This window comes from Amblyomma americanum, chromosome 7 (assembly GCF_052857255.1).
Source record: "Amblyomma americanum isolate KBUSLIRL-KWMA chromosome 7, ASM5285725v1, whole genome shotgun sequence".
Taxonomy (NCBI): Eukaryota; Metazoa; Arthropoda; class Arachnida; order Ixodida; family Ixodidae; genus Amblyomma; species Amblyomma americanum.
Genome location: NC_135503.1, coordinates 61,549,743 through 61,621,670, shown reverse-complemented (window position 1 = coordinate 61,621,670; position 71,928 = coordinate 61,549,743). Strand labels below are relative to the sequence as shown.

At 45.4% G+C, this 71,928-nt stretch overlaps 2 protein-coding genes and 1 pseudogene across 2 annotated transcripts; 1 reads left to right on the top strand and 2 right to left on the bottom strand.

Moving 5' to 3' along the window:
* Window positions 1–19,401: 19,401 nt before the first annotated feature.
* On the bottom strand, window positions 19,402–27,436 carry LOC144099215 (uncharacterized). Its single transcript, XM_077632360.1, has 3 exons — window positions 26,746–27,436; window positions 24,431–24,596; window positions 19,402–20,223 (listed from the first exon to the last, which is right to left on the bottom strand). The coding sequence occupies exons 1-3, from the start codon at window positions 27,319–27,321 to the stop codon at window positions 20,018–20,020; spliced, it is 948 nt and encodes a 315-aa protein (XP_077488486.1). The 5' UTR covers window positions 27,322–27,436; the 3' UTR covers window positions 19,402–20,017.
* Window positions 27,437–36,566: 9,130 nt separating this feature from the next.
* LOC144099640 (U1 spliceosomal RNA) lies at window positions 36,567–36,803 on the bottom strand (annotated as a pseudogene).
* Window positions 36,771–70,428, top strand: LOC144097729 (uncharacterized). Its single transcript, XM_077630368.1, has 8 exons — window positions 36,771–36,795; window positions 60,814–60,972; window positions 61,539–61,862; window positions 63,244–63,449; window positions 65,001–65,207; window positions 65,713–65,856; window positions 69,212–69,412; window positions 70,321–70,428. The coding sequence occupies exons 1-8, from the start codon at window positions 36,771–36,773 to the stop codon at window positions 70,426–70,428; spliced, it is 1,374 nt and encodes a 457-aa protein (XP_077486494.1).
* The last annotated feature ends 1,500 nt before the right edge of the window (window positions 70,429–71,928 follow it).

The window sequence follows — 71,928 nt, the reverse complement described above, 5'->3', positions numbered from 1 at the left end:
CGGCGGCTGCCCCTCAAGCCTCGAAAGCAGCGAAGGGAGACCAGACACGCTGGAGAGCTCAAAGAATGGAAACAAAAAAAAAAGCGTTGGCTCATGCATTAGCTGAGTTCGGCTACCAACGCCTCTGATGTGTCCTGAAATGTGCCACGCCTTTTCTGAAATGTGTTTCACGTTTACGTCTGCTCTAGACAATGGGATAGGCTGCAATTTTTGTTTAACGCTAAGGCCGTTTTGCGAATGTGGTTTTCTGGCCCTACATGTTTAGGTATGCTTTTTCACGCTAGGCGAAAATAGAAAGAACTACTTCAAACGTGCTGTGGAGTATTTGTCATGCGAATCAACCGGACATTCACCCCCAGCGTGACGTGTTTTCCAAGTCGGCACTGATGGCACTGCGATACTGGAGTGGGGCCTTGCTTCATACTCCGCGTTTTGTCTCAAGTTTTGCTCACAGGAAGGACATCGCGAACGCCCGCATACGAATATGGAAGTGCAAACATTTACATGCGCAGTCCATTGAATGTCCACTGCCCAAAAAGCAAGGCCCGTCTTTGGCGTGGTAAGTAAATCAAGAGACGACGGCAGCAGACATATGGCGTTGCGAAGTTCTCCAAGGTAACAGAACGAGACCTTTATACGCTTCTGAGGCGTGCAGCTTGCGGAAGTGCGCTTTGTGCCTGTGTCCTGTCTCGCCCAGTCTCTTCAGTGGAGGCAGTGCGACTCACCGGCCGCAAAATTGGTTGTGGTGGCTTTCGGAAACACATGACATACTATCGAATTTCCCGCAAGAAAATAAGCCTCGCGAGGCGAAAAGGCCTAAAAAAATGAAGAAATCCTCGCAGCTTGTCGGCGGCCGAATCGCCATTTTCCAATACCAATACACACAACGCCTAACGACAACACTGTCTTTTTGCATTTTATTTTTTGCTTGGCCTTCTTGGTCATTTTTTTTGTTTCTTTGCAGCTTACAGCATCGTTTCGAGGAAGCAAATTTTCGCGTTTTGACAAGTCAGAACCAGGAGATCAAAAGTGTCTGTCTCTATGGAAGATTCTAAAGCGCCCACTTATTCCTGAGCATGAATAATCACTCACAGAGCTCCATCCATATGAGCAAGTTAAATAACTGTGCTTAAGCAAATTTGTAACGACTTTAGTTAGCTTTTGACCCACATAAAAGAAAAAAATTCTTTCAGCTTATGAATGAGTACCATGAGCAATGTACGACAAAAATTCGTATAATCAATAAAACATAGCAAACCCTCTTCCTTGCATCAAATCGGCAACTTTTAGCGCCATGTACAAGAACGAGGCTTTTCGAAAAAAAAAAGAAGGTCCTACTGTCAATATGCTCGTCAAAACTATTTCTGAAAAGCAATTTTAGAGGAAACAAAACAGCTTTCAATACATCAAATTCCTTCCATACAAAAAGCCCCCTGTCAAACTTCAAGACCGCTTCAATTTTTTGCGTGTGATCCCTCAGGTTTGTTTGTACTTGTCCAGACTTCTCTCCCTTCTCTTCCAACGAGCTTTCTGCTCCAACGGGCTTTCCGCAACGATGAGGAGTACATCTTTTGTCGTTGTTGTTGTTGTTGTTGTTGTTGTTGTTGTTGTTGTTGTTGTTGTTGTTGTTGTTGTTGTTGTTGTTGTTGTTGTTGTTGTTGTTGTTGTTGTTGTTGTTGTTGTTGTTGTTGTTGTTGTTGTTGTTGTTGTTGTTGTTGTTGTTGTTGTTGTTGTTGTTGTTGTTGTTGTTGTTGTTGTTGTTGTTGTTGTTGTTGTTAGCCTATCAAAAGATGGCACAACGTCTTTTGTCTCTACACAGACAGGGGCATCGCTACCTCTTCCTTCTCTTTCCCTACCTCTTCATGCGTGCAAACAGTCGTTCCTCGAAAAACTTTTAGACCGGCTAAAGCAATGACGACTGTGCAGCGCATTCATGTGAAGAAGGTTTTCGGGGTGTGGAAGCCGATGAACCAGAGTATTTGACATCAGCATGAAGTCCCACTTGAGGGGGCCTAAGAATTTTACTAAGCACTTAGCTCCCTAGCCCTCTTCCAGTGCAGCTTGCGCAGACTCTAAACTGATGTTCACCGAAGTGGACGCCTCAAGTGCCAAACTCTTGGCGACAACCACCAGCGATCTAGTTTCTTGGTGCTACACATGGCATCTTGAACTCCCTGATAGAAGTGGAGATAGGTTGCTATAGCCCGAGGTGAGAAAATGAAAAAAATCATCCAGTCCGAACTATCCTCCCAACATAGACGCTAGGCGCGCGCAGGGGGGTCCCGATAATTGCGCGGAGCTAATGGTGCCGCAAAACCGCAGTGGCAGCCGAAATTGCTACCTGACACAAGCGAACGCTCCAGAGTTTCTAGCTTTTTGTATTCATTTTGTGGCTCCCCCCCGTGTCCCGCAAACCGTGACTGATGCAATAAATTGTCTCATGAATATTTCACCGGTCACCCGATTCGACACCGACCGCGTAGCCGCAGTGCTAAAATGGCTGCCGACGATTCCTTCTCCATGGCGGCTAAGAAGTGCCAGCGGTAATGAATAAGCCCAGGGGAGGGCGCAGGTGCCAGCAGAGCAGGGCAGGGCAGAGGGCTCCTTTGCAGCGCGTGTTGTCGTCCGCACCAGTACCACGCGACCGCTCATCCGAGACAAACAATTTTGTGGGCAATAATTAGGTATAATTGGCATAATTATATTGGAAATGAGGCGTTTATCGTTGCCACCCGGAGTTTCCTTGAGATACTGACTACGTGCAGGAATAACCTGACGCTTGTGTCTATGAAAGGGGGCGCTTTTCTATATATTGAGGCATGTCTTCACGCGTGTATTTCCTTTTGCGTGTGTTGTTTATGACGATGATGAGCTTCCATGACCAAAGATAGCATGGCAAATGATCACCATAGCGCAATGTATTTTGTCCGATAATGTAGGATCAAATATCCATTCTTCACGCATTCCACACCTCACACCTCTCAAATGCGAGGCGGATGCTCGAATCACTAAGCCACCGCTGTGTGCGTGCGTGCGTGCGTGCGTGTGTGTGTGTATGTGTGTGTGTGCATTCGTACCGGCATAAATCCAAGAATTTGCGCGCGGTGAAATTTCACCGCATACGAGAGCTTAAATTCAATCGGAAACTTGTTGAGTTATACCAACCTTTTATCAGTGCCCACTCATTTTCAAAAGTACGATTGAACGCTTTCTGACCTTTTCAGCTTAAACCTGTTCCAACATATAGCGTAAAAATCTGCCCGTGCTGTGCGAAGCAGGTTCAAGCAAGCGTACACGCATACTTTTTTCTGTCCGCGTGATCAAAACATCGCCAGCCACAGCCACTGATATGGCTTCAGTACTCGCATTAGTTGAGTAAGCTTCTCGAGAACTAAAAACCAAGTTACATGCACATTTTCTTGTATGAAATAGGTGCTTGTCCTAAAGCTATACTAATATGTGTCCTAATATGTAACGGGACGAAAGCTGTAAAGGTTCGGGACAACCTGACTTCGACAATGTCAATAGAAATGCAAAATAGGAAATGAGGCAAAAGGTCCATAAGGGGAAGATACCTCAGGCGCTGGTAAGGCCTTCATCAACATCATCATCATCCGCCTGGCTACGCCCACTTCAGGGCATTGCCTCTCCCATGTCTCTCCAATATACCCTGTTCTTTGCCAGGTGCAGCTAAACTAACCCCGGATACTTTTTACTCTCATCCGCCCACCTAACCTTTGCCATCCCCTGCTATGCTTCCCTTCTCTTGGAATCCACTCCGTTACCCTTAAGGACCAGAGGTTATCTTGCCTTCGCACTGCATGCACTACCCACGCCCATTTCTTCGTCTTGATTTCTACTAAAGAAGTTAAATATTTGATTCGGGAGACGAAAATCAGCCTTTGGCAGCTCGCACACCCATCTTTTTCCCCTTGCTCGCTGAGGCAAGTTTTGCGCACATCAAACTCGAAGATCGCTTGCTGATTACGAGACCCGAAAAGGGTTTTTTGAAGCGCCTCATAAAAAATTTAATGCTCCCTCGCGCACTCCTGCAACGCCGCATTAGGCCGTCCTCGCTTCCTCGTGTTATTTTATGACCTGAAAAAAAAACATTAATACTCTTAGTGCTCGAGCGCACTCACCGTAAGGCACAGTCATAAACACCGAAACTTCCTACTGGACCTGCACCGTCTTCGTGAGGGCCCTCTAAGAGGATTAAAAAAAATTATGAGCATCACAGGAGAGTAAAACAATATATACATTTCTCAAGAACCTTCCACGTGCGTGATAATAGGATCACCGATACCAAACAAGCATTTCTTTAAGAAGGAGGAAGAAAGGCGGCTCCTATGAGACATGGCTCGCTACTTTTGCTGCTGCAGTTCTTGCTGCAACGGCGCTAACATTTTCTCAAATTTTTATTATTTTAACAGTACTAATTCCTTCGTCGCTGAAACTAATGCACAGAAAGTACAACATCTCATGAAAACTACCGTATTTTGTCAAATCCGAGTTTTTAGTTGTTGTTTTTTTTTTTCAGATGAGTAATAGTACATTGTGGCAATAAAAAAACTGTGAGGGAACAGGCCCACTCCTCACCCTCGTGTAAAGAATACATCGCCTTATTTGTTTTATTTGCGTTACATTTAAAATACACTTAGGGGCACAAACGGCAGGAAGGCCAGACAACACCACTGCGCACTGCTGTACCTGTATACAACACATGTAGCAAAGCAGTATACTTTTACTGAACTCGGTGACGAAATTGCATAGCTCCATAAGGAAGAAAGACCAAGCTCTGGCTACAATTTCTGCCGAAGCGAAGCCTTAATCGACAGCATCTCAAGGCCTTCTGGTTAACTTTCTTGAAATATGAATATACGAAGGTTCTGGCAGGCAGCGTTCACAATAGACTGAGGAGAAATAGAGCAAATCCGAGACAAGGTGCTTAATGAACCAAAGAGGTAGACGAAAAGAACATGACGAGAAAAATAAAAACTACAGCAACTGCCCCAAATAATTGGGATTGCCGGATATGCCGTATAAGCAGAGGTTTATATGTTTACGGTTAGAAGGCAGCTCGATCTAGACACTAGGGTTAACCGCAACCCTCAAAGCGGTTCGTAGGGCCATCTGTACAGTGTATAAGTTGTCGCTAGCCTATGTACCACAGTCAAACACAAATAAAAACGGCTCGGGCAGTACTTTCAGAGCACCTGTCGTCCAAAGGATTCGATTCCCGTAAAAAAGTGGTCCAGACGTGGGGCCTTCCGAAACAGCTGTCGTTCAAATTGTTCGCGTCCCGTTTCGAGCCGAGTTGTTCTACCGCCATCAGGCGTAAAACGGCAGCCCCCGTCTCCTGCAGCAGTCAGCGGAGCGCGGCCAACGAGCGCTGACAGCTCACGGCAGGGACGCGAGAAAAAAAAAGAAAGCCTACATTCCGTGCCTGCCTTATTGTGTTTCTTCTGATGCCTGAGGTCCCTGCCGGAAACAATCATTTCAGTACCTGTTTTGGCTTTGTTAGTTTCATTTTGGCAAGGCGTATCGAGACGCTGCTGTAGTCATTTGGGGCACCATGCACTCGTAGTCCGACGGCTATTTCCACCGCTATCTGTTATAATGGCCAGAAGACAGGCTAAGGTGGATAAGGTGACATCGGAAAATAATACCTCGTACGTAGTAATGTTGTGGGGTCGCATTTCGTCAAGATCAGTTTCTCAATTCATTGAGATCCGCCACGGTGGCTCAGTGATTATGGCGCTCGGCTGCTGCCCCGAAAGACGCGGGTTCGATCCCGGCCGCGGCGGTCGTATTTCGATGGAGGCGAATTCTAGAGTCCCGTGTACTGTGCGATGTCGGTGCGCGTAAAGGAACACCAGGCGGTCTAAATTTCGGGAGCCCTTGACTACGGCGTCCCTCAAAGCAGCTGAGTTGCTTTGGGACGTTAAAGACTCATAAACCGTAAACCATCAATTCATTCAATCGCCCATTAACTGCTGGTAGCAACCACAGCAGTGTCATCGGGGTTAAGTTATCAGGGGCAGGACAGACCATTGGCAAAAGCGCTAATAAATGAAGCAGATAAGGAATCATTGCAATTATATGCGCCGCTATATGGCTCCAAAGCAAATTACCACTTCAAGAAAGTAGAGATATCAGCTCTATTCTCTAAACATCGTTCATTATCAGTCATATATCGCTTTTTTGTGACCCATTGCGTTGCGACGCTTTTAAACGTCGTAGAATGTTCTTCATCCGCGGCATATTTCTTGAACAATGTAGCCCTCGCATTGTGCCGCGCTCAGCTCCCCGCACAAAACTAATTGGACAAAAATGCAGCAAGAGAGAGCGCATTCACTGGTTTTGCAGCAAATCTTCATTTTTTTAAAGTACAAGTCCTAAAGGAAGAAAAAATTGCATTTTCTTACCGTAGATGTCACCGGTGATTGTAATCGGCCTTCTATTAACTTTACAGTCAAGGAGAAATGCATTTGACTTTGGTTCCTGCGCTCTAATCTCAGATACGCCTATATAGGAGTAAAAGTAGAGTAAGCGCTTTTATAAAAGGGAGTGCGCCAGAAGACAGCTTACCCCCTTTGTACTCCTTTCTGTTGAGAGTGTGGTAGTACTTATGTCTGGCGCCACATCCGCTGAGCGAACTCTTGTTATGCGCCATTTATTATTAATTGCTGCAATCCCCGCCTAAATTTCTTAACGGTAAATATATCACGCTCACTTCGCCTGTCAAACTGGCGCACAGATCATGCGGACGCTGCAAATAAAATAGTTATGCTTCCTTGGGTTAGCCTCCAGGGTTCAGTGAATTGTCTCCGCCGTGCTTGAAGCATCCCCGTATCTGAACCCTTTCACGAAGCCGGAGCAAAGCAGGGACGGAAATAGCGCTCATAACTTATTAAGCTCATTCGTTGACCAATAGACGGCTCGCATGCGTTAGATTGTTTGGCGCCTTATAGGCGCCAATAAACTGCGAGGTCGATGTCCGAGTCGAGTGTCTAGATCGTAAAACACGAAAACTTCGGGCTGAGGAGACTATCGAAATTCTCCAGAGGTCCACAATCTATTCGATTTTCAGTGGCATTCTGTTTGCGCGAGGCCGCTAATGGTCAATGTCTAGTCGACCTGTCATGGAGCTTTGTTCGCTTTGTGACGAGCGAAAGTCAGTGGCTGTCGCCGCCGCTTTGTGCTCGAGCATGGGTTTGCAAGCCGTTCGCTTCGAAGTCGCTGTCCTTAAGTGGATTCAAGACGCATCTTTGGCTCCTTCCCTTTCTTGCATATGTATTGTACTGCTTGGCTACCGTCCAAATTGCCTGCTACGCATACCGTCCATACATCTTTCAAATTATGCTCTCTCAACGAGTGAGAAAGAGCAAGAAAATAAATCTTTATATCTTTGAGTCTGTATGCCCCACTGGTAGGGAAATTAGGCTTATAAATGACAGGAAAAGTTCATCTTAGCATAATTATGGACTGAAAATTTGTTGAAGCACAACAAAGGGCTGAATGAATGTGCCATAATCAGTTTTGTTTATATAAATAGCAATAAACAATATACACCGCTATCTACAATTTTCCATCTCATAATGCCTGCTCAGAAAAATATTCATCGCCATCTACAAATATTCCCGCTTGCTCAATTCGTAAATTCTTCTGTGTAGTGCGCAGAAAACACCACTGATGCCGACTTATGCGAAGCTTCACTGTTTTGAATGCATACTGTTTAAACCCATTAAACAAGAAAGTAGCAGACTGAAGTGCTGCTCGTTTTCATTTGTGCACCCGAAGATAAAGAGGAGAAGAAAATAAAAACATCAGGGCCACATGCCACTGTCGTGCGTCCATCCAGTGATAAGTGACAGCAGCTGCGCAAAACACACGGTCGCATTCTTCCTTACGTCTAATATTTCGTCAAAATTTCGCACTAAATAGAATTAGAAGTCTTCGAAAAAAAAGAAGTCTCAGCAGGACATCACAAGCCAATGCAATCCTGGCAGCAAGGAGAGAATTTTAAATAGTACACAATGGTGGGGTAAGATGGCCAAGGAATATCTGCCACAACGCTGTAAATAAGCGAGAATAATGTATTTACGCCGCGCCTGTCTTTCGCAGCTCTGCACAGCAGATGTGCATTGTTGGAAATCTAAATTATTTTCACAGCCCTTAAAGAGTGTTTAGTTCAATTAATGGGCTAAAGGAGCTATTGACATTCGCTGACAGAAGAAATATCACAGCAGCAACGCAGCAGGAAGCAAATCCAAAAATATTGATTTTGTAAATATTACAGGCGTTGTTTCGATAAGCTTCGCATTTAGGTGCTGAAAAATATTAACAAAAATTTGCAAGAAGCGGACCACGGACGTGCACCTGTACGTGCAACACGTGAGTCAACCTTGGGTCTCAAAATCGAACCAATTTCAGGCGGAGCTTTATTCTGAAAGTTTCATCTCGGGTTCCAACCGGGCGTTTACATAACCAGCAACCGCCTTCGCTCTTTCCACTGCACAACATGGTAATGGAACGAAATCGATTGCAAGTTTTGCGGAGCTGCGCCCAATTCAATCTCAGTGTTTCGTAGACTGGACGTTACACACATCGCAGAAAAGCAAGAAGTTACAAGCAGGACATTGTCGACAACATCTTACGCAAGGATCGTGTTTCCATACGAACGCGGTTCCCGAAAGGCTGCTAGAGACAATTTCTATCAGTGGAAGGCAGTTTCTGGATTCAATTTGCTAACCAAAAGACATTTGTTCCTTTCTCGTTATCTCGGTCTGAACAGTGTGCGGCGCAGAGAACATGGGTTTTGCTATCTTCGGCAGCACCAGATATGAATGCGCTCACTTCAATTATGGAAGAAAGCAGCGACAAACATACATATCAAAAAGCGTACTTTTGACATGTCAGTGGATACGTAGCAGGCTGACTTTGTGGTGACTGTTTTATTTTTCACCTAATATCTCTATATTTTTATGGAAAAAGTCTATAGTATACGCTTGTTTTTGAGCTAAATCGAGCCCTGATTGTGTACTAAAACGTAAGATGCCAGGGAAAACTGGAAAATATTTGTTACTCATCAAGTATGGCATACCGCCGGATGCATTCCCTCTGATCTAACTGTCAACGTGTTATAGCGAATACTGGTCAAAACTACGCGAGAAGAGGCGGTATAATCCAGTCACCTTTTTTTCGTTTTAAGTTAATGTTTGTTCATCAGTGGGATCGGGTATAGGCTTTATTCTCAGAGTACTAAAAGTATGCAGGTCGGTTATTAGGTTGATTAATCTCGGCGCTACAAGCTGGAAGTGTGCATCTGACGAAAAAAATGATGCTTGAACTTCGATGTTTCAACTTCGATGCTTGAGCAAAATGAAACATGATGCTTCAAATTCACTTCAAACACGTTGTTTAGTATGGTACACTAAGTCGCAGACCCATTGCGACTTCTACTTTACTGCTTGCGTGATGCCCATATTAGAGGGCAGCGCTGGTGCAGTGACAGGTTTGTTTCCTATGAGCATTTATTGGGCTATGTAAATTAGAAGTGCGAAAGGGAATCACACCGCAATTTTCACCAAAAAACGCTGCACAGTGTAGGCTTCATAAGTGACTAAGATCATAAATGAAGTGAGGAGCTTAAGTTTCTCAAGCATTTGACAGTCGAGTTCCATATTGAGAAAATCAATGACGAGCAACGTCGTCGGTTTAAAGCCACGTAAAAAGCGGGCTCGAGCGACCACCGAATGCCAGGTTGGTTTTAGCCTACTCGTTATTAACTGCTGATCAAATGTAACGGCTATTTCTGATCAGTCGTGTTTAGAATAAATTAAAGATGGAACTTCGACGCTTATTGTTTGTCAACTTGGCTGCATCTCTCGTTTTTCGGTAATACTATAGACGCATTGATCACGACAAGAGACCCTGTGAAACCGACTGTCTCAGCACAATCAAACTGCACTGAGCACTGTACACAAAAATCCTTGCCTAGTCATTCTGCTACCGCTGGCGCAAAGCTTGAAGGGGATTTGCACTATAATACAGATTGATGTGACCGTAATTTCCACCGCACGCAGCCAGGCATTCAGCGGTCTGGGTTCTTAGCCTTCGAATCCGGTCTCAATTTTCTCGGCCCAACCGTATCGAAGGAAACAAATTGCTCCACAATTCTCCCGTAATTCAGCCACCTTAAACGACAAGAAAAGAGAACGCAATCAAGTACAGAGGGGCTGGTGAACCTTCCTTTATTTATCACTTTTCGCGGATGCTGGGTACGGAGTTGGAGAGAGAGAAAGACAGGAAAAAGGCGGAGGGGCGACGAGCTAAAGCTGCGATGTAATCGATATACGCAGTCTAATAGGTTCCCACAACTGCGGAAGGACGTAAGACAAGGCATAACACAGTTAGGAGGAGGTCTGTCGTTGGCATCAATTACACGCTCCCGTTGGCCCGCCCTCCGGGAACTTCATGGGAACTAATTAAAAATGATTGGGGCTTAATTGCATTAATTAATGAGCTATTCATTTCCAACACGCTCGTCCCTCTCGCGTGACTACTTCTGCGTGATCCGCAGTTCGCCCAAAGCTGTTCGATGAAATTTTCTTCTCTTGTTTACTTTTCTCCATTCCTGTTATAGTACCTGACGAGATTTCTGTTTGTATTTCTTTGATTCTGTTGGCGTGGTCGCTCTAGCGCCAAAAGAGAATAGCCTGATGGTTTATAAATCGGTCCTGCTATTAACAGATGCACAGAGGAAAACAGAAACAACGAGAGGCTAATATTTGCTCTTAGGCATTAGACATTGTGCAGAAAATATGGTAAAGCCTCCGCTTCGGGTCCCCTGCCTAAAGTGAGATGATTTGCTTGCTTCAAGACCGTTTTGATCGATGGCATCTACAATCTATGCTGGCAGGGAGAAAAAAACAACTTATAGCCTTGAAGGGCGCTTCGAATAACGCCTTCAAAGGAACACTAGGCCACGACAAAAATAAAAAAAGTAGAATATAACAAGCCGTCACACTTTCCTCAGTGAGCTGCGCCTATATACATTGCACAAGGAAGCGGATGGTGTTGTGTCAAGAGCACAATAAAAAATACAAAGATCTAAAATCAAAGCTGCCTGTTTCCTTATCCTGGCCTCCGAAGGGCAGTTAGAGCAGTGAAAAGATAAACGAGCACTTATTTTGATTAGAAAATCGGTAAGTTATTTTAACGCCATAGTGAGAGCCGGCTGCTCTTTTCGCCTGAACTTGACTCAAATATGTTAAAGGCAAGAAAGAAGCAACGTAACAGGCTTCTAAATGTACTTTAATCAACGCAACCTAGATGAAAATATAAATCTGTCCCCACTTAATAATGAGAGAAATAATGGAACGAAAGTTTCGAGTGCTTAGCGGCCAGGAAGGAAATGGATTGCGATTAAGCGCACCTGATTTTGCGAGCAGCGATAAAGGTTCAAGGAAAGGCAGAATTTACGTGAAATTAAATAAGTGAAACCGAACAGGACTGGCTGTGGCCAAGGTGAATAAGTGCACGGCATCACGGGTATTGATATAAAACAAAAAAAACGCAAATATTTACTTGCCACCACTGCGAATATCTTGAAAGGTATCAGTGCCAGTGGGATCTTTTGTAAGAACTTTTATGAACTATTGTTTGCAACTAATACGCCGCTGTGCTGAACAAAATGCGGTTTTGCATTCCAGGGCATGTAAAAAAAATCTGAGTTAAGTTGCAGTTCTGTAGGATGGTGTATGCTTTCCAAACGAGAACGGCAAAGAACAAATTCGAATTTACATTTCTCTAGAGCTCTTTAAATATGATAATTTCGTAAGGAAAGCTCAATACCGATAGCAGTATTCATAGCTCTTACCGATGCACTAAGAAATGGCAACGACCATGTAAAACGTAAAGAAACTATTTTGGTAGAGGAAAGCCCCCTTCTTCATCCTAAACTTGGCAAAGGAATGATTTGTTTTGTCCCGTTTTTCCTTACAGTGAGGTTTCTATTTGCCAACTTTATGTATTCCGAGGTCACGCAGAATGAAACTTGCATTTTACATGCTCTAATTTTCTTTGCGAGATATCACCTATTCAAATCGTAACATTACGATTGCACTGCAAGCTAATCTCATGGTTCTAAGCTAGCGAGCGTATATACCAATGTCGATGACGTTTGCGCCGAGTTCTGTTCGACTGCGGAACCACAACCGCTAAGAATACACTAAATTTTCTGACTTAGAATTAGTATCCGGCTTATAATCAATCTTCTGATCAGTTCTGTCTCATTTATTTTTTTCATTGCTTGGGGTGTTTGACGTGAAGAGTGCGTACATGCTCTTCCTCAATTAATTATCGATCCTTATCGGCCACCCGCCGAGTCTCAGCAGTCTCGTTTTACGAGAACCTCCTTCTGCTGTCCAAGCACACAGAAAAATAACATTCGTGAGAAACCAAAACAACAAACAAACGTCTCACTCCGTCAGCAAACAAGTCACAAAGCAAGTGGCGGCTTTTTATTACGCGAGAGTATCTTGACATGGGTGAATTTGAGCACAAGTAACTTTTCGGCTACATCCCTTCTTGTTTATTTCGTACTGGAACAACGATTTGTTCATACTATCAAAAGGCTGCAGAGAAACCCGTGATCATTATTTCTAAGGGCTCACAAGCTCTTTGCACGCACACTAATTCCCCAAAATAATTAAGGATGCCATGCCTCCACATTCCTTATTGTACGCTTTGTCGGTAACGTATTGCTTCGCTTCCACTAAAGGAACAATCATAGCTTTCGTTCGCACACAAAAAGAAGAAATATTCATTTAGCCCTCTATTAGATCGTCTGTGTAGAAAACGTACAACGTTCGCGCGTGCTCCTTTTAAGGGCGCACAAGTTTAGGCCACTTTCTTGCTCTATCTCTTCAGGTACGCTGTTGTCGTCGGGCGCGATTAGGTATCATTAGGAAACATGTTGAAGAATACGTCCAAACAATGTGCCTTTGTGACGAGAATAAAATGTTCCGGATATTGCAGACTACCTCCTTTTCAAAGCCCAAATATGCCATGTATCTTTCTGACATCCTCGCAGACTCCCGGTGCTTAATTCTGGAGCTCATTTCTCCTACTTGCGCTATTCGCTTAAGCCCCTGCCTTTAACTACACTACTTCCTATTAAGTCGTAACTCGAAGCCCCGTCGGTGCCGCTTTCGTGCGGCCGATAGTTCGGATAATTTTGTCCCTTATAAGAAAGGCAAGCAGCAACCTCTCTCATCCCCCCTCCCCCGTTCCCACACGCCAATAAAGTAAAAGTGAAAGGCTTCTTTTTCATGCCACATTCCTCTTAGTTAGGCAATACTGAACCCTATACAAAGCAAGGCATCTTTGACGATAACAAGCGGAATGAGAAATACCGCATAACGCAGCCATTTTGACTGCAAGGTCTCTAGATATCAAGGCATACAAAACAGATCACGGCAATCAATTGATAAGAAAGTGTCGCCCGACCGCGGCGGTTGTCTTTCAATGGAGGCAAAATGCTAAAGGCCCGTCTAGACTGTGCGCTGTCAGTGCATGTTATAAAATACAAGTGGTCGAAATTTCCGGGGTCCTCTACTACGGCATCTCTCATAGCCTGAGGCGCTTGGGGACGTTAAACCTCATAAACCTAAAACAATAGCTTCTCAGACAGACCGTTTATAAATTAGTCTCACTTCCATGGATAATTTAGAGCATAGTATCATGGTGCTGAACGAAACCACAGAAAATTCTCGCAAAACTGGACGCTTAGTATAACGCTGCTTCATTCTGACGGGAAAATTAACAATATGATAGAATAACAGAAGCGCCTACCGGTCTTGCTGTGATTGCGACTACCTCTTCACAATCATGTGGGCCTGGTAAGCTTATAGATAATACTTAAAATAGATGACAGAATCTGGTGCCAAAGCAGCACCGCTTTAAAGCAGGGAAATGCATTAATGTCTCCTTTTGCAAATAGCTATGCGCAGTGATGCTTTCGTTGTTTCTTTACTCAAAAAGGAAAATACAATTCTTCCTCTGATTGCCCGCACATGATTGCCTGGAACCTGCTGGCAATCATGGGTGGACAATCCCACAATACATAGCAGCGTTTCCTGAAACTGCATAAACGGGGCCCATATTTTATTTTATATGCACTTGGATTGAGAGGAAACATTGAAGCGTCTGTTAACACTTAAATTGAATAGTTTGATAATATAAGCAATATGCTTGTATAAGGTGCTCGGCTTATAACCCAACTTGAAAAGGTGCCGCCGGGTACCCACTGGTGATGCAACGGGTACAAGCTTTTCCCTGGTCTGGTGCTCGACTTTTTCAGGGTGAAATGCTTGGAAAATGGGTCTTTGACTGCTTCCCCCCCCCCCCCCCTTGTGAAGTCGAAAATACCTAGTGCCATGGCGCTCTTTGGCCATAGATGCCCTTGCGCAATAAAAATCCATAATTATCCATAATAATTATCAACTTGAAAAGGGCTTTACTGTACCTGATAAAGCTCTTTTTACACAACAAAATAAGCATTGAGCAAATTGATGCGCCCTGTTTGCACACTCCCGACACTCTTAGCTCGGCAGAATGCGACCCATGTTCGCTCGCTCGTTGCTCCACAAGCAAAGCTGCGCCCACGCAGGTTCCGCACAATTAAGTCTTAGTGATTACAGCTATATGGCATCAAAGTAGTTATGTTCCTGCCACCGCGCAATCACGAAGCAACGTGGGCTGCATCCCCTTTGCGCTGAGCAACCAGCAGAATTGATAACGAACTGCGTGGGCTGGTATGCTCTTAACTCAATAACTGTAACGCGCTCAGTGTATCGGCTACTTCAGAAGCTTTTTGCCGAACACCAACGTTTTCAGGCTTTTGTCACAAATACAGTTCCTTCTTTAATGCGAGGCACAGGAACTAGAAAAAGTCTCGACCGGTCAGGTTGTTCATCCGTCTGCCCGCTATCTTTCTTTTTCTCTCACGGTCACATCGCCGCGTTTGTAAGTAATAAGCAGGACTCAGGTGATACGCGCTAATATGTTTCGCGCGCCCATGCAGCTTTTAGCACCCTATTTTGATTAGATTGTCGGTGCCCTCCGTGCTTGCTGTGAGAGCCGACCGTATATTATGTGCCTCGCGGAGGCAGCAAAGTCTTCCTTAAATGTCCTTTCGACGCCTACACTTCTAACGTGGGTGCGTCCATCGCCGCTTTCTTGAAACACACTGTCCCATCGTAAAAAGTCCGCTCCTTCGCTTTCTCAGTAATTCATGCTTCTTTCTACTTTTACGCGACAGTATTTTTTCAAGAGTGCCTCGGTCATTCCTCCCGAAACAATTTCCTAAAAGTGATCGTCTTTTGTTTTGGCCGTCGAGTATTGGCAAAACTATGTATGCAGTGTACTCCATTATGGGAGTTCGACAGAGGCAAGCTTCTCAGAGTATAAAGATAACGAACTTTGACAGATTTATTTAGTATTGCATTTGTTATGGTATATAGATAGACTACTTCTTAATGAAGCGGGTAACACCAATAAATGAACTCCTAAATACCTACTAATTATTGAAGATGTCGAACTATGAGCCCCCCGGCCATTCTTCTTTGATTTGCCGCATCAGTGCAAACGAATGCTAAAGACTGCGCTAGACAGTCTCATTTTTCTTGCCAAAGGAAAGTTTTCAGTCCTCTAAACTCATGCGGAGAGTGAAAATATTGCTAATGACACTAAGATTCAGAGTTCGTTATTCAGGATCAGAAGTCGAAATTTATGATTGATTTTTTTTTCGTTTTAGACAGAAGCGGTAAAGCGTGTCCCTGTCCGGTAAGTGTCTGTCCGTGTCTGTGTATATGCGCTAGTAAACGTGTTATCACGATAACCAACTAGTCCAATTGAGATCTTTAGCGGTAAAGCGAAAGGAGGGGGGAGGGGTGCAACACGATAAGGTTTGATTTGAAAGAAATGCCGGAACGAGTTATCAAGAATATTGCAACTCCCCGTGGAAACAAAAATTGTAGAGCCCCGCAGGACAATAAAACCGACAAAGCTGAATAGAGGGAAGCAGTTAAGAAAAATAGTAATAATCTTAATAATATTACTAAGTTTCTTATCCTTGCAACAGTATATGCAGACTGCAGTAGCTGTATAGCAGAAAAAGAGGAGCACTCGCCAAAAAAGAAAAAAGGAAAAACAAAGACGTTTGTATGTACGCATACTGTATGTACGCATTTGCCTATCAACGTACCAGCCGGACTCCTGCCGTTGGCTTTCCTGTATTTTTTCCTAACGATGCTTCTGTCTGTCCACATTTTTTGGTGACTCCTTGCAAGCGATGAAGCAAAACAGCGGTTTTTTCGTTGAGAATGTTTTCATGCCCTAACACTGGTCCAAGCTGGTTTTTGTAATTACCAGTGTCCCAACAAACGGTTTTCACAGCAGCTGGAAGAGCACCGTAACATTGAATGTTGAGGAACTACAATGGAAGACGTTCCACGAAGGCGTTGCGCACCTCAGGATAAGTTATTAACCGGATGATCCTGAAGGCCAAGACAATTTCGAGCCCCCACCTGCCGTGCTCTGATTCAGGTGAATTCTTCTCTCGCTTTCCTTCCCTCATCACCGATTTGCTTTCTGTACTAACATTCATGTTAGTGAACAAGTCATCCGGAGCCATTCTCCGCCTCAACGCTGAGCAAGCCACTGAAGCGGCGCCACCATGTGGAACAGTGCCAGACATTTCCTCTCAAGTGCCCACATTCAGGACAGCAGCTTCAAGAGCGCTCCTTTGAAGTCTCCTACAACCACTGTCATCGAAATTTCAGTCGCTTAGGAGCCTCTCTCTAGCGCTGAAAAAGACTCCCTTGTCAACGCTCATCTCCTGCTCTCTTTAAAGCTGTCAGAGTAGCACGGTACCACGTTTGGCGAAATTTCTGACACTGTAATAGTGGTCTTGCGGCGGAATAGATTGTATCTACGGAGAATAACTTGCTGACGTTTTCGTGGCAGCTCCCCACTTTAGTTTTTTTTTCCAGTTTTTCTTCGCCCGACCGCTATCTACTTTAGAGGCCTTTATTCGAGGTGCGCCAATCGATTCGCAAACGAAAGAGCTGATCCAGTTTTGAAACCCCGCACGAAGCTGCTGCTGCCACAGATGATTGGGACGTCCTGTCTATCTTCTGCCGTTATGTAACGTGAATGAGGCTAAAACGCACAGAATATTATCTCAGCTAGAAAACGTTTGAATTTCGCAAGGGCTATGAACGAATTACTTAAGAGCGGCCTTCTCGAGGGGTTCGTTAGGAGAGCGGTTGACTGCGGCCGAACATGACTTATTGCCGCCTGTCCAACCTTTACGAAAAGAAAAGCGTAGAGCTGCAGGACGCGTGCTCTGCATTTCGTTCCTTTGCTATCAATATTGATACATAGTGAATGTTCGCAAGTATTCTGCTTGCACAAGATGTATTTCAACAGTCGCCAATGTGACTTGGCTTGGAGAGGTATTATCAGAAAGCGGTCAGTTTCGCGCCTTTTGCCTCACTAAAGAGAGATTCACCTGTCAATTTTTATAAAACTTTATTTCATCCATAGCTTTTATATGCGGCGCTCCAGTTTCCGTGCGGCTGCATAGGGTCGCGTTGTAGTGATGTGCTGTGTACAGACGACCGCACTGTTGTGCCCCCGGGCAAAGATGGCGTGTGTTCAGGACAGTCTGGTGCTAAGGCGTCGTGCCATCGTTAGAAATTAACTACCGTCCACTTCGTAAGTAATATTTTCGGATGCTTATCTACCAGAACATCTGTTTTAGGTCAAAACAAGGGCGGCTGCTGTGGTTGGCATGCCTCCAAATGTCATTGATTTGTGCAACTTAGCTGACCCAAATTTCATTTTATAAAATATGGCGCAAGTTACTGATGTCATCAAGGTCTATTTGAAGAGCTGCAGTGTTAGAATAATCAATGATCTTACGGCAGCTTCATTTCGCAATCATCACAAAACAGGCGCATTTTAGACGAAATGTAAGTAGGTTTGTAATTTTATATATATATATATATATATATATATATATATATATATATATATATATATATATATATATATATATATATATATATATATATATATATATATATATATATATATATATATATATATATATATATATATATATATATATGTATATATATATATATATATATATATATATATATATATATATATATATATATATATATATATATATATATATATCAATAACAACAAAGCACTTCACACTGATTGTTGAAAAACAACTGAACCAACTGGCAGAGAGGGCGTTAGCGTCGTTGACAAAGATTAAGTGATCACGACATGCGAGAAATGTGGATAACCAGTTAATTGTGGCGTAATAAATATTAAGCAAGCATAGTTCATATACTAGCAGAAGAAGCCTTAACTTGTCTGACCATTTAGCTAATCTAGAAGTAAGCAGTAGTCAATTGCAAAACTGGTATTTAAGTATACATGCCATTCGTTAGTTACTGAGAAGATGGTTGTAACAAAAATTATTTAAGACATTTGTGCTTGATGGGAGTGGAAAATTTCTGGCTTCGAGAAATTTAATGAGATGCCTGTACTTTGCTATCTTCCAGAGAACTGAAGTAAGTGACACAGGTTTGTTGTTAAGATATGCAGTTTCTCGACACTTGTGCATAGGAATTACTTTCTTGTCTTCTAATTTTTGGTGAAGATTCTAGCGTTACAGGATAGTGAGATAAGGCATTCAAGAATCGTGTTACGTAATAATTTGAATCAATTTGGTAAACACCACTAAAAGACAAGGGTTGTAGTCTAGGTTATTGCTTTTATTCATGCCCACACTGAATAGCGTAAGGCCCTTTAAATGATAGAGGGACATAACACGAGAAGTTTAGCAGTTCACCCTCATGATGTGAACAAATGAACAAACTGTCAATCAGCACGTTAATTCAAGGGTGACCGTCTTCTTTGTCTTTGGATCCATGACATTTGCAAATTCAGCATAGCACTTTTTTGTTGCATGTCCCTGAATCCGCCCAGTTTCTGCACACCATTTTTATTTCATGACGAACCAGCACGAACTCCCCGGGGCCCGCAAGCCATTCGTTTACTGTTGGGTCGTTTCCACTGGAGATTGATGTAGCCCACCGCGATGTTCACATCAGCCACTCGCAATCTAGACTGCTAGTAAGGCACACCTTAACGCTCACCCACAGAGATGCATAGTCCTCTTTAAAATAGAAAGAGAGAGAGAGAGAGAGAGAAGGAAGAAATGTCGCTAGATTGGCTAGGTTATGGCCGGTTGACTGCACTAAAGATATGCGAAAAGGAGGAAAGTGGAGCTCAGTTCGGTGTGTCAGTCCAACGTGTCCATGCGCTCCTTTCCAAGCTATGAAAGCAACCCTTGAATTGGGTGCACAGGCTCGGGCTCAAGTGCTTGCCTAAAGTCGACGAAGCTTGAGGCCATGGTGCCAGAATCATGGCTCCAATTAGTGCCCGTGAGTCCAAGCGTCACAGTGCTACCTCAAAATATTTATCGTTCTTAGTCAAAAGGGGGAAGTGGGAAGGAAAGTACCAAGTAGACTTCTGTCTGAAACAACAGATAACCCAGGACTGTCCTGCCAATGAGCGACGACGTTTTAACAATATTTTAAAAAAGAACTACAACCAGGGAACATGGTTCTTATATAGCTACTGAAGTCGGTTCGGTCCTCTTTAAGCATAGAGAATATTATCTACCTCAAAACGAGTGCCGTCCAGAATATGTCTCATACGCCTCTATGATCTTAAGGAGCACGAGGAGATTTAATTTAAACACTATGCATTGCTTCTACCCCAGTTTTTCGACTACTTCTATACGGCCTTTTAAGGACCGAAAACTTGAAGCCAACCACACATTTATTTACTTCATCTTTAAGCGAGCCAGTTTATGCTCTGATCAAATTGTTAATTAACGACCGTGTTTTTTTTTAGTCTAATCGTGTGACCGATGAGCCAGGGTTGCTTCAGAGCCAGCCTCGGGCTTTTGAGAGTGAGTGACGATGACATCGTAAATGAGGCCGACTCCCTCTCTTGTGGTGGTCACTCTTTTAAGAAGCGAAGACATGAAGGCATCCTGAAACGCGCTTCTTCTTTCATCGGGCACCCGGGCATCCAGCTTGAAGAACTTCATGTAGTTTTCTGCGTAGAATAAAACAGCCAGTGTAAGACGCTAGCACATGTTCCTGATGAATATGTGAAGTATATGGTATGAATTTTTACTTTTTGTTTCGAAGAGAAATATGTTTTTTTGTGAGCGTGTTGTTTGTATTCCTGTATTTTTTCTCCGCAAATCTTATAACATTCTAATTTTCATTTTAGGAATAGAAATGTTCGTTTCCGCGTGCTGCAAATATGTTGTATTGTATTGTGTTGGACCCGAAACTAGCCCCTGGCTATGGGTCCAGTTATTATTTTACATATTGAATTGTGCTCAGTTTCATTTTTCATTTTCGAATGTAACAATTCTTTGTGCCCTATTCTAAAAAGTCGCTGGGATACAGCCACTTTCTTCAGGAAATAGCATAATATTGAGGCGAACACAACGCTTAGCGCGTCAGACAGCTAGGCATTTCCACGTGTCATTTCGTACATCCACCATTTTTGCCTTCTTTTCACAGCTATTTACTAGCTTTTTAATTTACTAATTCCTTTATTCCACAGAGATTAATCTCGCCTTCCTGGCTGTTGCCTGCTCAATAATTTTGAAGTGCCGCAAAAAAAAAAAACCGTCAGCTCTCAGTTTCCTCCCGCAAATGTCTTGTTTTAACTATTCACTATTTGCTTGTCGTTCAAAGCGCTAATTATCGTTATTCATTCTCAAGAATGATCCCTGCATCAGAATACTGCTTCAGTCCTTTTGTGCTGATGCAGGGCCTACCCATATATGCCATTACCAGCGAGTACGGAATCTTAGGTCAAGTGGAGTGATCGTCAGAAAATTGCTTTATGTGTTGCGACCCGAGAACGAGCGTTTCGTTTTATTGCTTGATCATTACGAATATCACAAGAGCTTTGCATGGACTTCACCTGACGTGAATATTCATCATCATATCTCCTCTACGACATCATCGAGAACGCCATGCTCAGGTGTTCCCCCGAAGAGGTGTTTCGCATGAAAGGTTGGCTGTCTAGTTGATATGCCACGTATTGGATAGTTCATATGAAAAAGCGTAAGACTGGCGTTGTCCACAGTATCGTGGGCATGATAAACGATGAATTTATGCAAGCTATGTGGAGATAAGAGGATGAATAGATGGTCTTTGAATAACATAGCATGTGGCGTGTTATGAAAAAGCAGGGCAGTCGGACAACCTATAAGTCAATGGCATAATTTTGGATGAGGCTGTCTTTCCATTTTTCGACACAAGTTCGCATGATTAAATTTTCAAGTCTGATTAGTAACATTGGGATTACAAAAGTAAACACGCTAGATTAATTTTACACGGTTGTGTATGCATGCAACTGCATGAAATTAATTGTTTCGTCGAGGGTCCCCAGGTGGCTGATCCCTAATCTACCTTGGAAAGGAGGAACGTTAGAAACGTTAGCAATTTACTTTTTGACGTGTTGATGGTAGATTTCCCGTAAATAGCCGAAGAATCCATTAAGAAAAGCTTTTCGATGGTGAGCTGGCGTACGACGCAAGACCTGTCGGACCATTTTCTGCCTTCAGGTTACTGCTACAGTACGTTATATCACGACCTGGTTAAGCACGTCTCTTTATGGCCGGGCCTTAATCCCACATGCGCAGGTAAAGCGTTACTCTTCACATGTTATTCACGCCAGTGATGAGCCACAAATTTTATCGTGAAGATGAATATACATGTGTTCAGTATTAGACGCACATCTGCACCATACAGCGCTCAATTTTACATGTGATCAGGAGACACCAGTCTAAACTACGCCATATTTTTACAACGATAGCGGTTATTTTGCTAGTAAACCCATTGGACGCCTGTGTCCAATGGGTGTCCAAAAGGAGGGGTGTAAAAAGCGGAGGCTGGAGAACACGCCTCGGTGGTGGCGAGAAGCAAGAAAGAGACCTAACTCCAACCCCAATAGAAAAACACAGCAAAATGTGGCGTTGAGAGGGCAAAATGCCGTGGAGAAATTGCCGGATTGGGTGGGTGCAATACTTCGGGAACCTGAGGATTTTTAGGTAGACGAGGCACGTACATTGAGCTGCAAAGAAGCAAAGGCGGCCCCGGCGAAAGCGACAGTCGCGATGCAAAGCGGAGGTAGTCGCGCGCATTGAGCTTTACCTGGTCTGGTTATGTGTGCTTTGAAAGCCTCGACCTCTGCTGATGACTGCCAAGTCACCGCTGCATTTCTAGTACCATGCGCTGCTGCAGCCCATGGAGAGGAAAATGTTCTCAAAAACTACGGTGCACATCACCTATTTCTCATTGAAAAAGATCTGAGCATGGCGACATGAGAATTGTTGCTGGCATTGTATATGTCCTCCCGTAAATTCCAAATCTACCTCAAGCAATTCCTGCTACAAAACTTCTGCGTGTTTCTGTTCCAAACCGTCCGCTTCTTGTGTCCAAAGACTTTATTTACAACATGTTCTCAGCGAGCAATGCGAGTCAAAGTATTCTATGGGAAAAGCGACAAGAATGCTCAAGTATTACGTGGGCCCAAAACCAAGCAATCGCAATCGTGCATAGTTGGGTGTGACGTTGAGGTTTTGAAATGGCCTTCCTAGCGTATACTTCGTAACTTTAACGGCACACTTCACTTACAAGTGTAATATGTGCGACGTGCTTTGATAAATCTCCAATAGTAGAGGAGAATGTGTTCTGGCACAGTGGCTATGCATGACCTCTGTGCAGCAGAGCTCCACCAGCCACCGCTGCTGTTGGCTTTCAGGGTACGGCAAGGGACGGGCAATCTTCTTATTTAAATCACTACTCATTGGTCCACGGCTGGCCGAGCTCAAGTGCATTCTTCTGATAGGCTATCAAATATCCGCTTAATGTGCTTTCCACTATTATCTCTCTAACTTGGGTGCTACTACTTGCACAAGGATTGAAATTCACATTCTTCAAAAGACACGTTCGAAAAGGAGGCCTTACTAACCCATCCCGTTATCTTAGCCACCTTTATATCCACGCACACAAGAGTCCAGGTGTCGGTCCATCGCAGACAAGTTTGTGCACAAGTTTGAGCGTACAGTCTCTGATTTTTTGGTGTCTCTAGTACTCTGGACTTCAGTAAAAGCTCCATTTGTGGCAGATATCATAAGCAGAAAGCTTCGCAGCATTGAATCACAATCAATCGAGATCAGGAAGAAAATAGAAGTGCCAGTCTGGAAGACTCTTCGTAGATATCCATTGTTAAAATAAAATTAATATCTAGCAAATTTAAAAAACTAAGAACTGCAATGCGTAAGAGGAGGCAATATTGCTTTCAAGTATTTTTTTTTTTCAGATGGCCAAATGTTATCTGCCTATGTCATCTTCAGCAGCTTCCGTGTCACTGTCACTTCTTGCATAATAAACTGTAATGCCCTCGCTAATGAAAGCTTAATTTTCTGTGTTATTTGTGTGTTGGTGCCTCATTTAGCAACTATTCGTCGTAGGCACCTCGTCAATGCTCCTATAAGGCGCGGGGGTCAAGCCGAAGAATTTTGTTTGTTTTTCGGTATCCTTTAGCTATCGCCTCCGGGAGGCGACGTCAATACTTTTTCTTCTGCGCCAGACGTGGCCGCAGAGTTCTGGAACTGAATGCGCGCAGCCCGTTCACAATGTTCCAGACTATTGTCAATAGTTTAAGCGCCTACTCTGTAAGGTTCACTGTAGTCTTTTAGAGCACGGCAGAGAGATATGGCTGATATGATTTCGACGTCTATTGTGTGCACTTGATGCTACGCCGCCATCGCCTTGTTTTTCTTCGCGAGCAAAAGTTCACCAATAAACAGTTCTCTTTTGATGCGTTCAGTTCTTCCCCCCTGCCCGTCTATCGCCTCCGCCACTTGGAAATATTTCTGTAACACATCATAAAGATTGCTCAGCCGTGTTTTGTCTGATTTATTCTCGTGGTTGAGCTTCATGAAGGAACCCAATCACGAGAAAGACGCCTTGTTTTGACAAGGCGTTTAGAGCCAGCTTTTTTCCCACATTTGGCATGCCGAAATTTGTTTTGGCTCGTGCGGTATTCATTTACATTTGCAGGTGCTTTTTTTTTTACCTACGGCACCACGCTGGCGGAGTCTGAGGCAGCATCTGGGCCTCATGTGGCAAAGCTAGTCGCTAAGAAAAGTTACTAAGCTGGAGCAAACGCAATCAAGCAGAAACATCCATGCCAATAAAATAAGCTAGCGGGTGTACAAGCTTCTGCTTACCCATCCACGCATGTGCTGTAGGGAATGTCCACTGGCTGGCGTAAGTAGTGCAGGCAACGAAATCGAGTCCGGCTGCCGCAATGGCGCTCCTCTCTTCAGCCTCCACCTCTTGTCGAAGTACCGGCTGGTTGAAGCGGAAGCGCCTTGGCAGCACATCGTACGGATCCTGTATTCAATGCAGGCATTGTTCTTTTACCAGTGAAAGCTAACAGGCTTTAAGGCAAAATCCTTTATTGGCTCTTCCTGTCGTCCGTCCGTTAACAGAGGGTGTCACACGTGTTAACTCGGGAACTAAAGAAAGATAGGATAAAGCCAATGGTTGCTTCAGATAGAGGAGGAAAATATGAACCTAGAGGCCACGTTTGGTGACTCTAGAGTAATTAATTATAGTCGAAAATGTCAAAATTTGTCCAAAATAGCACGAACGTCAATATAGCGACGGGAACAATGTGACGTCACATCCACCGGAAGTCGTCACGGCATAGTGAAAATCGTCACAGAATGGTCGGAAAAACGTCGCATTTGTATCAAATTAGATGGGAAAATGTGCGGTTAAGTGTAATTAATACTTTACATTCCCGAAAGATGTGTAATCTCGGTATCAATAGAGCCACGGGAACAATGTGACGTCACATGCACCGGAAGTCGTCGCGGCGTAGTGAAAATTGACACAGAATGGTCGGGAAAACGTCCAATTTGTGTAAAATTATATAGAAAAGTGCAATTAACTACAATTATTACTTAATATCTCAGGAATGTATATAATTTAGGTATCAATATAGCCACCGGAAGGGTGTGACGTCACATCCACCGGAAGTCGTCAAAGCATAGTGAAAATTGTCACAGAATGGTCGGCTTTCACCCCTCAGCACTTTAATTGCCAAAGTGTCTCGTAATTTTTTTCCTCTGCATGCCGCAAGGTACTGAAATGATCGAGGTATAAAAAAAGAATACCCAGTTTATTCCTCTAAAAGTCTTCCATGTTGTAAGGATTTGCGCGATGGTGATAAATAATACGCTGGTTGCTTTCGCGACCATATTTGAGTGATACACGTCCAACATTTCGTAGCAGAGAAACAGGCTAATACTCTCATCGTGCTCTCAAATTTACGATTAAAGCAAAGGGAAAAGCACTAACAATGCGGCAATATATACCGTTAAAGAATAATTGTTAGGGTAGCTGTTCTTTCAAATCAAATTCAATACAAGCACAATTAGTCTGCTTTTGCCACAATGGCTGCCAGCTTGGCATTCATATTTGTACACAGTTTGTGGTTCTACGGCTGCTAAGAGCCCGGCAAGGAGGTGACTCAAACACAGTTGACAGAATTCGACAAGAAACAGTCAGGGATATTAAGCCGCATCATTTTGATGAAGAAATGGCAACTGCATTACGTCCTGAATCTCGCGTAATTTTCTTCTCTATATCATTATGCATTCAATAGAATCCAGTTGCCTTGATCAAGGCCTAGGAACATGTAGAAGTTACAGCAGAAATGTGGAAAATCTAAGTACACCAGCCACCGAACGCCGGAAAACTCCAAATATTGAGATAAGCAAAAGTGCTAGCCAAAAATTCTTAGGATTGCTTCTCTCATTTTCCTAGCCTAAAAATGTGCGCCAGTTCCGTCTGTTTAAATAGTTGCATACGGTACGTACCGGACAAGTTTTTTTAACCCTTGGAGATGAACTACAAAAAACTTTCATTGCTTTATTTTGGAAAATGAAGGCCTGCATGTAGTGTAGTTTCTACTCTGAAGAGTTCGCACGTCCTTTTTCAAATGGAAGACATTTTCACAGCCCTGTACGTGCCCAGACAATTAGTAGGTCGGATTTTCGAAGGCAAACTCAACAGCATCCTAAATGTTGGCCTGACTTCCTGTTCTGCAATATATTGCAAGCGGTATGGGCACACTGAGCTCATAATAGAAGAAATGACTCAAATAAACATATAATAATGCTTATTTTCGAATTTTCTGCTCATTTTAGCATTTTTTTTTGCTCTCCTGCATTGCTACGAAGCGTTTAGACAGGCAGTTGCATTAGCAGCAAGAACATGCCAGAATAGTGCAACACGAAAATGAACGTCATGAAAAATATCTACTCAAACATAGTTATTTTTTCATTTATGCAGTACTCTTAGTCAACATTAAGAAATTATTCCAACAAAGGATGCAATGTTGTTATGCTGCTCAATCATTTATATCATACCGATTTATTTAAAGACGTGCCCTATGCAAGGACATTTATCTCGCGTTTGTCTTGTACAATAAGCATGCAAAAGTACATTGCTCAGCCTTGAGGACAGTACTCACGGGAAGGAGATCAGTCCATGCTTCCATGCTGTAAACATCGTGCCACGTGTCCGTGATCCCGGTTCTGTTGAAGCTAACTGCAAGGCACTCTCCGCCGTCCTTGAGCAGCCTGTAAATGTTGCGGTAGGCCTTCTCCAAGTCTGACGTGAAATGGAGCGACAGGAACGCGTACACACGGTCAAACAGACCATACTTCTCGACAATATCTTCAGACCTGCCTTCGACTATGTCTAGAACCTCAAAGAAAACTTGTGGTTGCTGGTGGTGTTTCCTAGCGTAGTCGATCATATCACTGCACACGTCAACACCCACTACACGCTTGCAAGGACGCAGACGGGGCAGCAATTCTTCGGCAGTAAAGTTGCCTGCTCCGCAGCCTATGTCGAGGTACTGGTCTTGGTAGCCAGATGGGCGCCTAAACTGCGCGCTATCTAAAGCCTTGTGACTCTCCCGATACAAATTCATGCTTAACGAAACTAAGCCCACAGGGTCCAGGTCAAGGCTGCTCCGTTCCGTTTTCAACGTTTGTTCCGCTTTCGAGTCGCCCGCCAAGCGCGCGGTGATGTCGGGTGCCATGTTCTCAGCCCAGCACGTCAGTCCAGCACAGTCCAAATTTGCGCTCTCCAGCGGGCGGCAAAACACAGCCGACTGTGCCGTGTTGTCCACTTATGCTCCCACCTACTCAATGCGTTCGGCTCGATGGGCGCTAAGGGACAGTAGCACAAAGCGTGATATATCTTATCTTTTAGCACTGCGTCGTGCAGTCGATGAAGTCTAAGAGATGTGACAGTTGGAAGGATGACCGTTTGAGTACTTTGGAACTCGTGCTACGATAGGAAGCTTTGAACAATGTCTCGATGCTCCGTTATCTTCTGAGCATGTCTTTGGTCAAAACCACATTGTTTGAGACATCTCGAGTGGTATCGCGCTATATGTGAGTGGGGAGGCCAGTGCGGACCCAACGCGAAAAACAATATTCCACGGCTGAGCTGGAAGCTCAGCCGTACCTTTGCAAAAATAGATTCGATGGCTTTGTGCTGTCGTGATACCTTCAGCCTCTAATGCCCAAAGAACGAAAACATCAGAGAAAAGCTCTGAACTTCCAGTACTTCGCTCTAGTGCTCTTTATTGAAATGTAAAAAAAAACTTATTAATGCGTTAAACGCAATCTCAAAATATCATTATTAATTGAGGGCATTATCATAGTTTCTCAGAGTCTAAGAACAATAAAAATGCACGCCGAGGCACACAGGGTAAAAGAGAAGCAAAGTGCACGACTTCCATCAGGGCCGAAATCAACATTACAACCATGCCAATTTTTGGCTCTTTTCGTGTTGTGGTTAGCTTTTGCGATGATATATCTTCCAGCAAACGTCCTGCATCTCTTGCGGCCGGAAATTTGTATATGTTTTGATTAATGCATTATGAACGGCAATTTCTCCAATAATATAAGGCATTTGTAGAGAGAGAGAGAGAGAGACTCTTTAATGAAGAAACAGAGAATTTAGCCGGCGTTTCAATATCGCTGGCATGCTACTCTGCGTAGGGAGGGGAATTTGGGAGATAAAGACTGAAGGAGGCATTTGTACTCTTCTGAGGATATCGTAGACTGAACTGCGCCCACTGCATGGCAACGGCAGGGAGTGTAGACTTTCCACGCAGCTGAACAACAACTTGCTGAAATTGATCATTCGCGGATGGTGTGTTGTAGCGTTAGATGCATGGCATGATTCCTTGTCTCGGTTTTCACAGGCACTAAGTTACCAGAATTCGGCGTTGCCTTTGAATTCATTGCTCACTGCTAAGGTCCTGGCTCAATACCATTCGCACATTCCACAAATGAATCTGGTCGGGAATTTTAACACAAAGCTTGGCATTTACTCTCATGAATGATTTTGCTTTTACATCAAAGAGCGCCATCACAAATACTAAATTTGAATCTCACCTTTTTAACACGAAATATGCAGCTTGGGTACTGACAGCTGATCCAGATCATGAGAGGGAGATAACTAGAAGGATAAGAATGGGCTGGAGCGCATATGGCAAATTCTCGCAGATCATGAGTGGCAGTTTACCAATTTCCCTCAAGAGGAAAGTGTACAACAGCATAATCTTACCGGTACTCACCTACGGGGCAGAAACGTGGAGGCTAACGAAAAGAGTTCAGCTTAGGTTAAGGACAACGCAGCGAGCCATGGAAAGAAAAATGATAGGCGTAACGTTAAGAGATCGGAAGCGGGCAGAGTGGGTGAGGGAACAAACACGGGTTAATGACATCCTAGTCGAAATCAAGAGAAAGAAATGGGCTTGGGCAGGGCATGTAATGCGAAGGCAAGATAACCGCTGGTCCTTAAGGGTAACGGAGTGGGTTCCAAGAGAAAGTAAGCGTAGCAGGGGGCGGCAGAAGGTTAGGTGGGCGGATGAGATTAAGAAGTTTGCAGGCAAATGGTGGATGCAGCTGGCAAAGGATAGGGTTAATTGGAGAGACATGGGAGAGGCCTTTGCCCTGCAGTGGGTGTAGTAAGGCTGATGATGGTGATGATGATGATGATGATGATGATGATGATGATGATGATGATGATGATGATGATGATGATGATGATGATGCAGCAGCTTGCATTTGCATGCATGAGTAACAGAAAATCTCTCGCGCGATTGCACTTCCTATGATCCCGTTGGTGTAAATACACGCAGGTGAGAGGGATGAGGACTGATTATGTAGCGCCATCATCTAGGGGGATTTATGGGCCATTGTTGAAGGGGGCGATAAGGAGGGGAAGCGGGGGGCGGTGCAGTGCCAAGTAAACGTTGTATTGCTTTGAGTTTTCGTCGCAGAAATGGGATTATTCATGGTTTTAATCTGTAGAATGTCTCGGCTGGTGCCCCTCCAACCCCTCCTCCCCCTCCTATAAATCCGCTTCTGCCATCTTCCTAGATAACCTAAGGTAACGCGTTACACATAACCGCACCACTAAAGACTGACGGAAAGAAAATCAAAAGGCGTAGAAGGTCTCCCGAGAAATTGCCTTTATTTTATGCGTTTTTAATTATTAATTCTCTTCAGCAGACCTAGCTCCACCCGCAGAACAAAGGCCTCTCCAACTGGTGCTCAAATAACTTTGTCCGCCGGCAGCTGCGGCCACCTTACTTCCACAAATTTACTAATAACTAGTTATATGATATACTAAACTGCGAAACAGTTCAACGGGTTTACCGACAGTTAAAAATAACAGCTCCAGTATCAAAAAAAATATGAAATACAGACCTTTGTTTATGGCGACGCGCGTTCTCTATGTCTATGCATAAAAGGAGGGCAACCGACTCATATGTCCGTGTTTTTGCCTCGTCTACTAACCACTGCGTACAAAAATTAGCAGTGCGGCAAAGGTTGCGACTCAAAGCACGGTTATAGCGTCTTGAATACTAGGCTGTGTTTTCATTGGCGTGCTAAAAATATAGACCTGATAACTGCAGGTAAGTTCCGGCTAGCGCGAAAAGAACTTGCGCGCTCATGATCGCATTGTTTTCAGGGGGGAATGATGCAAAACGGGTGATTTTCTCCTGAAAGCTCGTTTTCAAATTTTTGCGCTCTTTATTGCTGGGCCTATAAGAAACGTATTTGAAAAATATTTTTTTTTTTTAATCTGAGCTCGACAAAGCGAGATACTGATGTCTAATAAAGTGTCGGTAAGGGACGTGTGCCGCTTCGGGACCGAGAAAAGAAGTCGCAAAGCCAGTTTGAAAGCGTGCGCGAGACGTGGAGTAGTCTAATGACAAACACAAGTTCTAGAAATAGTGACGCCTCATTGACTAGTAAAACTAAAACTGCCACTGGCGTTGGTACAAACTAGTTTTCCCGCCACCTCGTTATTTCGTCGCTTTCCATGGATATGTCCACCGAAAGACTTGCCGCTGCAAGTGCGTGTCTTTTCGTCCTGTAATTGTTATCAGCGAGAAAAGGAGATTCTCGAGGCGTTTGACAAACAGAAGACAGCACCCCTTCTCTAAGGTGGGATGTGAAAGCAGCAAATAAGGTGAGCAGCAACTGGTCTGGTGCATGGAGAAATTTGAACACCAGTGCGTTATTAAGCCTTCCATTGTGTTGCATGAGAAATAATTCGCATATCTTTGCCGGCATATCGCTTGAAAGTTGTTTTAATTCCCTGCGTCTGATTCGTCTAGGTTTTTTGTGATGCCTGGTTAGACGCAGTGCGAGATTTTTTTTTTCGATGCATTCCTTCTTAATAAAGATTCATTTGCGAGTCAGCGCTCGTCACGTCTAGTTTTCCTTCATCTTTGTGGTTTTCGCGCTGTTTACCACCCAAGCATGCTTTTTGCCCACCAACAACGGCATGTGGCACCGCCTCAACATCTGGTCTCCTAGCATTTCTCACGATGTATGCGGACCTTACAGCCACCGAACTAGAAGGCAACCCTTTTGAACCACAGTGAGCCTTGCGCAAGTATGCCGCGCAATTCCTACCAGAGAGAACAATTTCGGAGGGGAACCGCCCCGGTGGCTGAGTGGTTATGGCACTCACCTTTTGGCCCGAAAGACGCGGGTTCGATCCCGGCCGCGGCGGTTGAATTTCGATGGAGGCGAAATTCTAGAGGCCCGCGTGCTGTGCGATGTGAGTGCACGTTAAAGAACCCCAGGTGGTCGAAATTTCCGGAGCCCTTCACTACGGCGTCTTTCATAGCCTGAGTCGCTTTAGGACGTTAAGCCCCCTAAAACCCTAATTTCGGAGGGGGCACTGTTCCTTCCAACTCTTGAGCCGCCGCGGTGGCTAAGTGGTTATGGCGCTCGGCTCCTGGCCCGAAAGACGCGGGTTCGATCCCGGCCGCGGCGGTTGAATTTCCATGGAGGCGGAATTCTAGAGGCCCGTGTGCTGTGCGATGTCAGTGCACGTAAAAGAACCCCGGGTGGTCGAAAGTTCCGGAGCCCTTCACTACGGCGTCCCTCGTAGCCTGAATCGATTTGGGACGTTAAACCCCCCATAAACCATAAACCAAACCTTCCAACTCTTGCCTCAGAATGAAAAAGAACTTATTGTTTACACTCTAAAAAGAAGCATTACGATGGTCGTTTCTGCTTGCAGAAAGCGGAGTCAGTGCGAGCGAGCATTTGCTTCACAATGTACGGTTTTGTGCGGTGCGCGAAGAGTTGAAAAGCGGCTGCTCTTTCTCTTCGCGAAAAGACCTTGGCCCAAAAAGCACCTAAATTAAGAGTTAGAAAAGCTGGACAATGCTCGTGACTCGCGCACAAGCAATGTTCAGATTCGTGGAGGAAAACTAAAAGGCTTGCCTGTGCCTAGCATGAGCACAGATAGATAACCACACATGGACTGTCAAAATCAACCAAGACTAGAGGGATCATTGATGTCGTTGCTGCTGAACGGCACCGTGCGGACAAGGAAGATACAACATGGGCTCCTTGGGGATTCTTGCGAACTACTGTGCCCTACATACAAAATATGCCTCTGGAATTTTTTTTTTTAATCAAGGATGCATATTTCTTCTTTTTATAGGAATTTGCGGTCTTGGGAAAGGTAGAATGTCAAGCACGAAATATGGCTTCAGCGGTCCCGTACTGGTGTTAAATTATATGTGGAATGAGACTGTGCGCTTCATTTTCTGATACTTACCACTGTGCAAAGTTAAGATTACCAACTTTGAATGACTAGTCAAAGCAAGGAAAGCACTGCGTGAGTACATGCAATGTTATTTTCGCAGAACAGTTCAAGAGTGGGAAAACGACTGCACAGCCCTGTGCTCTGAGCATTTCAACAGCAGAGAATACGGAAAAGCAGAGATAAATCATTGATTACAGTACAGTAGTCCTGTTGAGTAACCAAAGTAAATTTCTTCTATGAACGTGCAACAGAATAAGGATAGAGTCATCAAATTTGGCCCATGGTGCCTCGGAAGCTGAATGTTTATATACACGCAGTTTCACTAAAATTTAGGGAGCAGTTCGCAAGTTGGCCTTCTTGGGCCGTGTGCATCTTAAGGAATTCGTGCATCTATCTGTAAGCATCAACGCAAGGATGTTTTGTTTCTATGCGCATCACTGTCTCGCAGTATCAGTAAGGTTCATCTCATGCTCCCTGTCATGGGGATAAAAGGTGACGCATAATGCATAAATAAATGCGTGTGTGCGTGTGTGTTGTGCATGCGTGCGTGCGTGCGCGTGTGTTTATGGTTTCAGGCTCAACGTTGGGCGTTGGCTATGCATACTTTGAAATTCTGGACAAGGCCTTTTTTCCACAAGCAAGAGTTTATGAACGCAATTTTTTCGTATATCGTAAGATCTTATTAAAATAATCAATATATCTGCAGATCTCCCCTCAGCGGGCTTGCAATTTTTTTTTTTGCTATTAACATTTTTGCTATCGTGAAAAGCGTGGCTCATTGGTTTTCTTTGACAGATCTAACTCTTCAGGGCTAGCGATGGGGAAAATTTAAAAGGAAGATTTGTTACTCATCGGAAGAACGGACCATTACTTTCAATATTTCACGAACAATGGCTTACAATAATTCACAGCTGCCTCAAAGTTAAAACTGGTGTCCAAGAATCTTGGACCTGAAGGATGTCATAGCGATTGATCACATTATCTTTTCTGCCGGGCACTAATATCGTACAGCACAAGAGCGTCTTCGTATTATGGCTCCAATGAAAGTATCAACTTATATCAACCTACCTAGCTTCTGGTGAGTTCAAAAAAAACGGCACGATACTACGCCACTTTTTTTCTTTATCTTAAGATCGTTGCTGCTGCTTTTGTCCACACTCGTATCTCCCGCTTCGTGCGGAGAGAGACCGCCCACTTCGCTGTTAGGGTGAAGCAAAGCAAACATTATCGACATCATGATCGTAGCACACGCCTTAAGCAACCTGGAACACACTGCAGCAAGCGCGCGTGCGTAGCTACGACACTTTCAATAGGAAAGGTCGTCGGGAAGGCTTCGGGTCGTTCGCATATTCTTGACACGGGTCATTAAGCCCCAAACGCGACGGGGTCTTAAGCGCCTTGTGCGCAGCCCAACGCAAAGGGTGGAGGTCGAAGAACAGCAGTACTGCAATTACACGCACAGGCATGCTGGTCCCCACTTTCCTAGGCGACAGAATTAACGAGCCCTGGTTTTTGGCCTCTCCTTCCCCACCTTATAAGCGGGCCACACACGTGCCGAACGCGACGGCGCCCTTTGGCGTTGCGTTAAGCAGGGGCACGCGGCAGGGGGTCTTGGAAGCTCCCGACGCGTCACATAAACAACGCCCAGGATTATCCGCGGACAACGCCACCGCTGTGGAACAAAGTGCCTCGGAGGAGAAGAAAAACACGTGTTACGTGCCCTGGCAGTGACACCGACCGAACGGGCGTTATTTTACTGGAGTTCGCTTAGTCCCGCTATTTCGAACCACTGCCTCGAAGGACAGCGGGCCAGTCGCTGTTTCATAGGGATTACTGCGCGTGCGTGAACACACTCGCCTGTAAATACTGCCACTGCGCCTCTTCGTTTTCGCGTTTCCCTTTCCTGGACATAACTGAATATAGCCATAGCCCTTCTTTCGGCTTTTGTCTTTTCCAACTCGCTTTCTCCAATAATAATGAAATGCCTCGCACTGAGCATCTGTGGCGCTTCTACGCTGGAGTAATCCCTCCTCCTCAGAGTAGTATAAATGGAGGCCTGTTACAAAGGTATGAAAGAACATGAACGGATACAAGGGCTGGTTAGAAATTCCACTTGCCCAACAACTCATCTTGCTGGGATCAGAGAGTAGGCCTAGTTGGCTACCGCCTATAAATGGAGGCATGTTGGTTTGTTCGAAGTTTATTTTTATTCGCCTGTATCCTTTTATGGCGATGGTCGTGATAGGCACCGGAGGCGACTGCGGTGGGCGAAACATACCCACACATACAAAACCACGGCTTGCTGGCAGAAGGGGGCGGACCGTAAACTGCCATCTCGGACAAGGTTCGTGCTATGGCCGTGCAGCAGTGAGATTGGCGGCCAACTGGTCATATTTGCGGCCAATTGCGGATCTTGCCGAACCTTTCAACTAATTCGTAGCCGTGTTTAGCTAATAATTTTTTTTACCACTGGAGCATGTTTTCATTTATAGACCGAAACCAACTAGGCCAGCTGTATGCTCTGAACTAAGTGTAGCGTCACCTCGTTGTTTTAATTGTGCACGCTGAGCGTGAGGTGCACTATTTTCTCCTATGTGTATGGGCTTGAAAGTTCGTTGAGCCTACATGGTAAGGTTGGATAGATAGAGAAATATAATATGCATGGCATTTAAATGTAAAATTACTGTCTTCTTTGAACCAGAAACTTTAGTATTTGCTTTTAAATAAAGACATTTTAAACATGACATACAGCACAATATTCGCCTGTACTATGTCCTACATCATGCGCTGCATCCAGAACCGTCAGCTGTTATTATTGGGGACCCGCTGCACCCACAGAGCCGTCAGTCTTAGTGCTACGCGTGGCCGACTCTGTGAAACCTCTTTCCCAACTCTGAAATACTTTCAGCAGTGTTCAATTATTTTTCTTTGTTTTGTTTCACTGCGCCTCGCCGTAGACAGCGATTCCTTCGCTCTGCGAGATTACAAAGAGGGAGCGTAGCTAGTCTGCGAGCGTCTCGCTTTGGAACTCTAGGCTAAAAAAAGAATTGGTAGAGGTCACTCTCAGGTAAGTAGCTATTTTAAACTGCGCAAGCACTGCAGTTGTCGAGTTTTTGCACTCTTGAAATCACCTAAACAATCTCCTGCGATGTTTGAAAGAGTTAACTGGAGTATTTAATGTAGCGAGAGCTACACTACGCTACCCAGTCGAGCATTTCGCCGTGAGCCTGAGAGGATGATAGTACGCATACGCGAAACCAGAGAGGAGCAGCAGGTGGGCGGCAGCATGACGTCAGAGTTCGCCGCCGCCACCACCTCGCGAGGAGCCGCGCCGGCCCGACTACGCCCGCCGGCGCTGCACGTGAAAGCGCATGCGCGGCAACCGGAGAAGGGCGGCAGGTGCGCGGCGTATGACGGCAGAGCTCGTCCGCCGCCACCGCGGCCCCGCGTGGGTTCGCGTGGATAAACTGCGCATGTGCGGCTGTGTGTGTAAAAGCTTAGGTGATACGACTTGGTGTATCACAATCGCTTCGTAGGGGTGACGAAAAGGAGACTCTAGCCGCCGCTATGCGGTGGTGTCGTAAGGAGAAGATCAATTCTTCGGACCCAGAAGTCGTTGCCTGGCACATTGCCGCTCTGCGGAGAAAGATTAACATTAAAAGGTCAAACGAGCGGCGGGGACGCCTGAGCAAAGAGAAGAACGTCTTGCCAAGCAGAGACGCCAGGAGGCGGAGGGTAAAAAGAGGCGCATAGCAGCTCGCATGGTTCCTTCGCAAGAAAATCAAGATGAAGCAATGGCAACAACATCATCATCAACAACAACTGAAGACCGGGATGTAAAGGCTCATCGTATAATTGACCACGCGATAATTGACCACAGGGGGGAACTGCAGCTCTCTCTACATATGTCCTGGCATAGCTGAGTTAAGCCACTGTGAATTTTTTTGGAGCGTAAGCTCTACTGCGCGAAGTTTCCCAAGGTCATTCAGCAGATCAACTTCGACATTGAGCCGGCTCAGCGCGAGCCTGGCAAATGGTAGTGACGTCACTCCACGTCTCGCCGACGTCCGAATCGGTGGACCAAGTGAGTGTACCAAGCTTAAACCAGCCAAATTGTTCCTGTTTGCAGGAATGTGTCAGGCGAATGTAACAATACACCACTAACTCTCTCTTTTGACCAAGTTATGGTAGGGGCTGGCACGGACGCCAAGCCCCACTATTAAAAATTCCGTGCCCCATCTGCCCAAGTTAGGGGTAGTGATGCGCTTCAGCCAACCTCAGTGCAATGATAGGCCTCAGCACGGGGCCCCGATCTATTAAGAGAATTTTATTTTTTCGAAAATATCTACAGTGCTAAGGACTCTTTACACAAGTGGTCTGGTTTTCAAAAACATGATCGCCGATGACCCGACACCAGGTAAGTACGCTGGCGAAAGCACAGGTAAACGCACGCCATGCTAGGCATACCACCATCTCGCGCCAGTGAGAAAAGCGCTTGTTGTGCCATTTCTCACCACCAAGCTAACAATATTTACTCTGAAAAGCAAGCTGTTGAACTCAAAGCAACCATACACAGAAACGTGTTATTCAAGTTTGGGGGAATCGCCTCTATTTAAGTCAGGTGTTATGAACATTACGCAAGGAAACGCTGGAGTGTAATGCCTAAAGAATAGAGAGAGAGAGAGAGAGAGAGAGAGAGAGAGAGAGAGAGAAACTCTCTTATTTTCACTAAGCGTCGGAGCATGTTTCCAATCGCTGCACTTCTAAGCTAACCGTATTTCTGTTACTGCTGCTGCTACTGCTATTGCTGTCAGGAAGAATGAAAAGGAAAGTGCATGGGCCTGCCCACTGGCTCAAGCTGAGCCACAACCGCTGCCACGTGCTGAAAGTAGGAAAGTCGAAAGATAGGAGAGGAAAGATAAGGAAAGACGCGCGTGCACTAATATGTCCCGGCCCGATTCCTGAGGCACTGCAATACCGGGCCGACCAACATGGCGGAGTGCTTCAAGCACTCCGCCATATTTCCACCGTATTTCTGCTGCCTTCTTGCACCGTATTTTTGTTGCCGATCCTTTCTTTTTAAAGAGGGCGACGCTTGCGAGTATCTCACCGCATTTTTCATCCGTCTCTTTGAAACCTGTACAGGCTTAAAGGATGTTACAATAGTGACTTCAGAGCATCAATGTTAGTGGGCTTACAGCTATAATTGAAATGTTCCTGTCTCATAGCATCTATGCATCTGGGCACCCTAGAAAAAATTGGCGCGGAGTTGCAGCGCACACCCCTCATGTTTTTCATAGTATTTTTATCATCATTGGGTTGCAGGCCATTGTCTCTAACTACGGAAGATTTGAATCCCCGCCGAGTAAACGTACTTGCCGCTGGTATCGTGTTATCGCCTCGTTTTCCTCGTAATGATGACAAATAGCCTGCAATCAACTGCAGCGGATTTCGTTTCTCACAGCACACTGTTTTGTAAATGGTCAGTGTCATCTAACTGATTACAGCCATTGACTTTCGGAGCCATTTTGTTTTACGAACCGTCTGAAAAATTAGAGAGTCCTCCGAGAGCAACGCCAAATCCGTTTATCCCAGTACCAGCGGCCACGAACTAAAAGCTGGATGAATGAGCAGAGGTGTAGCAAGCCGGGAATGTTTATAGCTCAATAATTTTCTTCGCTGAATCTGGTTTGCGTTCCGCTTAACCAGGCTACAAAAGGCTGCGGCAATAATAGCATCGATAAGTCACGGTTTTCCCTTGACAACAATCGACGCTTACAGTGTGCTCCGAGCCATAGTAGAGGGCTCGACCGAACAGGTCCCCTATAATGCCCTTACTCATTCAGTTCTTCGCTTCGAGTAGGGATGAGTGCTCATTGTCCTAGAGCCCTATTCAGTTCGTACAATGCCTTAGTGTGCGCAATATTTTAGTAAAGTGTTTCTTAGATTATTATTTTTGGCTAGTGAGAGCAAACTTCTTGCAGCGCCTTTTATTACCGGCATGAAAGCTGCGTGTCGGACTGAGCATGGCGGTAGCTACGGTTCCTGCTTTCAAATTTAAACAGGACAGCTTTCGCGGCGGCACAGGCTATGCATGTTTTTCCTGTACAGTATATAACAGGGTGTCATACGTTTAACTGGAGAGAAAACTGTCGCTGCGATTGTAAATCCAGTATGGGAATGCCGGGAACTGCGATTTCCGCACTCTGTTCTTTCAAGCTACGGCTACGAAGCGGAGAGACCGTGAGAGTATGGCACCAGTTTAAGAGACAGGAATACGGCAGGAAAAAGGCAATAATAAATAAACTCAAAAGACGCGTTAAGCAAGCGAATGATGTTTCATTTTTTTCCGTTAGGATCCTCTTTCTCAATTCTTAACCGCTTGCTCAGGCCTGACAGAGCCTCATCTTCTTCTTCAATAAATTCATTCATTCTAGAATTGATTCATTAATTTTTGCTTTCAGGTGTAAATAAACACATAGAGCTTTACCATAATAAAATAAGTTCGTGAGGAAACTTCTTTGCCCTGTTTATAAATAAAAACAAATTAACGAGGCCAGCCGCTAAGACGCTAGTGATTTTTTAAGCAATACTTTGCGACTCTTCAGCGTTTCTGGTCATTCATAAACTATGATAATAGAGTTTAAAGGCCCCGTTTGGATTGCTAAAATGGTCTTCATTACGAGAATGTTGTTTTATTCTTTCATTAAGCCATTTTTTTACTATTATTTTCATGAGCGTAAACGGAGCAAGGGCACAAGTATATCATGTTCGCAACTATATACAGGCAGTCGTCTACTTCGTAAAACTTCTTATTTTGCTCTTTGAAACCGAGTTCAAAGAATTATCGGGTTTCAAAAATAAATAAGCAAGGCATAGCTACTGCATCTTTCAATTTTTTACTGACTCTGGATGTTACCTTGAGCTTGTGGAGAGGAATACTATGTTCGCTTCAGTTCCATATTAAATGGTTTGATTTAAGCGGCTTAACGTTCCAAAGCGGCTCAGGCTACGAGAGACGCCGTATTGAAGGGCTCAGGAAATTTTGACCACCTTGAGTTCTTTAACCTGCACTGATATCGTACAATGCACGGCCGTCTAGCATTTCGGCTCCATCGAAATGCGACCGAAGTGGCCGCGATCGAACCAGCGTCTGTCGGATCAGCAGCCGTGCGCCATAACCACTGAACCACCATGGCGGCTTTTTCCTAACAGATAGTGAGGCTGATAACATCGTTATCCTTGACTATGATCCCTTGACTGTCCCAGTCATAAAGGCGCAATCCCATCTGCGAGTCGCAGATGTAGCGCGACTGGTTTTTGGCCGATTCATTACGTTCCTTCCCCCGCTTTTCTAGCCCGCCGGGACCTTTGAAGGAATAATTTTGCTTACATACTTCTAAGTTTTTTAATGGGAATACACTTGCGCACCATCCTGTTCATATCGGCAGGCATTATACTGAAACAGCCAACATATAACCGATGTGCCCGTTTTGGCCTGTTCTTTCCAGTCCCTTTGCGGAAGAAACAGGACAAGCCTCCGAATATTGTTAAAATGAAACAAACTTTTAAAAGAGGTACCAGTTCAATTCTAGATACTGCATGCCTTCACATTTTGCCCGCGTATTGGCTATCCAGTTGTACTTGGATGTCATATGTAGAGTTTTATCGGACAGTGGTGCCATCGGAAATGATAGACAGCAATTAGGAACAGCCGAAGTCTAAATCCTGAGCTAGAAACGTGGCGCTGAGATCCGTTTCCACATACAACTGGTGTAACTTCGCTGCCTACCATGAAAATTACATGTTTCACATGGGCGCTGGTTCTTCTTGATTAACGCATATTTAATAAACCGCTCGACAATGGGACAGATACTGGTTGTTTTGCACTTTGTGTCCCATATTGCAATCGCACACCTTCAACCTTCCCTCCTTCGGAATATAATACGATTTGCATAGACTGCAAAAACAGCCAATCTCGAGATATAGGTAGTTCTCCATTTTGCGCGACCTGATTCTGAAACTTCAAGGGGAAAGTATTTCCGCGTAATATCTGTCGCATCAAACGTGGTTGGAAGTATGACGAAGGTTAAGTACAGATAGCTATGCACCCCTTCCTCAATAGCCGCTTCACTTACTTTCTCTGCGAATTTCCGGGATCCCAATATATGCAAATGGGCACTTATTCCGAAGTGCATTACCTCTTTTGGCAGCTTTCTCGGTTAACGTTGTAACGTGTTTTCAAAGTTTTGATATAAACTGACCGCCGTTGATTGCTCTGTATTCTCTATTTAAAGCTGCGTCCGTTTGACTCCATCCTGGCGTAGACCGCTTCCTAAACATTAAACAGTAATAAACAACTGAAAGAAAGGACTACCAAACGGTGCCCGTTCTAAAACCATCAATCACGGGCATCCCCCGCATTACTGCGCGTTCGCAGGTCGTTTCTGCGGCAGCCCATAACATGTAGACAACGATAGGTGTAGTTTCAGCGCTCTGTGGATCATGATAGCAGGATACATACTTTTATAGCCCACGTAGGAGCTTAGCACCGTTTCATTAATGGCAGCAGTAACGTATGTCTGAAACCGCCCGCCCAGAACGTGTTCTTACGGTCGCCCCACCCGCAATACATCACTGGCTTGTGCTCCTCCCTCTTCGCCGTGTTCACATCGCAGCCTTCTCCCGTCTGTGCTTCGGGTCCCGTCGCTCTACAAAACTAGTAAAAGCAACGTTGTTATGTTTGTTGGGAGCTTCTCTACCAGAACCCAGATCTCCCGACACCCGAACTTCTCTTTCTGTCGAAGGTGGGCTGCTCACGTATCATATTTAAATTAATCGCGGAAGGTATCTCGACATATGACCCGCACCGTTCCATTTATGCAAGACAGGCCTGTAGCGCTGTCCCGTCCCGACACAGATCGAGCACAGATGTGAGCACGCATTCGCACTTGCCGCCCTGCGCAACAGAGCACCAACCCTGCTCTTCTGTTAGTAGCTACCGTTCACATTATAGGCATTTTGACAAAATGCCAGGGGCGGTGGATGACGCTGCGAGCACGTCTCGAAATATTGTTGTGGTTAGGCGCAGGGGCTTCGTTCATTTCAGTGGAACTTCTCTTTTTCGCATCAGTTAGGGCTGAGGTTGCTTGGAGGTCTTTTCTCTGTACAAACGGCGTGATATGCCGTACTCGGAAACTTGAGCGTTCACCTAGCTTCAAATAAGACTGCCATTCAGGGGCCCCGCCAAAATCGGCTCTTCTTAAGGACGTTTGCTGCGTGGCCATGCCATCTCTGTTGGCCTCGACGGCTTTTTGAGGGAATAGAACCTATAGAGCTTTTCTCTCAGCACGGCAGGGGGAGTAGGAGCAGAGGAACGCGTATGTAAGCGGTGAAAGCAACAGAGCGAAAGTAAGCAGTGCGTATCTTCTCTGACCGCCGTACTTCTTTATCAACATCATCATCAGCCCACTTGCGTCCAGTGCAGCAGAAAGGCATCTCCAATTGAGCTGCAGTTATCCCAGTCTCTATCTACGCAAACTTCCTAACCTCACCTGCTATCTGCACGCTGCCACCTTCTCCTGCACTTACCTCCACTTAGAATCCACTTCGTTGCCCAAAAACACAACACAATCCATGATCGGCTGTCCTTATTGCATGTCTTGCCAATGCGGATTTCTTCGTCTTCATTTAATCTTGGATATCACTACTGCAGTTCACTTGCTAATCCACTCTTCTCGCTTTTTGTCCCATAACATAAATCCCAGGCTATTACGTACCATAGCTCGCTGTGCTAGCAGCAGTCTCATTCCAAGCCTTTCCGTTATCCCACTAGTTGCTGCCCCAGAGATGAGTAGCGGCAATATGCGTCTATTTCATACTTTCATCTTGAGGGATACTGGTAAGCTGTCATTCATGAAATGAGAGCACCTGCCGAATGCACTCCCAACCATCGCATTCTCCTAACTATTTCACTTCCATGGTCCTCATCTGCTGTCCCTGAAGTAATTATTCCCGTATAGCCTGACGCCGCTCTTCTTTTCCAAAATTGAGCTCTTTAAACAAAGCGGAGGGGCGGGTATGTGAATACAGCCAGGACGAGGCGCAAACCTGCCTACAAATTCAGACAAGAAAGGGAGTACGACGTCAATGCCACTACTGCGGAATGCTGTGTTTTGTGGCCGCCTTCGGGCTTTCACAAACTATGGCGGTTGAAACCACCATTACTGGTCAGTTACTTCTGGCAACCCAACATTTTGAAGAGAACCGCGGAAATATTCTTAGATAAGGCCAAGAAAACGATAACAGCGAGATCTCAGCGCGCACGTTAAGGGCATAGTAAAAAAGAGTCCTTCAATAGCTGGGGCTGTATTCTATAATCTCTGCATTTTCCGTTGTCCTTTCTCCGTCCATTCGGTCGTTTGTCAGTGATAGAAAGAAGAAAAACTTCAATGAAAACAGGAGAGGCCTGCTTGGTTGTTAGCCTAGCATGCTACTCCAGGTGAGGACGAAAGGAAATAAGAAGATAAGAGAAGAAGGATAGGGTGAAAAGAGAGGAAAAGAGAAAAAAGGTAAGGTGAAAGGTGAAATCAAGCAACACTCACGCTCTCACAAACACGCACGATTATCAAAGGATGTCCACCAAAACCCGTGTTCCTAAGAGAAACTAATGATGCTTTTGTCCCTCGCGCCGCCGAAGCAGCTGCACTCCAGGGTCTAAGAACGTGGTCCAGGTGCACGGGGCCGTCCTGACGCAGCCCTAAAGCACTTAACAGCGCCTTGAGATGGTTATTAAAGATTTGACAGCGGCAGATCAAGTGTTGAAGATCCTCGCGCACACCACATGTCGGGCACAAAGGACAACTTGAGGCTCCAATTTTTGTCGGTGGTCACTCAAATATACCCGCGGCTTTGAAGCGCCTGTGGCAAGCGACCTGGACATTGGGTAGTTGGCGACCGGACCTAATACATTGGCTGAAATTGCATTGCATGCAATATGCAACCAGTAGTGAAATGCATAGCAGCGCTTTATCACGTGCAAGGCTGCGATATGCAGCCAATGGTGAGGTCCGGTCGCCAGCCACCCAATGGTCGGGTCGCTTGCCACAGGCACGTGAAAGGCGCCGGTATATCTGTGCGACCACTGGCATAGGGCCAAATGGACGCGAAATCCACAACGGAAAATGGACAGCTTATAGAATACGGCAACTGGTCATGAAAGCTTATCAGGTTTTATACAGGGAGAGTAGATGCCGCAACGGGTGCTGCAGAAAAGCAGGAGTCAAGCAATCTGCGCTGAACCTGCAGGGCTGTGGCAGAAGCTACTACCAAAAAAGGCACTTGTGCGTATTTCTGACTTCTTAATTTTGATGATGTGAATATAAGCAAGTCACGTGTGCAGAACACATATTTCACTGTGCATTGCGCGGCAAAAATTAAACAGACGATGAGCTCTCAAGCCGTGCATAGCCGCCTTACAAAACTAGTGCTTCTTGGAAGTGCAGCAGTCGCTACTTGGCCGGTTTTCCATCTTTACACGATGTCTCTAAGAGGAATGCGTTCGGTTGAACTTGGCTGAACAGCCGCAATAAATGTCAACTTTTACCACCGAGTTTTCAGCCCTCCATCAGATGCGCAGACTTACCGAAGGACTGCACGCCCGTTCGAAGGCGAATAATGGCAGCAGATTAATAATAATAATAATAATTGGTTTCTGGGGAATGGAAAATGGCGCAGTATCTGTCTCATATATCGTTGGACACCTGAACCGCGCCGTAAGGGAAGAGATAAATGAGGGAGTGAAAGAAGAAAGGAAGAAAGAGGGCCGTAGTGGAGGGCTCCGGAATAATTTCGACCACCTGGGAATCTTTGACGTGCACTGACATCGCACAGCACACGGGCGCCTCAGCGTTTTTCCTCCATAAAAACGCAGCCGCCGCAGTCGGGTTCGAACCCGGGAACTCCGGATCCGTGGTCGAGCGTCTTAACCACTGAGCCACCGCGGCGGGTGCAGCAGGTTTGAGGAAAGCGAATTCACATACCAATGGAAATTTTTATTATCCCAGTACACAGCTTCTCAAAAAATACTGCTAAGTTTTAGAACCAAAATGTATGCATGCACCAAATGCCACTAAATCGTGTTTTATAACCCGACAGCATGTTATAAAACGTGCACAATTTAAAAACGAAAAGCAAACACCACACGCGCCGTTCTTCCACCTTCCGCGTGGCAGTGACAGCTATAGGCGTGCTATATCCAGAGTTCCATGTCTCGGCCTTTCGTGAGAACACTGCACTTCATGCAGCATATAGACTCCTCCTTTTTGCACACCGCACCCGGATTTCAGGTTTACTCTCACCAGTACACTTACGCAAAAATAAAGAGCACAGCTCAAGCACATGTAGCTGGTGTATCCAAAGCATGGCCCTAACAATGAAATAAGCGAGCAGGCAACGAAGCGCGCAGCTGCTACTGTCCTGCTACAGCTATATCAGCTGCGTTGGAGACGCTCCAGTACAATACGAGCAGAGTTTTCCGCTGTGTCGTGATCAGGCAACGGATCCAGACAGCAGTATTCTGCGTGTTGTTGGAGCGTTACCGGTGGAGATACCAATTCTAACTTCGAAAAACACACCGGGAGGCCTCCAGTTACTGTTTAGTGCAGCCAGTACAGTGTCTGTCCGTCCTCTATTCCTAGCAGATTCTGCGAGTTTCATCAGCTCTCACACTGCGACTGACGACCAGGCACCACGACATGAATGACATCGCTCACGAAAAAATGGTTTCTGTAGGGGCGGACGCGCGGAGAGTCTGAAGAAACACCATCCGTTTCCTGCCGTGGCGCTAATCATTATCGTGCTTCGAGCTGTTCGCAGTCCCAGAGAGAGGCGTAAAACAACACATTTTCGTGTTCAGTGGTTAGGGCGCTCGAATACTGATCCGGAGTTCCCGGGTTCGAACTCGACCGCGGCGGCTGCGTTTTTATGGAGGAAAAACGCTAAGGCGCCCGTGTGCTGTGCGATGTCAGTGCACGTTAAAGATCCCCAGGTGGTCGAAATTATTCCGGAGCCCTCCACTACGGCACCTCTTTCTTACTTTCTTCTCTCAGTCCCTCCTTTATCCCTTCTCTTAATGCGCGGTTCAGGTGTCCAACGATATATGAGACAGATACTGCGCCATTTCCTCCCCCCCCCCAAAAAAAACCAATTATTATTATTATTATTATTATTATTATTATTATTATTATTATTATTATTATTATTATTATTATTATTATTATTATTATTATTATTGCGTGCGTTCTCTTGCAGCAGAAGCGGTATTTCACACGCCCTGCAAAAAAGTAACTCAAGAAATTCCAAGTCAACCCGTCACGATGTCAGCGCGTCACATCACTGCCAATGGCGGGCACATTCCCCGCTGGCCCCCACGCGACCACTAGCGCCGCGGCGCGGCCACCTCTGGCCGCGTACGAAGCTCTGACATTGCATTATGCGCAAGCTTCATAACCAAGAAATGGTATTGAACGACTCTGGTTGTAAGAAGGAACTTCTCTCATTCTCTCAGCCGCCCGGCGAGAAGCCACATTATGCCTGGTAGCGTCAAAAAAATTGAGCGACAGCGCGCTATTTTCATGCTGACAAAAAGTCCGTCAGAGAATGGAGAAAGCAGCGGAAGCGCCTGTTGGGTGATGAGTTTCCCATGGTGATGCCGCAGCTCTGATATGTCGTGCGCTGTGTGGGTCGCTTTAATAGAACTTTTATAATAGGTGGACCCTATCGGTTAGGGGGATAGGCGAATAGCGGGGTGCGCAGAACAATAGCCTAAGAGCGTTACTGTCCTGTGCAAGTGCAGTCGCGCCCCTCTATTCCTCTATCGCTCTAACCCAAGCGGTACCCCTATTTTAAAGTTCTTAATTGCATGTTGGCGGCTCGGAGATGTCATTGATAGACCAACACGAGAGGCCTACTTTTCTTTTCTCTTTTTCGTATCCTGAAGTTAAGCAGTCGACCTGCACGACGTATCGCTCAGCATGCGAGTAGATGCCGTACTTCTCGATGAATGCATTTCCTAGCCACTCCTGGACTTGCTGCCTATAGTAAACTGTTGCTGCCTTCCGAGGATGTTAGGGATAATATTAGCTTTCGTCTTATAAATTCTTATTCCAAACATTCTCAGTTTCTCCCTCCGAATTATTTAGACGGACAACGTCATCAGCAAATCTAAGGTAACTATAACGGCTTCCATTCAAGCGCATCCGCTGCTCTTCATAATCCAACCCTTCAGTAATTCTTGTAGACACGCTGTGAATAACGGCAGATATATCGTGTCTCTGTTGTTTTCTTTATCTCTCCGCAAGGTGGGATCAAGGGCCCAATTTCCATTCAAGCGTAACCGCTGCTCTTCTCAATACAATCCCCCAATAACTCTTGGGAACATGCTGAAATAACCGCAGATAGAGTGTGCCTCTGCTGTTTTCTTTCTCTCTACGAAACGTTGGATCAAAGACCCAGTTTTGCCAGCATTTCATCTCTAGGAAACGAGGACAGTTGTACCCATTGTATAGCGGTGAATATCCGGCGGCACTGGGGATCACAGCTCGCATTTCACGAGGTTGCATGATGCTCCGCCACCGCTTGCAAACTAAGCCACCGCTGTGGTGGATAATGAGAGAATTCTTTGTTGTGATTCAAAACGTTCAGTAACTCATTCTAAATAATTCAGGCCTCGCGGCAAAACCGAGCAAAAGTTTTACTTTTAAAGTTCTTTATCATTTTAGGAAAAGAGTTGCGCGTGAGCTAGGTGCGACTGCATGCGCATTGATCTCTCATTACCATAGCGCTCTGATTTGCACTTCACTCACTGTGGAAAAGTTTTCCCCGGAAAACAACTTCCAGGGATTATAAATCATCTCTGAAGCTGAGCTCGATATTGTTAATCAGAATTTTTTTTTTTTTGCAAAGTGAGGTGAAATTTGAAACCGTACCGTTTCGATGCGGCGCTTAAAAATGCAAAAAAGATATCTTTAAAAATCTGCGGTCTCTCCCTCCGACGGTTGTTTGTATGCCTTCGTACATTACTGCAATTCGAGCTGCATGCATCCGCAGAATGTGACGGAGAGGAAAAGCACACGAAGCGTGTTGGACGATGTGTACTGCTTCGATGACTACGAAAGCAGCGGTATAAAGTATGAATACCTGTTCGCGTCGATGGCTAACTACAGTGGAGCGCCTTTTCGGCGTATTTTTTTTCTGTCATTTGGGCGTCCATTGGGTGACAATAAAGGATAGCAAATTGCACTTCTTTTTTTTTTCAAAAATTCTTCGACCATCGAAGAGGAGGAGGAGGATGAAAAAAGGGGAAAGGCAGGGAGGTTAACCGGACGAATAATCGGTTTGCTACCCTACGCGGGGGGAAAGGTGTGAGGACATAAAAAATGAAATAGAAAGGAGAGCCACTATGAAAAGTCAGCATTCGTTAAAGTTACAGCCTATCGTGCAGGCCAGAAGTTCGCAACAAGCGGAGCACTGCTTTGGAGGCCTTCACCGCCGACAATCGCTGCGGCCAGTGGCCGAGAATCTTCGTTTCTGTCAATGGGCGTGGATCTAGACGCTCCAGTGCACGGCAGAGCGACTGCCTTTCGGTGTTATAGACAGGGCAGTCACAAAGAATGTGGGATATAGTCTCGTCAGACACGCAGATGGCACATGCAGGGCTATCAGCCATTCCGATTAAGAACGAGTAATGGTTGGTGAAGGCTACAGCAAGCCACAAGCGACAGAGCAAAGTTTGTTCACGTCGTGGTAGGCCGGATGGAAGTCGGAGCTAGCTCCAGATCTGGGTCCAAGGCTTTTAAACGTGAGTTGGAAAATTGGCCTGGATTCCACGCGGCAAGCGTTATGTCCCGCGGAAGTGCGCGAAACCTGCCCGCTGCGTCTGATCTCGAAAAGGGGATCGGAAGAACAGAGAAGCGGAGGCTCCGGCGAGTCAGGGACGCTTCGGCTGGAAGAGAGCGACGCCGGCTGCTGCTCCGGTGAGTTCGCGTTCTACGGCTTCGCATCGTGAACTTCCTGCCGTTCCTGAGCCCGTTCCGGGGAGTCAACGGAGGACGCTACCACCTGCTACGGCCAGGGGTGTCTCCAGCGCTTTTGCCACCCATCCGGGTGGTGCCCCCAACGCCAACAACACCGGCATCACCTCCACGGGCGCTTGGACCGGGAGCTTATACGACGCAGCCAGCGACGCCAGCCTCTGCACGTCGAGCGCCATCTCGACGCCGGCTACTGGACCCATGCAACATCGCATCCACACCGAACCAACCGTGAGCACGAACGCCGATTGCTAGCAATAGAACACTAACAGTAGAACGCTAGTAGTAGACGCTAGCAGCAGTGTTCCCGGGTCGTGTGTTTTTAGAGTATGTGTTTTGTGTTAGTTTTCTTAGTTTTGTGTGCTAGCGTTTGTGTCACGTAGGGTGTATTAAACGTGCGTCTGTGTGGGTACACCTGTCCCCCAGAACATTCTTTCGGTCCGAGTGTTCTCCGGGGAGATCTGTGGCAGTAAGTGGTTTGTATGTAAGTTCGTTGTTCTTTCATGATGTCACTAAGCAGTACTGTCTTGGTGCAGGTAAAAATAAACATTGAATACAAAGCATCAAATACACTGTAAAAAAGCCTAACATCACAAATCAGTAAACACACAAATAGCTATTATTAACATGTGCTAGAAAAGCAAATGTGGTTGCTTTAAACAACCTTCCGGAATCATTTGCATCACCCCCGTATTCCCTGATTGATATCCAGTAGGTGGTTCAGGAGGTATAAAGTGTCCTCCCTCATGCATCTAGTGCCGGAAATCAGCCCCCGATGTCGACGGCCCACCAATTTCCTTTTTTCTGGCTGGTGTTTACCTTGCCACGAGTTCATCGGCCTTGCGATATCCATTCCGCGAGCACGTGAAGGCCATGCCTTCGTTCACACTGCTTAGCGCCGTTCGTCTCGCTGTTGCTCCTGCGACTACGGCGCGAAGAAACCGTCAGCAAACAGTCGCCTACGGTTCGCAGTGATTGGGAGTTGCTGCCCGGCTCAGCGCCTTTACCTGTGACATGTACTCCCGAGTTGCGAAAAACGAGCGCAATCCTGTCATTTCCTGCGGTATCCCACCTCGATGACTGCCGAAGCAGGGTTGACACATAGTGTCCTGGCAAGATTCTCCGTAAAGCTCACCTGTCTATTTCCCGGATCAAGTATCAGTGGGAAAAAAATAAATAAAGCTTTAGCGGAATGTCATTAATGGCAGTGTCATATTGATAGCGCTCGTGATCGACTTGGCGACGTATTCAAGAGAGGCTGGAATTTTGACATCTCCAAAGAGCTCAGCCAGTAAAATAAATGGTCCTGCAATAAAAAGTGTATGGCTGCGACCGTTAGTCGGTACTCATTTCTAAACGCGTTTGGGGCCCGAAGTGTCTATGCATCTCCATTCAGACCTTCTTCTTCCATTTTATACGGACAACTCGGCACGTGTATTTCTGCTAACATGTCATGCAAATATCTATTAGGTTGAAACATGATAACTAAGTTCATTTGCATCTGCAGTCTTTAGCAAGGTGTTATGCGGCTTCCAACAACCGTAACTAGACATTTAGACCTCTCAGCAAAGCAACTATGTCCGCTACCGCGCTCATACGAAGATGCAATAAAATGGCGATAAATTTATTGTGCAGGGAGCTAGGCGTTCAAACTGACGCTTCGTATTTCTCTAAACTCCTAATGCAAGGCAAGTCTTGAAACCGACGCACTACATCCCCTTAACAACTGTAGTGCATTAAAACTCCACAGCCCTGCGGAGACTTTGGAATCATGCTCTTTCCCTTCGACCATGCGACTACCGATGGCGCATTCTCTGCAGCGTACCTCCCCAGCTCACATCTTTCGCAACGTCCAAGCCCCTCCCCCTCCCTCGACCCCCCACGGGTGTTCTTGTGCAGCGAGTGAGCACTGGGGTTCCCTGTCACGACACATAACGCCGCCATGTACTCAACATTCCGCCCTTCCTTAACTATTGCTCTAGAGCGACAAGGCTGCTAAATGCAAAATGACGAATGCTAAATGTCAGATGCGCTGAGGTTCATTTGCTAAATGCGTCGAGTGTGCCATTATTATACACATGCAGTAAGACAGGCCAAGAAAACATTGTTACACGCCACGGAGCAGGCGGTATTTATTCCTGAAATAAACTCATTCTAACACGAGCATCTAGAGCAACGTAACGAATGCAAGGCGCTGTTCCGGCTTTTCTGAGATGACGAAATGTCTAGTTGCGGTTCATTGGAGCCGCAAAACACCTTCGTAAAGGCTTTAGATGCAAACGGACTTATTGATCATGTGAAGGCACTGTTCCACTCACTTTCCTTCTGGGATGAAAGTCGCCATCTACCAGCAATCTCAGAAACTAGAACCCTACTTGAAGGAAAACCCGCTTTAGGTTTGCACGCTCCATAACGCGGGGGCGCGGTGGCTGCTGTAGCGGCAAGTTTAAAGATAAGCAACTGGTAATTTAATTCAAGTTGCTAGGGTCCTGGTATTTAATTTTCTTTTCGTACACTAGGACGATGAACGTTGAGGCCATAAAAAGTAATTTTATGAAGCACAGGCCCGGACGCCTGTCGGTGGAGCAATTATGACAATCGAAGTTTCTGAGAAAGCTGTATAGCATCCTTTGCAGTTGTATGGCTGCGTTTGGCTGGATGCCAATGAGTAATTACTCCCATATTGCACTTATGACAATCGTTTGTGTAACAAGCGCGCATAATGCGTCGTTGTATTACTATGTCTTGAATACTGCAGGTGTAGCTCATTCTGCTCAGACACCATCTTAGCTCACATTTTTGCTCGACGTTTTTTCTGTGACCCTGCTAACAACCAGGTATGCTGATGTCCAATGTCGATGTAGGGAAGTGTCTGGCTGACTGACTAAATCCTTTATCGCTCCATATTTATGCTCTGTTGAGTTTTCTTGCGAAAGTGTGTAAAGAAACTGCGATAGAAAGGAAACAAAGCTAAGAAGATTGTTGGGGTAAAATGCAAATAAGGAATGCGGGTTGCGAAGGGAGTAGGAGATTTCTTGGGGGGGGGGGGGGGGGAATAGTACATTCCTAGAGTTTCGCAACATAAGACAAAAAATCCTCTGTTCTCGTTTTGCATTTATTTAATCGTGAAAGTGCACACATACCGGGAACACACGTGCTTCTATACATAATTGGCACGACCATAATTAGTATTCTCTCTCTCTCTGTCTCTCTTCTTCGTATTTCCTTGGACTTTGTGTAATCAGTGCGAGCTGATGCTTATTGGACCTTAATAATGGTGATGTCTTTGATGAGGACACAGATCTTAATTATAAGCGCCGCTTTTGATCACTGATCTTGCTTTTTGGAAAGTTGTAATTAACGCTGCATGCTTGGTATTTTGAAGTGAATATTTTTAGTTAACATAGGATATGCGCACAACAACGATAATAAAAGCAAATTATTCTTTCCGAACAAAACTGTTTCTCATCAAGGGTGAAGCCCTCTCTCTAATTGCCCTTTCCCTGTTGTGTGGTTCTGTTTTGCATTCATGTCAATTTATTTATCAGTATCACCTGCGATGTACAAAAGAGCCCTTGTACTTTCTCGTACGGATTCATAAATAGTTACAATTGGTTTAAGCCTTTTCTGTATCAGCTGCGCAGGCAGAAGCTTATTATTTCTTGTTTTTTTCAGGGAAGCCTTAACCTAAAGAAAGTTCATAATTTTGTGGGTCTTGTCCATGCGCTGTTTGATTACAGCATAATCTGCCAAAACTCAAACCATAAAGTTTTTTAACTCATACATCCACGCGTACATTATACATCCATGTTGGATAAGATGGGTATACGATCTGCGAAAGGATGTAGGAGCTAAAGCAGCTAAATCATGAATTTTTACAGTAGCATAAATTCTCATGGCGCTAATGACCGAGGCAATAGTGCCTAGAAAAATAGGGTGGCGATAGAGTAAGAAAGGAAAGTCTATAAAGCAAAGCAAACGGGAAAAGTCGCACGCGAGAATCAAATAGCTGTAGCCTATTCAAGGACGGCGAAAATTACCTGCTAGACAATCTTATTACCCTATATATCAATACTCATGATCCCTAGTGTTCCGGAGGCATAGAAGAGTTCTAACAATATATTTTATAAGAAAAAGGATGTCAAAGGTTTCAAAAATTATAGACCAATTAGCTTCTGCCCATTTCTTACAACGAAGTTTCCTGAGATAGCCACAAATGTGACCGTACCAACATTACGCTTCAGTCAATCACGAAAACAGGCTGGTTTTCACAAAGCGTGATCGGTATCCAAACATATTCGCGCTATCAATCCTGTTATCGAAAGATAACATGATTTTCTTCGCGGTCATAGCGAGGGCAGTGGTCGACGTCTTAAAATGTGTCATGGATATTCCTTAGATGAATAGATAACTAAAATCTGCTAGTAAGGTTTTATATTTCACCACTAAGGCGCTTGGTTGCAAATAGATATTTGCAGTACGTCGTCAAGAAATCCAGTATCAGTTAGTGCATGCCCTAAAATGTAAGTATCCTTGGAGCAATGGCGGAAGAAATTTCGGCTGCGCAGATGCATCGAAGGGGCGCGCGCCAGCCGCAAAGCGAGCGTAGCCACGCCCACCTCTCTCTCACCCGCCCAAGCCAGAAGGAAAGAGCGAAAGAAGTGTGATGTGTCTGCTGTGAGCCCCGTCGATCCGCCAGAAAGACTATGCGGGCTCCTCTCCCACCGCGCGACCCTTGGATTCGTCTAGGCAGCCGAATTTCCGACCATCTTAGCGCAAACGGCATTTGCATTTTTCAGCATCTAACAATTGATGTTGGCTGCCTTGATGACCCGCTACAGCTATTTGCTGCTAAGCATCTAGCTGCCAAGATTTAAAAGTTAGCAGAAAACTTCTCATAGCACTCATGACGCTCCCCAACGCCACCGCCCGATCATTTAAAAAACCATCATTTTATCTCAAAATTCCTGTTTTTATGAAAATTACTTCCTTCCCGCAAACATACTTCCCTTCCCTTCCCGCATAGCCTTCATTCACAATCATAGCCGCATTCATTCAAGGCTGCTAGATAATTCCGGTGCATGCTTAAGCCGCCAGCTGCGCACTCCTGCGATCTGCAAAATTAAGGCTTAGATAAAACTACTTAATTTATTGCTCTCTGCACTGAATCCAAAACTCATTTATAATAAGTTCCTCACTGTCCACTCATTGCATGTGCTCGCAGCCGTGTAAAAATCACAAACACCGTTGTCACCAGTGCGGAATCGAGGAAAATAGTGGGAGAAAATAATCCCACCAAGTTGTCTCCCTGTTTCATGCAACTTCTTTCTTTTTTTGTAGCTTGCGCTATACATACATGCGAGCACGCGCGTAGTAAAAACTTGGGATAAAAACTACGACAGCGTAAAACTCGAGGCAGGCTTTGAGACCAACAGCAAGAAAAAATGGAACACGAAGGCAACGGAGCTCCGCCCCACGTGCAGGAGAACACGCGTGTGCGAGAGAGCGCCATAAATTAAAGAGGAGACGCAGCATGCTTTCTCGGGACACGTTCCCTGTAGTTATTAACTAAATGCGTCCAGCGTTTATTGCTCTCATTAGGAGGCACTTGTACGGCGTAACGTAAGACCGGTAAAATTTTTCCGTTTTTTTTTCTTATGATCTACGGTGCCCACTTTATGTTGTAGGGGCACGTAACCACGTTAACATTGTTCGCGACCGTTTTGTCGAACACGGACGTGCGACAAGCTCGAAGATATAAGGTTAATTTCGTGCGAAGTTTCCGGGCATTTACAGGCCACTTCATAAAATGTTTAAATGGAAACTATACAAATCTTTTTTAATGTCATTAGCAAAGAAAGGTGTCCCGGCAGAGTTCATTAGTCCAGGTGAAAGCATCAGCCGCTTTGCTTGTTTAGGTGACTCGTTTTGGCGGATTTGTGCGCCGTTTATTTAGATTAAAAAATGGTGACATCTACAAAATGAAGGGCAGAGTAAATGTTCGGAGTCGTTTGGTGCAGGATTCAGCTAGAGGCTTTCCTGCGGACGCTCAGAATTGCGCGTCGGGCATATAAGCTGCAAGCTCTACATTCTTGCCTCATTAGGTCGTGCAAAGAAGGTGCCAAGCATAAGCAACAAATCATCAAATGGCAGTTAGGAAGCCTTGTGGTAGATAATTATCCAGCTGATGCAGCATTTGCCTCTAATATAATTTCGGCAAAGCGATTGTTTAATTGTCCGGATCCAACATTTGCTTATTGTAGCAGCTGTTTGTTAGTTAAAGTTGTCGAAATATACACTGCCGTCATAAATAGTTCGCAAAATGCCGCGCACTCGCGATGCACTGCTAGCTATACGCTTTGGTTTAAGAAGACATGCGCGTTATATCGCAAGCGTGTCTTGATAAAGTAATTATGAACCGTGCCCCGTCCCCAAATCGCGAGGCGCTTCTATCCATCGAAGCATGTAAGGATTAACAGGATAGTGTTTTTCTATACGGCCCATTTTCGTTGTGAGCACAAAGCATGAAAGTTCAATTGCTTCCGTAGACTTTCAGTTAAAATTCGCCTCCTGTAGAAGAAGAGTTTTAGCTCCACTCGAAATACCGCTTTATGAGTCAAGCGTGCCATAGGTTCTAGATACGGTTTGTTTTAGAAAAGCTGCAGAAATGAGCCCCAAAAACTATTCCCAAAAAAAGATGAGCTCGCTGTGCAGAAAACAAAGAAACCGCTTCGCGCCGTAGCCTGCTTATAGACTATCCTTGAGTGAAGCTTCTCATACCGGGTATTTCGCCTAAGATGTCCTGCAATTTTTAAAGATAGGCGTTTTAGCTTAAAGGAATGAATTTTTCGGCATTGCATGCATTGTCAGCGGTGTGGCGCATCAAAATACAGCTAAGATGTGCTAAGTACTACGCTGGTTAACTAATATTGAGTAGTTAGCCTTTTAACTGTTACTGTTATTCTATTTATTGAGAGGCGTGTAGCCATCCGTACTTCATCAGTTGTTAGGATTTCGAAATCGCTGTTACCTTAGGTGCATGTTGCCCGAAAAAAAAATTTGGCTACATCGTGCCAAACCGCTTGCGCTTCCGAAAAACTTGCAGGTAAAGCGACCTCTCCAGTGCACATAAGTCTTCGAAATGGGCAAATTTTGTTGTACCACAGCGCCGAGGGTAACTGCCATTTCGAAATATTAACAACTGATATGGATATTACTTATGGACGGCTACACGTCTTTCAGTAATTAAGGAAACTAACTGTAATAGTTAAAACGTTGTCTACACAATATAAGTTATTTAGCCCGTCTCAGCTGTATTTTGATGCGCTGCAACGCTGACAATGCTATGCCGAAAAAAACGCTCTCCTAACTTCAAAAGCCTATTTTTAAAACTTGCCTAACATACTTAGGTAAAACACCCGGTATACGAGTATCCCTCGCCCACCATAACAACATCAATAGAAATTTTTCGACATTTTCCTTCATTTCTTTTTTTTTTTTTCACTCTACAAACTTCGTTGCTTCCGCCGCGACGCACATGTCACCTTTGCGGCCCAACTTCTTGGATCGGCATCGAACAGTTCGGAAATCGAACAACTTCTGTCCTGTTGCGTGACGTGCACCATTGCCAAGCCACAGACTCCGCTGCAGTCTGAAGGCAGTGCACAGCAAAAACACAACCTCGCATACTCGTGTTTTTGTCAGCGTGACAACCAGAACTCGAGTGTTTTCTCTCGCATTCGCATGCATGAAACAGCGTTTAATGATAGGTTCTGAACCGCAGACAGTTGGCGGTTGCAACGCCAGGTATTTCACTGTACGCAACTTGGACTGAGTCCATGCCTTCGATTCGATGCCCGTTTGTCTTGCTTCTTCGCGCGAAGCGAACGGAGTGAAACGAGGGAGAAGCTGTAAGGACTGAGCCGCGCCTATGCAAACCTCTCACGCCAACCGCGGGGGCGAATAATTCAGGTTTCCAGGCATTTTGATGACACGCACTATTCAAGTGGTGAGGATCCTCTGGCGAAGAACGCATGTCACGCGGTGGGGAAGAAAAGAGCCCGGGAAAAATGGACCCCCCCCCCCCCCCCCCCCCCGCCCTGTCACGTGAAGGCGGAGACTCATGTCTTGGGAGTGGTGAAAAGGACAGTATACATGTACACCCCAGGGAACAACGCTCACGCTCGTATGCGTAAGACGTTCCCATGTAAGTACGCGCAGGTAAACTGAATTCCCTTCGTAAGAAGCTTTCTGTGGCAGTGCGAATAACAATGGCGCCGCGAACAAAAGAATTCTGTCTTTCCGTCACACGATGCTAGCATTGTGAGGCAGCTTTTCTTGTTTGGTTCCAATGCACACTTCAAGGCTGAAAGCTCACACAGCTTGAGAAGCCGGTAGCAGTAGTACAATATTCCTCTCTCCTGAACAGTAACAGACCCCGCGCCTTGGAGTAAAGACAGCTTTTTGTCCACATGCTTAGCTCTCATGCCTAGAGGTGGCTTATCTGCAAACGTTATTTTGTTCTAACAAGGAATCGTTAGCATTAAGTGTAGCTAAATCAATACTAAAAGCGGGCATAAAATAAGAGGCTGTACGAAAATAATAGCTGTATAGAGAAAGAAATCAACAGATATTTACCGGCTTCTCATCTCTTGAACTTCCCAAGAGGCAGGACATAGGGCAGCAGTGCCTCCTGACGAGCGAACTTCGACGGTTCTATAGCATTGCATGAGTTCTTAAACTTCGTCTGGTAGTTACGGGTAGAGTTCCCGAAGCACTTTCAGAACTTAAATAGCAGATTTCCGGTCGCTTTGTAGATTATTGCTGATGCCACACTCTCAGCACATGTTCCCAGTGTCGAGAAATCCCAATCAGACTCTGCAAGCGTAATTAATTAATGGCCGCCAAGCAGCATCAGTGATCAAAATTAAGTTGCCTGCTCTTATCAACTCTTGTGTTTATTCCCCCCAGTGGAACTCTTCATATCGCCAGTAGACTTTAACTTAATAAAATAAGCCCGGAATTATCTTCGACAATTTGGTCATGAAAATGCAAACTACTCTACTGTTTATAAGTTGCAGATTCAGCAAGGCTTTCTTCCAGAACAAAGCAATGAAAGCAGGTGCTGCTATTGGCCCGTTTCAATCTTGCCATGTGCTACCTCGAGAGCAAATTTGCAAAACAATCTGTCTAGTCTTAGCAGCACTTTGGCTTTTTGGCGTCACCGGCTCTGAAGGACACATCATCTACAAGATAGGTGAGTTTCTGCTTCTTTTCTGACGTATGCTCGCATGTTAAACGTCAAAGGCAAACACGAAAACTGTGCCTGTATCAGTTCTCAACATAACTGCGTATGATCTATGGCTGCGCTATTTTTTACGAGGGCTGCGACGAACATTTTGACCGAAGTAATGTTGGGATTTGCTGTTTCACTTGCAAGCGACACGGTCATGACGGCAGCAGGGGCGTGGCGGCGTGACCGAATGGCAAGGAACGGAAATAGAAGTTGGGATTTCATGTTATCCCACGGCCACGGTCACGTTTATTTAACGTACAGATAAATCAAAGAGGATGACAGTAACGCCTCAAACGTGTTCTTGCGGATCCAGGTTAATGAAAGCCTTCACAGTTAAGGTCACCACTGGATAGGATGGCACCTGGAAGTAGACCAGTCACCATAACCAAAAAGCAAATAGACCGCGTATGAAGCGTCGGCGAATCATGAACCCAGCGTGCGTACGAAAACATGCGAATAGCTTTCCTATTTCCGTCCATTGAGACGTCATCAACAACTTTCGGCTTAGCGACAAAAGGTGCCGGCAAAACTGCTTCAATATCTAATTTCGGGCTCACAAAAACGGTGGCGGTTTGTTCTACCACGCCCATCCGCTGATATAGCTGGAGTTTACCGCAACTTTGAACCACAGACGCCCCGTATGACGTGAACGCCATACGGGGCGATCGACCATCTCTAAATACGAGCTTCCCGTGCTCGCGTTAACGTTCCATCCAAGAACTTTGTTGCTGCAGGCTAGAAAGGCTTCAGCATAAGCGTCGGCATAGATAACATAGATTTGCTCATGTGTTAGAGGGGGAAATATGCGTTCCTTCAACAAGTGCTGCGTGGGAGGTTACTGCACGCAGTCAAGTTTCTGCGATTTTAACAACGAGCGTCAGTAGAGTGGAAATAGGGCAAACTGAAGAATTCGTGGCGGTAAAGAAAAAGTTAACTTTGCGAAAGCGCCTATCCAAAACAACCAAGGCGTTTTACGTGCTGAAGGTTTTACGGCGCGATATTTCGGCGTGTGGAATAGGAGGAACCGTGCGTAGCAATCATTACATTGTTGCACAAGAAGTACGGCAGCATATATATTCATATTGGAACCGAAATCTTAATTTTGCACCTTTATTATGACAATTATTTCAGAACATATTGTCTCTCATTTTGTTTGCTGTTGGACTTTTTTTCTAAAAAGGATTCTTATTCAAAGAGCACAAAAAAAACTTTATGGGAACAGAGTCAGAGAATTATAACGCGGGTACATGGCTCTAGTACGTTAATCTGTTTGGTGTGGCGTTTTCCTAAAATCTTGCCCACAGGACTGAACACACCGCAGGGAAGCTCCTAAGCATGCATCTCGAAAAAAATAACAGGCTAAAGTAAACCTTTTGAGCAGATGCTATAAACAACTTAAATATACTTTTTAAGAAAAAGTGCCAAAATAATAAAATATTATTATTAATAAAAAATAATAAAAGTAATTTCACTCCAGGTATTTTTAACTGCGACGCTAGCACGCAATAACCACTTAACAGAAGCATGGCCTCAGTTTACAGAACTGAACGCTGTTACAAGTAAATATCATAATTATCTTGCATAACACGCGGATGGCGGCCACAGAAGGGTACGTACTGCAGTTGAAATGCACCTTGAAGGCCCAAGTTTGTTTCTCTGAAAGTCACAGTCTTCTGTCAACTCACTAGGTCGTGGACCACCAGTAGAACCAACCAAGCTTATACGTGGTGCGAATCAGCGCTTCTTAAGTGATGTGTTCTACCTTCCCGATCTCGCCGCATTCCGTCGAGGCTCTGCACCATGCGTGGAGTGAAATGAATTTTACGCTACCATTTACTTCAGAGTTAATAGTTAGCCGACATAGCCTGTCAGACAGCCGTGGGCTCGGGCGGTTGATCATGGCGTCGGCGTGAATATTTTTAAGTTGCTTGATGAATATTGCGGTCTTCGGTTTAAAACTGTTGCAGGAAAAAAGTAGGAATTAAAGCAACAAGTATCTCCTATTGTTTCGTTATTCTACGAACACCATGGTTGTACGTGTGCATTTGCAGATGGCAGGCATGGCCACGTGATCATTTTAGGTTAGCATAATTTGCTATTGCTTTTAAGCCGCACACGATACAGTGACAGCAATAGTAGCCTCGAGCTGATTCATACTGCTCTGACGCCACGGCCGAATGAAACGAACAGGAAATTAAACGTGGCGTAATACGGCCCCTTAGCTCACAATCACGCCTCTTGAATGTGCTAAAAACTGCGCCCGGGACAACGCCAACATTTGTCTCTTGATTGTTCGCCTCTATTTTGGGGACGTGGCTTCTTTCTTCGGTGTTCAAGCTATAAACGAACAGACCGGTGCACTGTTTATTCGTCCTTTGCTCGTTCGGCATACACTAAACAGATAGCCGCACTATAAATGATAATTTGACAGGGGCAGCTACCATTGCTGTTAGCACTTGTCAAAATGAGAGATGCCTCTAACGTATTTTAATTCATTACTGCAGTTAGCGTCAACAGTCATATTAATGACTTTAGCAGAAGTCAGCTAATACTTTTTGCGGATGCAAAAATGGCAGTTTCTGCTAAGCATGCTACTTTGTGCATTAAAATTAACTGAAAGCCTATCAACAGCCCTATCCACTTTTGTTTTTCTCCGTCTCTTCTTTTACCCTACACCGCATGAGACGTTGCCTGACTGAACATCTCAGTGCAACCATGCTGCGCATGTTGTGTCGCTGTTCCATTCCTGCATAACGCAGTCATTTCTGGGACCTCTACCTCCGAGTGGCCTCAGACAGGCCATTGAGTTCCATGTTGACATTGCGACAAGTGTTCGGAGTGGGCGCTTCTGGTCTTGTGGTCCCTTTATATTATGCTCCCCCACTGACTCCTTCCATCTATCCCGCACTCTAAACATGCCCGTGCTACATGCATACGGGAAACTAAGTCGTCCTCTCCTATAAATCCAACTTACCTCAGAGTATGAGTCTGTGCTAAACAGCCAAAGCAAGCGGGAGAAAAGCATTCGAAACCTTGTCTCCTCAAACAGGCTTCGCTGTGCGATCTGACCAGCAGCGCCACCTTTCAGGGAGCGACTGGGTCGAGAAGGCCCCGTTCCTGACCCAGTTCCTGGCGAGAACCTACTTGGAGCGAAACGAGATGCCGCCGTTTGGCTTTCACTGGATAAACGGCTCCAAAGACGTCGACCGTAAGGTTGCCTCCTGCTGAAAAAAAAAAACGCTATGATTTCCGCTCCACGCCATGTAAATGTGGTGTTAAAGCTGGCCCACAGTTCCAGGGATTCAGTAGCCTCCGTGTCTACATTACCCATTTAACGAGTCAGTCTAAAGCTTGGGCTGAAATCACTGAACGCTCAGTGAAGGCCGATAATTCACCGCAGTATTTTCTTCCCGCCCGGACAGTTTACATGGGAGGCTCACTGGGCTGCGTGCCCTAGCCAATGGCGAATGTTGATTAGGTTTCAACCGCTATTAGGCTAACGGCACATTTAGTGTTTTTTTATATCGTATCCTTACTACTGTGGCTGTTCCGCGACACCCACTGGGGTCTAATATTTTATCTTTGTAGTTCGAACTTTCAAGCATTTTATTAATCATGGCGCAGTAATATCAAGAACAGTGACAGTGACTCATTCGATCTGTGCACTGCGCGCATTGATCTTAGGATACTGCCCTGCACCATTCCACAGAACACTTAAACTTTGCATTCAATGGTGTAAACCCTCTGCTTTGCGGGTATACGTGATCCGTGCAGTGTGCGAACTTCGTAAGAGTGGGATGGTGGCTCTGCTTTCGTCCAACGAGTGTGGAGTGACGGTGGAACTGGCCAGAAAGGCGCGACAGGCCAACCTGCCTTTCTTTGCTGTGCTCAACCACGGCTGCACCCGAGACCAAGTGCTTCGTGAAGCCTACGGCAACGGCAGCAGCCGCGTTGGGAAGGAGTCTGCAACCATGGACGAAGAACCACCCGGCGTCTTACTGGTGCCCTACTTCGAGGACTCTGACGTCCACATTGTCCTGTCCAAGATGGCTGCCATGCGCGTGAGCGAGGCGCTCGTCGTCTACGACCACGTATTCGGTACGCGCATGCCGTTCGGAGGACTGTGGTTGCCGTTTGGCAGACGGGTGGCGTCTCAGTAGTCGACGTTGCGCTGGGCTACCATATCCAAAGTAGCGTAGAGGCAGTGCTAACAAATAATGCACAATCAGCAAGTTTCTGGCGGTTAAATGAGCGCAGGTTGGCTCGAAACCGGCAGAGATATTTTGCTACCAAAGCTCTAAATCTCAAATACATAAGGCAACGGGAGCTCAAGTGCGCTGGGTGCATGGAAGAATACTAACATAAGAATGGTTTGCAACAACGGCGTCGTAATAACAGTGGTCCGGAGAGCAGAGGATATCAATTAAACCCAACCTTTTCACGTCAAAGCCACAGTTTAGGCAGATTTGTCAGTCTCCAGCTCAGGAGCCACGGCAGCTGCAGCCACAGCAATAAATTTTGTTAATGTCACTACCTTGCTAAGTAATTGAAAAGGCGAATTTTAGCGTAGGCTGCTGTGCAAGAAAATGCAACAGTAGGCCTGAAAACTGAAACGCATAAAACTGATATTCAGCAGGTCGGAAAGAGAACAACAGGCTACGGTGACTGCTGAAGTGTGGGAACCAGTAAGGAAGCAGATCTGTCTTATTAGTGAGTGTAAATTCAGACCATGAGAAAAAAAATCCCAGAAGAATAGTAGTGTTTTGAGTGCACTTGACGGCCACTCTCAAGTCATGAACAGCACGTTAACGATATTTCTGGCAAGAAAAGTATATAATACCCATATCCTTCCAATACTCACTTAATGCACTGAAAGTTGCAGGCCAACGAAAATACTTAATTTTGATTGCAGAAAACATAGAGGTAACAAGAAAACATAGAAAACGACCAAAGCAGATTAGAGGACAAACGCAAGTTAGTGATAACATAGCTGAAATTAAAAGGATTAAAAAGGTTTAGGGTGGCATTTAATACATAAAACAGTTAACCGTTAGTCTGATAGGATAAAACAAATTTATATCAACAGGGGAGCCCGTTGTGTTTAGGTGTACTTAAAGTTTCTGATAATTATGCCGGTGAAAAGATTTTTTCTTTGGTTTTCGGGTTAATATAGCCAAGTTGCATTGTGCTGAGCACAGTTATGGCTAGAGCTTCGTAGGTTCCCTTGTGCTTGTTAAACACTGTGTGCGACTCTACAGCAGCATGGCACGTGAACAACCTGGACGGATGACAAAGAGGGTTTTCTTTACCGCACGGGCTTACAATGTAAAGTTACAATACCATCCGCACTGCATGGCCCGGCTGCAGCAACAGTGGCAGCGAAATTTTGGACCTGGGCTGTTGGTTGATTCGCCAGTCTTAATAACCTCATGTCTTGCTGCTCCAAGTGACGCAATATCATGGGTGCTCTGTTACGCAGCCACATTCGGTTTGAAGATTTTCGCCGACAAGGCGCAAAGCCTCAACCTGACGATGGCCTTTGTACCGCTGGAAGGGAAAAGGGCCCATGTCAAGGAAATGATCAACTGTACGCTGCAGCGACTCGCAAAAATGAACAGCTTTTTCACATCGTTCGTCATGCTCGTCTTCGCAAATTTTACCACCGGCGAAGAGCTGGAGGTTGAGGTGAGTGCTCGCGACTGTAGAGAAAGCAGGGTACTCAAACATTCAGTGTCGATTGTTCGTAAAAATGCTATAGCAGGTACAAAATTCTTCCAGTTCCTAAAAAATAAAGAGTACACAGGTGCTCACGCGATATGATGCGGCCAATCTGCGTTAGCAGTGTTGGTTGTATATTTTTCGCATGCATATCGGTCACCTTCTCATGGCGTCTTTGAATTTGATTTTACATCGCTTTTTCTTTTTTGCGATGTTGAGTGACTTCTTGCCTGTGGAAGCTTCTGGTGGGTGTATGGGGGTGAAGGTTGGTTTGTAGGTGGCAGATCCATTTTTACGGGTGCCCGGAGGTGCACTCACTTGGGGGGGGGGGGGGGGGGGGTCCAGAAAAGGTATCTTCCGGGTACCCAGGTGCCGAGAAGGTACCGCTTCAATTCACTTGGGGCGCTTTTTTGGTGAAAGAGGAATGCACCACTAAAGCATTTTTTAAAGTTACTTTTCGGCATTGCTGTCTTGCTTTGAGCGACTGCTGGTATCTCTTTGATAGCTCAACCAGCCCCTCATCTTCCATATTCTTGTTTGACGTAGCTACAGAGCACCGCTCTTGAGGTTGGGTTACGGGGCCAGATGGACATCCCATGAAAGTGTAATGGTGATTATTAGCTGATTACGTAACGTTTTAACCAACTGAACTTCATATTTTTCGATTAATATGAATCGAATGAAGTAATACAAGGCGTGTACTTACAACACCTAATCATATTTTCCTACATAAAATAGCACATCCATTCTCACGGGTACACATCATACACCTGACGTTCGACTATGAGCCCAAGGCTGCCGGATCGAACACTGTCCGCGGAGATCGCATTGCAATGGAGGCGAAACGTAAAAATGTGTGTGTGTTGTGCAATGTCATCGCATATAAAGAGCCTCATATGGTCAGAAAGCAATCAAGAGCCCACGTATATGACGTCTTTCAAAGCCAACATGGAGCTTTACGACGCCATACCACAAATACGATACCGTACCTTTCATGCGCCTTCAAATTTTGGTATTTGATTCGCTGGTAGACAACAGCACTTGTCAGGATATCATATTATAACAGCAAGAGTAATTTCGGCGACTTTACTGAGCCGGGCGTACCTGTTCATGTCCACGATCACGTGAACACCCCCTACACGTGCCGCAAGCTACCTTGTTCGTCCTAGGTAGGCCGCCCGCTCACTTATGATCATGTGACCACCGCCTGCGCTTCTGAGCCCAGTTCCTCGTGTAACCTTTGCCGTCACCGTGTGGAACGCGCGGTCGTAAGACGCCGCTAAAGGATTCTTTAAAAAAAGCTTCCAGGCAAAGCAACCTCTCAGTGCACTTATTTCGTCAGCTCTAGTCAGGTCGCCGCTTGCTGCGAGTAAAAAAAGAATAAATGAGCTTTGTTCTCAGAAGGAAGCCATAGAAGGCCCGCTTTTCAAACAATGTAGTCTTCTTGATTCCCTCCCCAATCTTACCCACTAACCACAGTTTATAGCCTCTACAGTGTTTTCCTAAAATGTATTTCAGCTCATCGAAGAAGGAGTTATTGACCCAAACATGCGGATGCTGCTCTTCTACAATGGCTGGGATAAAAGCCTCGGACGCTGGTACTACCAGCACGAGACACGCTACCCGTATGAGAAGCTGATATACGTCATCACGCGCGCATACATTAAAGAAACCAGGGAAATCATGAAGAAAACCAGCGCCAACTGGGGAGCCCCCGACCACGTGGTAAGATACGCAATTTGTCGGGCAGGAGAACGTGCACGCACTGCCATTCTTATACATCAGATACATGTTTTCATCGTCCTGAACTGTCAGCCCGTCTTTGAGCACACTGTATGACATCATGTTTACTTTCGACTTCGTGCGTAAAGTAGTTTTAGTGCAAAAGCACTATTTCACACGGTCACAACAAAGAATCTTATATGAGACCTCCGGGTAACTCGGGTAAGCTCGGGTTAGTTTGAAGAAGCATCGCGCAAGCTGCAGCCAATGGGAGGAAGCTCGGGTAAGTTCGGAAGAGCGTTGCGCCAGGTGTAGCCAATGGGAGGAGGGTGTCGCGTCAGCATCCGGCGCGTGGAGAGAGGATGTGAAGATTAAGAGCGGGAAAAGCGACTGAGTGCGCATGCACATGCCAGAAGGAAGAGGCGAAGAATGAACACGTTTTCGCTCGTCCACTCGGTTTAAATACGTTCAAACCCTACCATCTTTTTCTTGCTACTTTTTCCCACAGTTCAACTTCCCGGACATTTCCACTCTGGTGTTCCTGCACTATGTCCTCGAGTACATGTCCAGCAGAGCCCACGAGTTACCAGAAGCCGCAGGCTGCGGCTCGCCCATGGACGACTTCCTGCAGGGCATGCAGCAGAATGTGACGGTGAGGGTTGACGAACCTGATATCTTTAAAAAAGCAAAAAAGCCAGCATGAATTCACAGCATTGTTCTAATTCACGACCTCTTGCGCAGCACCATGCGGCTAAAAATCGGCCGCTCCTGAATGAACATTAGCCATCAGCCGGACATCAAACTCGCGACTCTCCGCGCGTTGGTTCAGTGTTTCGCTGCTTAGCCGCAAGCCGGAGGATCGCTTCCGCCGGTCGCCGCAACTGCTACGATGGAGGCGGAATGCAAGATACGACCTTGTGTGATGCAGTTTACAGAAGTTTAGTTTAATGTCAGTGCAGTTTGAAGAACTCCAGGTGGTCTAACTAAATTCTAATCCCTGCATCATAGGGCATCCCTCATGGCTAGCATACAGCTATAGGGGCACACTTTAATAAAATAATTATCTTTTCTCTCTCTCTCTCTCTCTAAAATATAGCCGCCGCGGTGGCTCAGTGGTTATGGCGCTGGGCTGCTGACCCGAAAGACGCAGGTTCGATCCCGGCCGCGGCGGGTGAATTTCGATGGAGGCGAAATTCTAGGGACCCGTGTACTGTGCGATGTCAATGCACGTTAATGAACCCCAGGTAGTCGAAATTTCTGGAGCCCTCCACTAAGGCGTCCCTCATAGCCTGAGTTGCTTTGGGACGTTAAGCCCCCATAAACCATAAACCATCTCTCTAAAACAATAGCACCAAACTGCAGAAGAGCAGCCTGTAATTCTAATGCTTATCTGCCACTCTTAATGCGATTCCATTACAAACCTCGTCCGGAAAGAAATCTATTGTCGGAAGTTTAATTGACTGGGGGGAAGTGACGTTGCCAGAACGGAGCCTTCCCAGAATAGTGGCTGACTGGTTAGAGCAAAGTGACGTCACTATGCCGAAGTTTTCCCATAGTCTGGAACTAAACGACGTCACCAGACTTATACGCTCGCACATGCCGGGAACATAGCCCAAGTCCGACAAGGTTTTCGCCCTATACCGCCACAGAAATGTAAAGGTAGCGCGTACAAACTTACGATGCATGATTTTTGATGTAAGGTTTCCCTAGAAAGTATTTTAAGATTTCATCACTATTTCAACCAAGAGCAATAAACAAAAAATATGCAGTTCACCAACTGTATTAATTACAAGGTGGCTCTAAAACGAATGTATGTGGAAAGCCTAAGTTCGGAATCCACAAAATAAAATGAAATCAACATACTTGACAAATATGTTGGCACGTGATAAAGCAATAAAGGCGCGAAAGATTAAGAAAAAATGCTAATACAGTAACACATAAGTGGTTCAAACTCTACGCAGTTCGTGCGATGGTATGTCAACGCAACAAGCGGAAACAGAAAATGGTCAGAGCACCCGTGTTGTCGCCTTTCCGGTCTTATCTCCTCCTACACTGTTCGTGCTATTATTAAAGGACTGGCACCGTTAGCAAGACCTGCGCCAGGCAGTTAGACAGAATGATTTAGAGCTCTTACTTGAGAATCTCTACACATAGCGCGCTTCAGGGGCCCGCAGAAAAGAAAGTGTTAGGGAAGAGATGCTTACAAAGAGTGATATCTCGAAACGCTGTCGCTTTGTGACTCTGTTATGCGGTAGTTTCGCATCATACAGAGTTTTAGGCCTTCAATAACACTTCTGTAGGGCTTAGTTGGTGCATGGTGATAATACAGATGATCGATATGCGCAATACATTGGACGAACCACGTACACGAGAGAAACACAAGGACTTGGGAATGCTAAAGCGGAAGAATCTCAATATTTCTTGCCCGTAATGCCGCCACAGAGCATTTTCGCGTTTGGCTCGAAGTAGGCTGCATCACCCACATATTTTTGTCCCAATTACAATCATACAGGGACATTTTCCTTCAGACTCCGCGGTGTGAATCAGCGATTCACGTTTGTGTGCATGCCCGAGAATGCTTACTTCAGAAAAACAGCTCTTTTTATCACAGAAAAAAAAATTAGCGGTGTAATCCGTGTTACGCCCAAATTACCCCACTGCAGCAATGCGTGCGTGCTCTTCAATGTTTCAATATCATGCAAACAGAAGTAAAGGTATAAAAGATTCGCACTAAACCAACCTTTGTGCACTATTTTGTTACGTCACTTGTAAGCAGTCGGCGCTGACGTAGCGTGTACCACTTATCTGCTTTCAATCATTGCCGGTTATCGGCTTCTCAGGGAAAGGAATTGTTTTTCTTTTCGCAAAGTTTACAGACGCGACGAGCTAACCAAACACACGAAAACTATTACGCTCTAATTTTCTTAATTAAAGAAATGACGCAGTATCTGTCTGGCTTCTTGGTGGACACCCTAGTCGCGCCGTGAGGGAATGAAGGATGAAGGCGGGAGTGAAACAAAAAAAAAGAGAAACGTGGTCCGCAGTGGAGGGCTCCGGAATAATTTCAACCGCAAGATCACGTGCGAGGATTCTAGCAAAGTGTGCTCAAATGCTACAGAGAACACGTCACAAAGAAGGACACACTGTACGCTCCAAAAGCATAAAAAGATTCAACGATTTCAAGGAGTCGCTCTTTGGACATCTCGTAAGAATATCGTACATTCTTAAGCCGATAAAAGTGATCTCTTGTAAGGTGTCTTTTACATAAATCCTTGATTTCTGTCTTCGGCTTCACAAGGCGTCTTTTCTTTGGCCGCCGCAATCCATCCGCGCCTTAGCGTTGTGTGGCGGCAAGAAGTATGCATGGTGTATCCTTGTGTTGTCCATTAGTACAAGCAAAATAGCCGTTAGGGTAAGGACCAAAACGTAAATTTGTCAACGTTTTTATTTTTTTTTAGCGGAGTTAAATGCATCAGTGTTCAAACAAATATATGGTTGTATGAACGTAAACGGGAATGGTCGCATAAATGAAAGGGGTTTGCACGTTTAAGAAAGTATAAGGTAGACCGATGATGCTCTCGCTGCTTCCAAGCATCACAGGGTCCGGTACTCTCCGGCGAGAGGCACATTTCGCCCAGGAGTTGGATTATTGTCCATTACAAAGCAAGGCAGACCCATAGCAGGCAGCAAATGTCGGCCGCGACTTCCTGGAATAGGCAAACTGAACACCCGGGGTGAGGAAGCAAACCCCGAAAGGGATAAGAAATTTGCTCAACTTGTTCCTCAGCTTAAAAGTGCGAGCAATTGGGCCAAATATTTATTTTTACTACATTGATTTTCTCCAGATGCGGTAAGGGGAAACCAAAATTTAGACCCACTGCTTTTCGTGTGATAGCAAGCGGCATACTAATATTGTTTCGCCACACAATTTCCCCTCTCAAACCATCTCTATGCTCTCAAAACGCCTCTTTACATTAGCTTGCGCCTATCCACTTCCTTTCATCCAGGACGAGGCCAAGCGACTGACGATTCACAGCAGCACGGCCAGCTATCGAACCTTCTTTATGGCACCCGTCACATCGAAGGAATACAGGCTCAAGCACATGGAGACCTGGAAGCGAAATGGCACCACTTTTGAAAGCGCGCGCCTGCTCAACGAAGTGGATGCATACCTGAAGAACCGCACGATCAACATGGCCTTGCTGGAGGTGAGTCCATCTGGCAGCTCTCCATCGAGCGCTGTATTTCACCGCGCAGGGCTCGCATAAATGTGGCACAGGATCCTGTTATGACTGTGATTATGACTCCAATTTTTTTATAAGACGCTGTGTTTTGTTTTGGTTCTTCATTGACTGCAGCTGTGTTGTTTAAGAGAAATCATTGTCATTCTTTCTTTACATTACTAGCATGTTTTGTCTTGAATTTCACTGTGTGTTGCTTGCCGTAGGTACTTCAGTTTTGTCCCTTGTGCGATTCTGCTGCTTCCTGCAAAAAAAAAAGAGCGACAGCGCCATTATGAGTCACAGTGGCTTCATACATGTAAATTTCAAAGAACACCTTTGGTGCAAGGACGAACCGCAGACATTTATAAAGTATCTTTTTTATTATGGTGTTGATAGCTCAGAGGCAGCAAACCAATGACCGTGAGCTGGCGTACCACTTCGTGAATTATCAGGCGTACAGTTTGTCCGTTCTTGCCGATGCTGTGCACTCGTGTTACGCTCTCTGCACGAACGAAAGCTTTGCTCGGTTAGGACAGGTTAGAGATGGTTATCACCAATGGTTAGGCTAAGACCGCGAGACCTCGAACACAACGTGTTTTTATATCATTCTAAAGCACCACGCACTGCTATTTGCTGATTTGTTAAGGCACCAAGCAAGTAAAGCAGGGTTCCAATTTTGTAACTATCTTTTTCCCAAATTATTCATGCAATGGGTAGCTTCTGGGTATGTCGTTAAGGCTGGTAGTCATAAGTGTTGTCTCTTGCCGATTCTGGTAGCAAAGGCGGGGCTGAGTGGTGATAAAATGTTGATAGAATGAAACTAACAAAAAACAATCCTTACGAGATCCTTAGCCTCATGAAGTATGCTCCATTTTTGCGTTCTCTTATTGCAGTATCCACCGTACGCTGTCTACGAGAAGACACCTCAGGGCCAGCTCAGAGTAACCGGCACGTTCCTGAGACTCATGGATTACATCAAACACATGTATGGATTCAAGTGAGCATAATTCGTTTCCTTGAGACATTCTTTAGTTATGAGCTATGCCTGCGGTGGCAAACATGCTACCACCTCTTTATTCTCATACGTGTGTGCGTCTTTAAATATTCAGGAAACATGCCCCAAAACCGCTTCACACACGTCCATATTACTTTCCTTCATTTGGGTATGAGTTGTTTTGGTGGCCATCTAACAGAAATTTACTGCAACGCAGGGGTCCACAGATTATTTTATGTGCAGTGGCACGACTAATCCTAAGTCCTTGCACCACTGCGTTCGATAAAGAACCGCCAATTGTCTTGGATCATTGCTTCCACGGCGGGAATAAGAACGTCAGGCGTTCTCGCAGTGCGCTGGTGTCCCCAGCCTGTTGTGGCAGCTTGTGTTGAAGTTCCACTTTTTAGATTCCTATGCCACTCCTTAACTTCCTAAAGAAACAGGCATTGCTCCCCTTTCGTACTCGACGAACATCAGATTGCTCTTTAGCACCAGTTATTGAAAACAAAATTATCGCATGCTGCTACCCTCTGGTGCGTGTTTCCAGGGAGGCGGCCATCTTCAGTATGCTTTTGTGGAGCAATCCTTTCCGTCTTGCTAATGAACTGCGCCGCGCGACACCACCTTAAGGTCAGAAATAACTTGTTGGACACTCCACAACATTGCGGCGAATTTTTATTGCCATTTAAGGTTACTTCTTGAACTACCCTCGTGTAACAAACGATGCCTCATGCAGTTCTCACTACCATAAAGTTTGTGCGGACATACGTGGGCTCTGGTGACGCTTATGGGCACTGCACAGTTCACTGGTTTCAAGCATAATTACTGGCTCTAGGAGCTACCCTATCTCGATTCTAAGATTATCGGCGTTCTCCCAGGAAACCACGACGGCAAAAAAATATTCAGCTGATCGTACCTTCCCTCATCGACACGACAAAGTCGGGCGCCTGACCTTACAAGGCATGCGCGTATTCTGGCTGGTATCACTACAGGCTGAAAGAATTCTACTTCTGTGCATTTCGCCTCGTGGGAAGAAAAGCTTTGAAGTCAGTGACACAGACGTCTGCAGCACCACGCGTCTGTATCGCCTTTGCCAATGTAACCAGGCTACATGGTTTTAAAGTGACAACGTTAAAGGCCCCGTTCTCCAGAAAATCCGGTGTCGGCCTTGTTGGCGGCAGCTTTGTGAGCGAAAAATCATGAACTGCCCGGTGCTCCCAAGGGATCAAACTAGGAGGCAGCTGGGCCACCTAGGTCACGTGACCTTGCAGCGTCATCACAACCTGTCCACCAGATATTGACCAAACTGCCCAACGTGGCAGGTGGTACTTAAATTAATGATTGACCGCTCGGGAAGAGCAACCTGTACCGCCCAGCGCCCACCGCTGGGGGCACCTGCCATCATAGGACAGTGGCGCATCGCTTAATCGCTGCACCACTGCGCCAGGAGTGGTATGAGATCTCCCGGGGATCTATGAATGTAAAGTAGATAACGACCTTCCGCGTC

What these genes read in the sequence shown, in the direction of transcription:
- LOC144099215 (XM_077632360.1), bottom strand. Translation starts at nt 27,321, where the DNA reads ATGGCACCCGACATCACCGCGCGCTTGGCGGGCGACTCGAAAGCGGAA. An exon ending in CATGGACTGATCTCCTTCCC is followed by an intron (nt 24,597 to 26,745) that starts GTGAGTACTGTC and finishes CATTGAATACAG; the next exon opens with GATCCGTACGATGTGCTGCC. An exon ending in TACAGCACATGCGTGGATGG is followed by an intron (nt 20,224 to 24,430) that starts GTAAGCAGAAGC and finishes TATTCTACGCAG; the next exon opens with AAAACTACATGAAGTTCTTC.
- LOC144097729 (XM_077630368.1), top strand. Translation starts at nt 36,771, where the DNA reads ATGATCGCCGATGACCCGACACCAG. An exon ending in CGCCGATGACCCGACACCAG is followed by an intron (nt 36,796 to 60,813) that starts GTAAGTACGCTG and finishes CTCCTCAAACAG; the next exon opens with GCTTCGCTGTGCGATCTGAC. An exon ending in GCATGCAGCAGAATGTGACG is followed by an intron (nt 65,857 to 69,211) that starts GTGAGGGTTGAC and finishes CCTTTCATCCAG; the next exon opens with GACGAGGCCAAGCGACTGAC.